Consider the following 72089-nt stretch of genomic DNA (forward strand, 5'->3'; position numbering starts at 1 on the left):
AGTCCACACACACTGCTAGGCAAACACCAGTCCACGCACACCGCTAGCCAATCGCCAGTCCAGGCACACCGCCAGCCAATCGCCAGTCCAGGCACACCGGCAGCCAATCGCCAATCCAGGCACACCGCCAGCCAAGCTCCAGTCCACGGACACCACCAGCCAAGCACCAGTCCGCACACACCACCAGCCAAGCACCATTCCACGCACACCGCCAGCCAAGCTCCAGTCCACGCACACCACCAGCCAAGCTCCAGTCCACGGACACCACCAGCCAAGCACCAGTCCACACACACCACCAGTCCACGCACACCGCCAGCCAAGTACCAGTCCACGCACACCGCCAGCCAAGCACCATTCCACGCACACCGCCAGCCAAGCTCCAGTCCACGCACACCACCAGCCACGCACCAGTCCACGCAGACCACCAGTCCATGCACACCGCCAGACCACGCACACCGCCAGCCAAGCACCATTCCACGCACACCACCAACCAAGTGCCAGTCCACACACACCAACAGCCAAGCGCAAGCCTACACACACCGCCATCACATTTAGGACTTTTTTAGAAAAAAATAAAAACAAAAACAAATCGCAAATAGATACAAATCTTCTAACAGAAAATCAGCAACTAAATACATTGCACTAACACCAACCTTGAAACAGAATCAAATTATCCAAAGAATACAGACCAGGCAGTTCACTTTACCACTCATGAATGCTCCCAAATTTTTTTTCGCGTGTGGTACGCTCTAAAACAAGCAGGGAGACACAGTGCAGGATGAGAAGGACAGTCGGGGCAGTACATACGACTCTCCTTCCGCGAACCTCTTCGCCAACAGACTCTACATCTCCTACTGGGAAAATCTTTTGCGGGTGTGGGAGGAATGTGATCTGGAAAGTGGCGTTCTTTCAATCTAGCAACATCCTCCACCACTCCAACTCTAGGAACACTTGCCTGTTCCACTACAACAAGGCTGCCTATTACAGACTCCTGAAACTTAGCAGAAGTCATCTTTGACTCAGGGCAAGAATCCTGGAACACAACAAAAGCATTAAACATTGCCAAGTGGAAAAGATGGATAGCCAACTTCTTGTACCAAATGTAAGCCTTACGAAGAGCAGTGTAAGGTTCCAACCTCTGATCTACTCTGTCAACACCACCCATGTGCCTATTATAGTCTAAAATGCACACAGGTTTGCGCGCTTCAGCGACCTGACCCCAAACAGTCACAGGTGCAGTGCTTTCATCATGGATGGTAGTCAGCATGTAGACATCTCTCCTGTCTGTAAACTTCACAGCAAGAAGCTCCTGGCAACGCAACGCACTGCACTGTCCCCGCCCAAGCTTTTGACAAACCAGTTCTTTCGGGAAACCTTTACGGTTAGAGCGGATTGTGCCACAAGCAAGAGTGTCCACTTTGGCCAATTCCCTGAACAACCGCACACCAGTGTAGAAGTTATCTACATATAAATGGTGGCCTTTGTTAAAAAATCCTCTACCAAGTTCCCAAACAATTTTCTCAGTCACTCCAAAAGTGGACGGACAACCAGGGGGGTTAATCCTAGATTCCTTACCGGTGTACACCCTGAAATTAGAGACATATCCAGTCCTACTGTCACACAGCATATACAGCTTTATTCCATAGCGTGCCCTCTTACTAGGAATGTATTGCCTAAAAACCAAGCGGCCCTTGAACAACACCAAAGACTCATCCACTGCAATTTCTTTCCCAGGGGCATAAATCTCAGAAAATCGATCAACAAAGTGATCAAGGACAGGCCTAATCTTAAAAAGACGGTCACAGTCAGGGTGATCTCGTGGCAACGCTAAACCATTATCAACAAAATGCATCATCCGAAGTAGAAGCAAATACCTGTCACGAGTCATGACTGCCGGAAAAATAGACGTTGCCATCAAGGGACTGCTAGACCAATATGAAGACATTGATGGCTTCCTTAGCAAGCCCATCAAAAAAGTTAAACCCAAGAACTTCTTCATCTCTTCAACATTTGTGGGAGTCCACCGGGTAGCTCTGGAGTATGGCTTAAGACTGGCACTGTTGTCCCTCAAAAACTGTTCGGCATACAAATTAGTCTGCTCAACAATCTCTGCCAAAAACACATCGTCCATAAACAACTGAAAAAAAGTTACCGGCAAAAAGTTTTCAGTATTCACTCTAGACCCTGAAACACCAGTAAACTCTGGCAATGCCGGCTGCACCATGCCAGGGGCAACCCAGAGGTCATCACTTTCAAAGGGAAGCCTTGCAGCCCCAGCCTGCAGCCCAGATGCCTCATGCCGCACTACACCAACGGGAAGCCTTGCAGCCCCAGCCTGCAGCCCAGATGCCTCTTGCCGCACTACACCAACGGGAAGCCTTGCAGCCGCAGGCTGCAGCCCAGAAGCCTCTTGCCGCACTACACCAACGGGAAGCCTTGCAGCCCCAGGCTGCAGCCCAGATGCCTCTTGCCGCACTATCACCACATCAGTCTCCTCCTCTAACACAGGCACTTCATCCGCACTAAGAGTATCTTCATCATCCGATGACCCCATACGGAGAGAAAACTCACTGCCAGAATTGTCCCCTGCCTCCTCTCCCTCAGATGCAGAGTCAGTCTCTGAACCATGGTCAGAGGAAGACTCAAACAGCAAACCAACAACCTGCTGAGCAGTAATCCTGCGGCTAGCCATTATACTTACTAAGATAGAAGACTGCACAAACAAGTCAACAACAACCAACAATGTGCAAACCAAGTAAGTAAAGAAATGTGTACCTTTATCACAAAGATCAATGTACTCAAAAACTATACAATCCAATTACAAGAGACAGCTGCACTCACCAGAAACCAACTCTGCAGTGACACAGCAAAACCCAACGATATCAAACTAGAAAGAAGAAAAAAAACAAATTACTCACAAGACAACAAAATACACATCGAGCACCAATGCAAAAAGTTTTTGACACTCAAAAAACAAACATACTGCTATTATTACACCATTTGCAAAAAAAATTCATGCAGAGAAATCAAACAAATTTACATTGTACAAAAAAGAGTCTCTTACCAAACTACACAAACAGCAGAACCACCAGTAACAACACGGCAAACTGAAAAGAGCAAAAGCCTTCACCTAGAACAAAAAAGTAAAAAAAAACACATTACTATTGCAATTCACAAAAAATATAACAATAAACATTACAACATGCTATGTAACTACCCAAATGGTCAATCGGGTTATGTGCCAGGTGGGGCAGAAAACAGCAGGAAAAAAAAGGCTACTCTGTCCCGGGGCGGGTGGGCCAAATACATATTATAAAAATTGCCCCCTGGAAGCGACACTTGCAAAAGGGGTCACTTCCATTTTTATTTACTTCCCTGGTGTCTAGTGGGCATTTCTGCCCCCCCCCCCCGGGGCCAGAAACGGACCGAAAGTGGACCGATCTGCCCCCAGGGGGGGCAGAAAAGTCTGAGCAAAAAATATCCCCCAGGGAAGCGACCCTTGCCCAAGGAGTTGCTTCCCATACAACAATAACTAAATCCCTGGTGGCTAGTGGGCTTTTCTGCCCCCCCTGGGGGCAGAAACGGACCGAAAGTGGACCGATCTGCCCCCAGGGGGGGCAGAAAAGTCTGTTAAAAAAATATCCCCCAGGGAAGCGACCCTTGCCCAAGGGGTCGCTTCCCATACAACAATAAATAAATCCCTGGTGGCTAGTGGGCTTTTCTGGCCCCCCTGGGGGCAGAAACGGACCGAAAGTGGACCGATCTGCCCCCAGGGGGGGCAGAAAAGTCTGTTCAAAAAATCTCCCCCAGGGAAGCGACCCTTGCCCAAGGGGTCGCTTCCCATACGACAATAAATAAATCCCTGGTGGCTAGTGGGCTTTTCTGCCCCCCCTGGGGGCAGAAACGGACCGAAAGTGGACCGATCTGCCCCCGGGGGGGCAGAAAAGTCTGTCCAAAAATTAGCCCCCAGGGAAGCGACCCTTGCCCAAGGGGTCGCTTCCCATACAACAATAAATAAATCCCTGGTGGCTAGTGGGCTTTTCTGCCCCCCCCCTGGGGGCAGAAACGGACCGAAAGTGGACCGATCTGCCCCCAGGGGGGGCAGAAAAGTCTGTTGCATATTCTCCCCCAGGGGAGCGACCCTTGCCCAAGGGGTCGCTCCCAAAATGGCCAAATAATAGATCCCTGGGGTCTAGTGGGGGCATTCCTGTCCCACGATCGCGACGCTGTGCGCGATCGTGGGACAGGAATGCCCAGCATTGAGACATCAGGGGAGAGGAAATACTCTTTCCTCTCCCCTGATGCCTCAAGGCACTGGAATTCGCCCCCCCCCCGCAACACCGCAAGAAAACACTCACCCTCCCCATTGGACGCGCTGGAAGAAATGAATTCCAGCGCGTCCAACGCTTCCTGATGACGCCGGCATGCGCTGTGCGTGCTGACGTCATCAGGAAGCGTGGGGGGGCTCGTGGGTGGCAGCGGAAGCTCTTCCGCTGCCATCCCCCTCTGTGGGGGCACGATCGATGCCCCAGGGGGGGAGCGCCAGCGCTTCCCCCAGGGGTTGTGCTCATGACGGAGCGGTTCCGTCATGAGCACAGCTCAGCCGATGCTCATGACGGAACCGCTCCGTCATGAGCATCGAAGGGGTTAAGTCAAGCTACAGACACTGTAGAAATCTAACTATAAACGTTTAGCCACTGTTCCGGAACAGGCAGGTCTTCAGAGATTAGTTTCTTCCTAAAAATGTTCCGGAAAGGACTTCCATCTTTTTAGGTCTCGCCTAGCGTAGCAGCGCGCATGCGCTGCTTGAGGAGATTTCAGAAGGGGGCTTGAAGCCCTGCCCCTCATTTTCATTGGATGGCATCATCGTTTATGGTAAACGGTGGCCTCCCATTGAAAATGAGGCTTCTTTGTTTACCGCCCTTTCTCCTTTTGGGACGGCCCATCCGGACTGGATCGTTTGCTTCACGGCTGTTGTAAAGCACTTTCTTATCTAAAGGAGGCGTGTTATATAAACAAGCCGTGCAGCAAAGGATCCAGTCCGGATGGGCCGTCCCAAAAGGAGACAGGGCGGTAATAAAGAAGCACTGTTTGGAGAGCTTCTTTTATTAGTGCTCCCTTAGCGTCGCGAGACACCGTGAGAAGCAAACAAATGTGGGACCAATGCTTTAACAGTCATTTAGAAGCGGTTTAGACAGCTCTAAAAATACTTGTTTTATGTCTAGTTGAGTTATTTCTCGTGCAGTATTTACTACAAAAAGTGTGCATGCACATTGATACTATCTGGTGACCATGATAGAGTCAGTCAAATCACGGCAGTTTAAATCGCTGTTTTCTAGTAGACAAGGACAGCACCGTCGGTATTGAAAACCAATAAATCTTCATTAAGATATTTGTTACGCCTGTCAGTGAGTGTGGTATGGTGTATAGACAGGTTTGTAGTGTGAAGCCATTTTTCTTGTATGATACCAAATGCTGTAAGCTTTTAGGCCCTGCTAAGTTGACATAAAAAGCAGTGCACAAAATGCTTGTACTTTTCCATTTGCTTCAGAGACTCAGCTTTTGTAACACAAGGTTTGATCTAGAATAATAAGTGACAGGGAAGATGCTCACGTAGACACAGACATTTCAGCATAGCACATTTTGCAATATGTCTGGTCATTTCTATTATGTTGTAATAATTAACTGGGAACGTACCAACGTTGATAGATTACATTACAGTGGAAAGTCCCCATAGCTGCCCACTTGGGCACGTGGTTAGGAACAGTATATTTCGGACCTTAAAAGGTATAGCACAATCTAGGCCTTTGCTAATTGGTCAAATGGATAGGGCTTAATTTGTGCTACGTATGTGATGATGCCGCATCCTTTGTGGTTTTGGCCTATAAAAGCTGTCACCAATGTCACATCTTTGGGCATTCAGTATCTTTATTGTCTGCCTCCGTGCTGCACGTACTTTTGCATTATTTGTTGTTCCCCAATAAATCTTGCTAACAGTTGTGCTGACAGAGACTTGTGTTATTTGTATTATTCCTTATTATTTCTATTTCAGCTTCTACAGTAGTCTATTTCAAAGTCTTCTACATTCGGTCTGTCACCACCACTCGTACAGGAATTGACAAAAGAAAAATGGAAAATGACAAGGGCTTGGTGGCTCCAGACTGTGTTCATCCAATCAGGTCTCGTGATGTCATTTTAGTGGGTAGTTCTGTCCACTTTGAGAGTACCTCGCGGTAATCTAAGTCATCGGCGCCTAAAGCAACGGGCGCCTTTTCTTTGCTGTGATCCGGACCGATCACAGGTGCAAGCAGCTTCAGGCGCCCACATCGAAGTATGCTTTTCCGCTCAGTGTCACGAGCACCTCTTCGGGACATCAAGCAACGCGGTAAGAGAAAAACAAGGGGATTTCTCCTCGGGAAGGGGGACTCCGGTGTAAGTTGGAATGGATCTTGATTGTATGTATGTAATCAATGGTATCGCTCGACTGGTTCATACAGGGATTCGGGACTATCATACACGAGAAGTAGGATCATCTCTTGATTGTGATCTGTGGGATCGCAGTGCCGTATGGCCACGCAGCGCCACCTAGTTTCTGGAGTTTGGGACAGGCTGCTACGATCAGCACATACGAAATGCCATGCATGCCAGTGTTAGCCCTGGCACTCTGTCTGATGCCTGGCCCCTAAATGCCTCACAGTAATGCATGACGGAAAGGGTTCCCTACATCTTTAGCGGGGGCAGTGTAGTAGTCCTGTTAAGCACCATAACAAAATAACATCATGAAAATCTTTGTGTTTCTACGTACTTTTTAAAAAATTGAAATGCGTCGATCGTGTTACCTTCCCAACTACCCTGCGTGACTGGGTCTATCGATCATGCCATGTTCCAATAGTCTCTCATGGGTTGTGTAAGTACCACAAGGTGATCCGGAGCGTGATCTGCAATAGATCAATGTTGGAATTAAATACATGAGCTTTATGGGCTGTAAGCCGAAAGAGACGCAGTGAGTTGGCCCACCTAATAAGCAGTCTTTGGCGTGGTGGAGAGAGTTTTGCACTCACGAATTTTGATTGAGGGCTTTCCTGAAGAGTCTGGCTTCCAGATCTTATTTCCTGAATAACATGGCTTACTTGTAGATAGTTTCTTCGGGTTCTGATTTTTGCGAATGTTTGCGTAGATGGTGTTGAGTAGCCTAAACGTGAGAAGATGGATGCTGTTATTGCATATAAATTGACGTCTGTCCACCTGGAAAAGCGTAGACCTCTTGAACAAGCTGGCTGGTAATTAGTACTTCGCCACTGTGGACCGAGGGTGAACTGGTGGGTGATCCGACGACCCCCAAGTCCCTTTACTGTCAGGATTTGTGTGTTGGGCCTGCCTATGTGGTTGAGTCAAAACAATAACGGCAGAGTATGTGATCTGCTCCCCAATAAGAGAATCTTATTTAATCCACTTAAGTAGAAAACACTCCTTTATCTCAACGAGCACTGGCAGTGCCAATAGGTCTTTTGTTGCTTTTTTGACTACTGGTCAAACACAATAAAGTCTGCTGCATTGGGAAAAAAACAACAAAACCATTGCTTTCTGTATACACCTCATCTAGCGAAAAATAATTTAGTGTGACTGATGAAGAGTACATTTGAGTTCTAAAAACAGCCCCTCGTGCGTTGCAGTGCAACCACTCCACCTGGACTGATATGTCAAACTTCCAAGAGTCAGGTGAGCGTGAAATATTTTTCTGGCGGAAGTCAAAGCCCTGTTTATATATTTTAAAGAATTGCAGGAGTGACTGTTGCATCCACCTGCACATTCATGACAGACTTAGCTTTCCAGATAAGCAGTGATGTTTGCTTTATTATCCACATTAATTTCGAGTCAATCGCATATGATAGTTCGGTTGATATTGATGATAAGATTTGTAGAGTGTGCATATACCTGGAGGCGTATTGCGCTGTCGGTAATTAGTGGAAGTGGCCCATTTAGTTTGAGAAAAGCCAAGTTTTTAATGACTTGCCAAGAGAGTAGTGGCAGACTTTAGATTTTGGGGAAGACTGTTCCATTTTAGAGCAATGAAACTCCTGCCTCCCAGTACACACGCTTGTGTGGAGAGCAACCAGATTTCTGGAGTGGCTGGAGCATAGGGTTCTCCCTGGAGAATACAATTGAAAGTTGTTCTTCATGTAGTCGGGCCAGTGATTTGAATGCTATGCAGAGTGCCTTCAAGGCGATACGCCGCTCGATAGGCAGCTAATGTAGTTTACTTGTGGTCTGGGATGCTGACTGGAATCTGAGGATATTAAGAAGCATCCATGCTGCAGTATTCTGCATAGTCTGGAGTTTAATTACCTTTTTGGTAGCTCTTTGTAAAGTTCATTGGAGTAGTCCAGTCTTGCAAGGAGTAAAGCTGTGGCCACAGTCTTTAAGGAATCAAAGGGGATGAGATGGACAATTTTCTTTGTTGACCCTCAAGGTGTAAAATAGGAGCTATGACGTCATTGACTTGGTCTTTATAGGTGAGCTTGTCATCTATGAAAACACCTATATCTTTTTAACTTTTAATTTGAGACTGTTGTCAATAATCCAATTACTAATTACAGAGCCCCTGCACTTTTTTTCTTATTGTGCAGCACCATACTGCTCATATTTACTCTTGTGTTATGATTTTTCTGAATTTTTGACGCTTATTTCCTACCCGAATATGGTATGTCTCTGCGCATGCTTTCTACCCACTTGCTTCAGAACTCCCACACTGTTCTCCCATGCCTTCTTTGTGCCCCTCCTCAGTTATTAACATTCCTTATTAACACCCGCCGGGCAGGTAACCCGTCCGTGTGGTTATGGCTGTGGGATACACCCACTCTCGGAGACAAAGGTACCATTTACAATACCGATAACTCACACTAGTACAAATGCAATGCAATAGATTTCGCAGTTACAAAAAAGTCAGCTAATGCGATTTTGCATTACAGCATTTGCTTAATGTTTCATGAAGGGAAAAAAAACAATGTCATTTACAATGCCAATAGCTCAAAATAATGTAATTGCTAGACCTATTGCAATGTAAAGGCTTGTTTTTCATCAGCTTCTGAGAAGGCTCAGCTGCCTAACGATATGCGCGGAATGCAAGGGACTATAAAAAGTTATTTGTCCCTAAATCTCAATGAATGCGATTATCTGGTATCAGTCGAAAAGGTTCTGAGGGCAGTCTCTGTTGTATAATGCAGACCTTTATGTATCAAACATAAAGATTTGAAACCAATTGCTCTATAACTGAGAGCCACCGCAGGGAGATCAAAGCTTGTGAGACATGATTTCTTGTCTTTAAACCCAAGACCATCCTTGCCTTACAATACCCTAATGTGGCAGAAATTAATTAATTTAAGATCTGCACTTCATGTGGAAAGGCAAACAGGCCTAATAGCCTTTTAGATATTTGTAACTGAAAATTGGAATTTACCACAATTTTCCATCAGTGAGAGATTGGCATCCACTTTAACTTCCAGACCTTTTATATATTAGACTGGCGCTGGCATAGGACCACGTGAATTATTCCAAAGAGCCAAATTCAAGAATGAGGTAAGCTTTAAGGTACAGAGAAATTCAGCTGTGTTCACATTGAGTTTTTGCTAATGCTTCTGCATCCATTTATTGACCGCGGCCAGTAAGTTGGAAAATTTGTAGCCTTTGGCTTCAAGAATCCCTCAAGATTTTTTTAATACAATTTGTGTGTTATCTGTGAAAGGGCCGGGTCCATTAGTTCTAGACCTGTTTTAGAGTCATACTCCAATGTTTTTTTTTCGCAGCATGTAATCGTAAGGGGGCGAAAGGTCGTTATGAAATAGTCAATTAGCCAATAACTCTCTGTGATACATAATAACTCACAGACTGCTACTTAAGGTTAGTTAGTTTATTACAAAGCCAAAAATTACTGAACATAGAGACACCTCACCACAAGGGTATAGAAATACAACGGAATTAGTATGAAGCCAAATCGGCGCATCCAATTTAGACAGTGCAGCATAAGGAAGACAATTAATTCAAGAAGTAGGATACAGGAAATCAGGAAGCATGAGTCCAAAGTTCCCTGTATCGAAGGTTGATGAACAAAAATATTAAAATCTATCTCTACTCTTGCTCTAAGATGACATACCTGCATAAGCATTTTAAATGCAGAGTGAGAAAGGTGTCAGTGCGTGGAGTCTTCCTAAGAAGTCTCTCCACCATTGATGGATCAAGTAGCATAAAGCCACTATCATTAGAAAGAGCTCGTTCTTAGGTGCTCTCTCTCCGAAGGCAAGAAAGAAGTGGACCTTTCCCTAATTCCAAAAACCAGTTACCCGCAGGTAGAGTTCCCATAACGCACAATGCTCACACCAACCACTCTGGGTATGGTCCTTAATGTATTTTTTCACGATGTCGCCCATGTACCTTTCTTGCAACAATTTGTCCTTGGTTCCCAGACTTTCTCCTGTGTGAATTGTAATGGCCCTCCTTTATTGACTCAAGTCACATGATTGTAACTTCTTCTCTCCTTGCCTAGCTAGTAAAGCAAAGACATTACTTTTCCTAAAGAATGCTTCTCCACCTGTAATGGAAATGCGATCAAAAACAGAATCTGCAGTGGACTTGAAATTCAACTATTAATTTTAAAGCAAGATTTTCAGGGACTTGCATTTCAGGCCTATGACTTTAGCTAACATATGAATGCATCATGTAAGCTTTACGAATTTACATAAACATGAATGCAATTTCAACTACTGCATTTTCCTACGTATGAAATGTCATTATTAATAAACACATTTAGTACATGAGTATTCGTCAGTTTCACAACACAAGTTCTCCATGCAAATGTTTCTGCTAGTTACATTTATTTTTCACGTTAATCTTCATGCTACTTACCAATAACCGAACATTATGTAATACTCTCTAAAATCTAACACTTCATGTTTACATATTTTTGCTAGATTATGTGTGGATGCGTTCTACACATGATTATAATGCTCCCCTAAAAACAAAATGACATTTTTACCTCATCATCTGCTTACATAGACAAATTCACACTATGGGTACAAATCAGCTCAGTCAAAGGAGCCATATATGAGGGGGCGTGATCTGGCCACCGAGGAATATGGCCGCCTAAAGACAGAGCTCCGCCGCGGGACGAACCTTCAACAGAATCTCTCTTCAGTGCATCCAGGAATGCTATATTATAGCTCCTAAAACGTTACAAGCTGCAAGCACAACTGGTCACAATTTTTTCTAAAAATAAACTTCTTTTGACCCATTCCTGAGGCGGCGAAGTTGTGAGGTGACCAGCATTCCACGGGCCCTACGAAGCACAGCAAGCCTCGGACCTCACGTATGACTGACACCCAGCGGGGAATCTTCAATGTTCGCGCCTGGTGAGTTACGTGCGCATTAGCCCCTCCATGGTAAAGATATTATGGCATCATAAAGAAAGGCGAGCTGTGTTTACTTTCATGCCTCTGGTATATTTTCAGCTGGGTGACATTTAGCACCATGACACTTGATTTATACAGAGTTAGCTGTGTTTTTATATATCAAGTCGCCTGAATTGCTTGCTTCTATGACTCTGTGGTGTACGTGGGAATTGTGACTTTCAAAATAAACAACAGGGGTAAACGTTCCTCATAATTTGCGCTTCATTGAGAAACAAATTTCTGCAAGAAATATAATGAATGCGCACATTCTTTCTTCATGGAGAATTGATCATAATTGCTGTTATGAATCTCTTTTCAGTCATATACCTCCAATCTTTGTGGAACAGTAAACCCTCATAGTGCCTTATTAGTAGAAGTGCACATATTTGTGTTTTAAAAAAAAATCTTTTTAATTAATGAAGACCTGCTATGCTCATTTACTATTAGCACTTAATAAATAAATTGTGGTAATTCTACATTTCACTCTGTGAAGAGTATTGGTTTAAAGGACACCATCCTTTATCAAATTATAAGTGCTATAATTAACTGCACATGACGGGCAAATATTCTTATATTTCCTGTCACATTTTTGTGAATCTGTTCTTAAGTGCTTTCTTGCCTCCCTGAATAAGACGTCGATTTACGGATGTCTAACCACAAGAACGGAAACAAAGCCTTTAAGCAACCTCTTTTAACAGAGGCTCATAAACAATCGCGCATTATGTTCACGAAGAATCCAACTTCACCACCATCCCATGTACTTACCTCAGCAGCAATATCAGAGACAGCTATGGAGCGCATTTTACATGAAATTTCGGCAATAAGTTGCCATTTGGCGGATATGGACGCTAACATTTCTTCTCTTACGGCAGAAACCAAGTCAATTAGAGCAGATTTTGTACAATTCCATAATAAAACAGAAGAGTTGGACCAAAGATTAACTGTAGTAGAAAGCAGACTTGATTCAGCACAAAGCAGAGATCAAGACCTTCTACTTCTTCTGAGCAAGCTTGTTGACTTAGAAGACCCCAATAGACGTGATAATATTCGTTTTTTCGGTTTTCCCGAAAAAGTTGAAAGCCAGAATGCTCGGACTTTTTTATGCAATGTCCTCCCCAAATTACTTGGCATTACTTTTGATCCGTTACTGGAAATCCAACGTGCTCATCGCATTGGTCCCTTACGCAGAGACCCGGATTCTCGTCCAAGACCTTTAATTGCCTGCTTCTTGAGGCATGAACAAGTAAGACAGATCTTAACATTGCCACGTGCACAAGGCTCGTACATTTATGATGGACATGAAATTCGCATGGCAGCTGATTTCTCGAGAGAAACCAATGAAAGAAGGAAAGCATTCTTATCTATGAGACCACAACTAAGGAAGTTGGATATCAAATATGGATTGTTTGACCCAGCTCGCTTCCGTATCACTGTAAATGGAGAATCCAAAGACTTCTATAATCCTGAAGACCTTCAACACTTTCTAGATAACATTTTAATTCAGGACATGGATATTCAACATCCTTCTCTTGATCAGTCTATCCGCAATTCTAATCATCCTCCACAATTGCTAGACAGTAGACATCGCAACACTGGTGAGGCTCGTCATCGTGGTAGAGACATAGAACGAATAATTTGGACGCATGAGGAAAAATCATCTGCCTTACAGTCAGCCACCACCTTTACACAAGACCGGCATAGAGATAAGTCTAGATCTCCCTTAAAATCTGCTTCAGAGGATAAATAAGGCACCGAAGGTAACTAGATCTTACAACTTGGAGACATGAGTGTTATCTACACTCATTATGTCTAGACAGTATCTTATGAATATATTTATAATAAGGTTATACTTCAGGTCTTAAATAGAGGAACTTCTTACTATGCATTACTTCCAGTTCCATATTGTACCTATTATCTATTTTGTTTGATAAAGAAAGTTTTAAATCTCTTGCTGTTTTACCATTATATACGTCAGATTCGTACTCATCTAGTATTACTAATGTTACACAATAATCATCAAATAACACCTTTATTTATGTTTATAATTGTTTCTAAGTCTATAGCATTAAATGTTATTTTATAATATGAAATGTAATATTTATAGTTGAAAAGTTTGGTAACCTAATGTAATCTATTTTAATTTCTTGAACTCTTACTTATATATTGTTGGTTTTATACGTATTATAAAGTATATTTATGCTTTTACTGAACCTTAGCAACTTGGAGACAAAAATATTATTTACACTTATTATATTTTAGACAATATTTGAAACTATGAATGTATTTGCATTAAGGCTATATTTCAGGCCTTTTAATAGGGGAATTTTTTACTATGTATTAATTACAGTTCTATATAGTACCTGTCATTTATTTGGTTTGATAGAGAAAGTTTTAATTGCTTGCTGGTTTACTCTTCTACATGTCAGATTCGTATTCATCTAGGTATTGCTAAAGTTATATAATATATCTCGGATAACCCTCTTATTTATATTTATAATTGTTTCTAGGTTTATAACATCAAATGTTGTTTTATAATATGAAATGTAATATTTATAGCTAAAATGTATTAGTAATTTAAGTGCAATCTATTTTAACTTTTTGAACTCTTACTTATGCATTGTTGATTTTATACATGTCATAATGTATATTTATGTTATTATTGAAACTAGTTTTCCCTAATAGTTGCCTCTATACACATTCGGGTCTTTGGCTTTTCACGCCTTTCTAAATTCTCTTTTCATCTTCCTGGTTAAGATTTTACTCTCCTGGGGGGGTTTGTACCCGTGTCGGTGCTCTAGTGAGCCCAGATCTGCGGTTAAAATTAAGAGATACCAGTTTTTTATAGTTTTCTTTTTCTTTTATACATTTCCCTTCTGTTGGAACATTCTTATAATACTTCCTCACATCACATTCTGATATTCTTTACGTGCCCTCAAAATACTGAATTGTTCCTTTTTTCTTTATTCCCTCTCACATTTCTGACTAAATACATTTCTTTTTTATAGCTGTTTATAATTTATCAAGTACATATCACAGCACTGAAATATATATCAACATGGCTAATTCTCGCCCTTTGCGCATTATAACATGGAATGTTCATGGCCTAACACATTATATCAAAAGGAAAAAAGTACTATCTTACTTGCAATCGAAAAAGGTAGATGTGGCTTTACTCCAAGAAACACATCTTGATACACTTGAGTCTGACAAATTATGCAGAGATTGGGTAGGAAAGGTGTCTCACAGCAGCGTTAATCGTGAAAACTCCTCGAATGCAGGCCCCCCTCGTAAATGTGGTGTGGCAATTCTTATTCGTAAATCTTTGCCATTTATGATATCAAAAACATGGGAAGATCCAGATGGAAGGTACTTGTTTATCAAACTTCGCACTGGAGAAACTCAACTTTGTGTAGGATCTGTTTATGCACCAACAGGAACAAAAAAAACCTTTCTTCTTCATGTGAACCGTTTACTATCAGAGATAAATGCTTCACAATATCTTATTGGAGGGGACTGGAATCTGGTGAGAGATCCGGTTTTGGATAGAACAGGTCCTTTTGATAAGAATAATGCACCAGATAGAGCCCTTTTGAGTGACATTATGGAAGATAATGATGTAATAGACTATTGGCGTCTTTCACATCCCACTGACTCTGAATATACATTTACGTCACCCACACATGGAACCCTTTCACGACTTGATTATTTTTTAATTTCTCAGAAAGTTGTCCAATTAGTGCAAGAGTCTCACATTCTAGAAGCATCCATATCTGATCACTCACCGGTACTCTTGTCCCTACAAACAGGTTTGGATAAACCAGGGCGCAAACCTTGGCGGATGAATATACAACGCCATAAAACCCCTAAGGGTAAATCGCAGTTGAGAGAGCATTTCCAAAATTTCCTTTCTACTAATCAAGGTTCTGTAGACTCAGGTAGAATCTTATGGTCTGCAGCCAAGGCTACTATCAGGGGGCAACTCATGAAGGATGCTGCAATGGCCAATTAACAAAATGCTAATCGACAAAAAGAGTTGGAACATGATATTGAGAAATTGACACGATTATATACTACAAAACCTACTTTACAACATTGCAAATCCCTAGAGAAAGCTCGTATGGCGCTAAACAGTCTCTTTACTTCCAAAGCCGAATATGCATTACAAAAATAAAAGGGAGACAGGGGGAAAATGCAGGGAGGTTATTAGCAGCTCAATTACGACAACGGGAGGCTACTATGGCTATACCGGCCATCAAATCATCTGACGGCAATTTATTAACTCGTCCCCAAGATATTGTTAATGAATTTGCTTCTTATTACAAATCCTTTTATACTCCAGGAACCCAGTTAGACCAAAACAAGATGCTCTCATTTCTTTCGGAGGTAGATTTACCTTGTCTTTTTGAAGAGGGCAGAGCACTCTTAGAGGGGCAGATTACTAAGGAGGAGATATCCCAAGCCATAGCTAAACTCCCATACCATAAAGCTCCAGGGGAAGATGGTTTTCCAGCAGAATTCTACCGGTGGTCAGGTGACAAAGTAATAGATACTTTATATGCTGCTTTTCAGGAAGCCGCTGATAATGCTTCTTTAGGATGTATTTCTAACAAAGCTGTAATAGCGATTCTTCCTAAACCAGGGAAGGATCCGCTACTCTGTAGCAGTTATTGCCCCATCTTACTTCTAAACTGCGAGAATAAAATTTTAGCCAGTATTCTTGCATCCCGTCTTCGCAAAGTTTTACCATCCCTCATTTACCGCACTCAGGTGGGTTTTGTACCTGGACGATCATCGAGGAATCATCTACATACTTTGGCACACACACTTCACTCGGCCAGATCTCTTCAGAAAGATGCTTATCACTCGACGCTGAAAAAGCATTTGACCGAGTGGAGTGGCAATATCTTTTTACTGTTTTGGAAAAATTTGGTTTGGGAACTCAATTTATAGATTAAAATTAGATTACTATATCAAAACCCTACAGCTCAGGTCAATAGTGGAGGTTCATCTCAGACTCATTTCCAATCTGTAGAGGCACTCGCCAGGCATGTCCTCTTTCGCCCCTACTGTTTCTATTAGCTTTAGAGCAATTCGCCAAACAGGAAATATAGTCGGCATACCTCTCCCAGTCGGTCACTCGAAAATTTACCTTTTACTTACATTTTACTTACCATTACTGATTTATCCCGGTCTCTTCTATCATTGCTTAAAATTATAGAAGACTTCTCCTCCTTCTCTGGATATAAAATTAATTGGGATAAGAGTGAAGCACTTACCATATCAGATGGAACCACAAAGGCAGCTATACGAGGCTTTCCCTTCCATTGGCAACATTCACGTTTAAAATACTTGGGCATCTTAGTAAATAAAGGAACAGAGGGAATGATTGCAGACAATATAGGCACTTTAATCACATAGATGCAACACGATTTTGAAAAATGGAAGATATTAGGATTTTCTTTATGGGGTAGAGTACAAGCTGTGAAAATGGTAACACTTTCACGTTTTATGCTTCCTCTTCAGATCGTTTTATCTACGCTCCGTCTTATAGATTCAAAAATCAAAACCTTTATCTGGGGTTCTATGAAACCACGGTTAGCTGTAAACAAATTAAAAGCGCATCATTCCTATGGGGGGTGAGTCTCCCATCCATTGAACACTATACTCTGGCATTGCAATTATCTCAAATCACGCACATGCTAACAGAAAACTCTAATACGCCGCAACGGGTTCACATAGAAAGACAATTGATATTATTGATGCACACACTACAAATTAAACCATGTCTTAACACTGGAATGAAAATATCCAAATGAGACTTCTGTTCTTCTTGTTTATTCACAATAGAATCTTCCAATCCCAACGCGTTTCATCGTTTGAAGGGATTAACCCATACGACTTCCTCAGGGCTGGAAGCAACACAAATATCAGTTGTTGGAGATTAAAATGATAGTAAGTATTATACAGATAATACCCCCAAAATCGTGAATTTGTGCAGAGGAATCAAAGGTGCTAAATATTACAGATCATATACAGACAAGTGCTCAGTAAGTATACATGTATATAGAAGTTTGTTAGCTCATCAACAAATATGGGAAAGATCACTGTCTAAAGAAATTCAATAAAAGTAATCAAAGTATATTCCTGTGAACACATAATTTATTATCTGTTATTGATTCACTCACCAACCCTAGTGAGTAACATGCTCTGTGCATCAAAAACAACATACATATAGAAATTCGTACCTCTCTTGTCGAAAATGTGAAAACCTATAATAATACACATTAACGTAATTACTAACCATGTCACACATGAGGCAAGGCAAATCAATACGCTGTTACTAACGACAAATATCAATACCTTCCAATGTCTTGTGTAACTGCAAGGGATATCCTCCAAAAATAAGCTGGTACATAACCCTAAAGGTAATATTCACAAATTATGGTGCCGATCACGATCCTGTAAAAACCGGGTACGAACCATCGGACGGAGCATATTCTCCGTCCGACGCGTACCCGGTCGTCAAAATCTACCAACATGGAATTACGATTCGCACGGAAACACCATTTCCGTACGAATCGTACAAAACCCCGACCGGACAAAATAAACATACAAATGCGATCCGGGAAAGCGCCGACCTGACGTTGGGACGCACGCAGCTTGCCATTCACGAACCAGGAATTACGATTCGCACCGACGTCATCCCGCACGGTGAATATTTTCCTGCTGCCAAAAACTGCCGGGAAATCAGGACGACGCGAACAAGGAGTACCAGTACGCGACGGACAGACAGGACGACGCGAACAAGGAGTACCAGTACGCGACGGACAGACATGGACCCGAACCTACGTGTCATCCCGGCCCTCATAGCAGTCGACCTCCTCTACAGGTTACGACGCAGACGCCGCAGAAGGTCAGAATAACTAAGGGAGGGGGGAAAGGGGGGGGTGGCAGGACCAGGACAGGCCACAAAACCCCCACCAAAGTCACACAGCACACATGCCCTGGACATACCTGACCCTCAGGCCCTGGTCACTACGAGGGGGTGGGGGCGTGTCCAGCTAAGCCAGCGACCGCCACAACGGAAGTTCTTGATGACGCGAACCGGCAACACAACCAGACAGGTACGTCCCGTACCCACGCCTTAAGAGTGTGGGTACGAGTCGTACCACGCCCACACATACGTCACCCCAACAATGGCGGGACGGCTCGTACCCACGTGGCAAAGGCCTGGGTACGGGCCGCACAAGCATCACATAGCGTGGGGACGGATATGTACGGACCGTACCCCCACCCGCGGACGTATGGAGCGTACCCCCCACCCCAACAGTGTAAGTATGACCCGTACCCCCACCCGCGTATGCAAGGAGCGTACCCCCATGCCAACATTGTACGTACGACCCGTACCCTCACCCGCAGACGTATGGAGCGTACCCCCCACCCCAACAGTGTAAGTACGACCCGTACCCCCACCCGCGTATGCATGGAGCGTACCCCCAACCCCAACAGTGTAAGTACGACACGTACCCCCACCCGCGTATGCAAGGAGCGTACCCCCCATGCCAACATTGTACGTACGACCTGTACCCTCACCCGCGGACGTATGGAGTGTACCCCCCACCCCAACAGTGTAAGTACGACCCGTACCCCCACCCGCGTATGCAAGGAGCGTACCCCCCATGCCAACAGTGTAAGTACGACATGTACCCCCACCCGCGTATGCAAGGAGCGTACCCCCAACCCCAACAGTGTAAGTACGACACGTACCCCCACCCGCGTATGCATGGAGCGTACCCCCATGCCAACAGTGTACTTACGACCCGTACCCCCACCCGCGTATGCAAGGAGCGTACCCCCATGCCAACAGTGTAAGTACGACACGTACCCCCACCCGCGTATGCAAGGAGCGTACCCCCCATGCCAACAATGTACGTACGACCCGTACCCTCACCCGCGGATGTATGGAGCGTACCCCCCACCCCAACAGTGTAAGTACGACCCGTACCCCCACCCGCGTATGCAAGGAGCGTACCCCCCATGCCAACATTGTAAGTACGACACGTACCCCCACCCGCGTATGCATGGAGCGTACCCCCATGCCAACAGTGTAAGTACGACACGTACCCCCACCCGCGTATGCAAGGAGCGTACCCCCCATGCCAACATTGTAAGTACGACACGTACCCCCACCCGCGTATGCATGGAGCGTACCCCCATGCCAACAGTGTAAGTACGACACGTACCCCCACCCGCGTATGCAAGGAGCGTACCCCCCATGCCAACAATGTACGTACGACCCGTACCCTCACCCGCGGATGTATGGAGCGTACCCCCCACCCCAACAGTGTAAGTACGACCCGTACCCCCACCCGCGTATGCAAGGAGCGTACCCCCCATGCCAACATTGTAAGTACGACACGTACCCCCACCCGCGTATGCATGGAGCGTACCCCCATGCCAACAGTGTACGTACGACCCGTACCCCCACCCGCGTATGCAAGGAGCGTACCCCCCATGCCAACAGTGTAAGTACGACACGTACCCCCACCCGCGTATGCAAGGAGCGTACCCCCCATGCCAACATTGTATGTACGACCCGTACCCTCACCCGCGGACGTATGGAGCGTACCCCCCACCCCAATAGTGTAAGTACAACCCGTACCCCCACCCGCGTATGCAAGGAGCGTACCCCCCATGCCAACAGTGTAAGTACGACACGTACCCCCACCCGCGTATGCAAGGAGCGTACCCCCCATGCCAACAATGTACGTACGACCCGTACCCTCACCCGCGGATGTATGGAGCGTACCCCCCACCCCAACAGTGTAAGTACGACCCGTACCCCCACCCGCGTATGCAAGGAGCGTACCCCCCATGCCAACATTGTAAGTACGACACGTACCCCCACCCGCGTATGCATGGAGCGTACCCCCATGCCAACAGTGTACGTACGACCCGTACCCCCACCCGCGTATGCAAGGAGCGTACCCCCATGCCAACAATGTAAGTACGACACGTACCCCCACCCGCGTATGCAAGGAGCGTACCCCCCATGCCAACATTGTATGTACGACCCGTACCCTCACCCGCGGACGTATGGAGCGTACCCCCCACCCCAACAGTGTAAGTACAACCCGTACCCCCACCCGCGTATGCAAGGAGCGTACCCCCCATGCCAACAGTGTAAGTACGACACGTACCCCCACCCGCGTATGCAAGGAGCGTACCCCCAACCCCAACAGTGTAAGTACGACCCGTACCCCCACCCGCGTATGCAAGGAGCGTACCCCCATGCCAACAGTGTAAGTACGACACGTACCCCCACCCGCGTATGCAAGGAGCGTACCCCCATGCCAACATTGTACGTACAACCCGTACCCTCACCCGCGGACGTATGGAGCGTACCCCCCACCCCAACAGTGTAAGTACGACCCGTACCCCCACCCGTGTATGCAAGGAGCGTACCCCCCATGCCAACAGTGTAAGTATGACACGTACCCCCACCCGCGTATGCAAGGAGCGTACCCCCAACCCCAACAGTGTAAGTACGACACGTACCCCCACCCGCGTATGCATGGAGCGTATCCCCCATGCCAACAGTGTACGTACGACCCGTACCCCCACCCGCGTATGCAAGGAGCGGACCCCCATGCCAACAGTGTAAGTACGACACGTACCCCCACCCGCGTATGCAAGGAGCGTACCCCCATGCCAACATTGTACGTACGACCCGTACCCTCACCCGCGGACGTATAGAGCGTACCCCCCACCCCAACAGTGTAAGTACGACCCGTACCCCCACCCGCGTATGCAAGGAGCGTACCCCCATGCCAACATTGTAAGTACGACACGTACCCCCACCCGCGTATGCATGGAATGTACCCCCCATGCCAACAGTGTACGTACGACCCGTACCCCCACCCGCGTATGCAAGGAGCGTACCCCCATGCCAACAGTGTAAGTACGACACGTACCCCCACCCGCGTATGCAAGGAGCGTACCCCCATGCCAACATTGTACGTACGACCCGTACCCTCACCCGCGGACGTATGGAGCGTACCCCCCACCCCAACAGTGTAAGTATGACCCGTACCCCCACCCGCGTATGCAAGGAGCGTACCCCCATGCCAACATTGTACGTACGACCCGTACCCTCACCCGCAGACGTATGGAGCGTACCCCCCACCCCAACAGTGTAAGTACGACCCGTACCCCCACCCGCGTATGCAAGGAGCGTACCCCCATGCCAACAGTGTAAGTACGACACGTACCCCCACCCGCGTATGCATGGAGCATACCCCCCATGCCAACAGTGTACGTACGACCCGTACCCCCACCCGCGTATGCAAGGAGCATACCCCCCATGCCAACAGTGTAAGTACGACACGTACCGCCACCTCGAATGCATGGAGCGTACCCACATCCGTGTATGTCATGAGCGTACATATTGTGAAATAGGAGAGGTGGGTGCAGAGTCCTCCCAGCAGTGCCCTGAGACAGGAGGGGTGGGTGCAGAGTCCTCCCAGCAGTGCCCAGAGACAGGAGGGGTGGGTGCAGAGTCCTCCCAGCAGTGCCCAGACATGAGAGGGGTGTGTGCAGAGTCCTCCCAGCAGTGCCCAGAGACAGGAGGGGTGGGTGCAGAGTCCTCCCAGCAGTGCCCAGACATGAGAGGGGTGTGTGCAGAGTCCTCCCAGCAGTGCCCAGACACAGGAGGGGGGGGGGGTGCAGAGTCCTCCCAGCAGTGCCCAGACATGAGAGGGGTGTGTGCAGAGTCCTCCCAGCAGTGCCCTGAGACAGGAGGGGTGGGTGCCTATCACTCCCAGCAGTGCCCTGAGACAGGAGGGGTGTGTGCAGAGTCCTCCCAGCAGTGCCCAGACATGAGAGGGGTGTATGCAGAGTCCTCCCAGCAGTGCCCTGAGATAGGAGGGGTGGGTGCCTATCACTCCCAGCAGTGCCCTGAGACAGGAGGGGTGTGTGCAGAGTCCTCCCAGCAGTGCCCAGACATGAGAGGGGTGTGTGCAGAGTCCTCCCAGCAGTGCCCAGAGACAGGAGGGGTGGGGGCCTGTCACTCCCAGCAGTGCCCTGAGACAGAAGAGGTGTGTGCCTAACACTCCCAGCAGTGCCCTGAGACAGGAGGGGTGTGTGCAGAGTCCTCCCAGCAGTGCCCAGACATGAGAGGGGTGTGTGCAGAGTCCTCCCAGCAGTGCCCTGAGACAGGAGGGGTGGGTGCAGAGTCCTCCCAGCAGTGCCCTGAGACAGGAGGGGTGGGTGCAGAGTCCTCCCAGCAGTGCCCTGAGACAGGTGGGGTGTGTGCAGAGTCCTCCCAGCAGTGCCCTGAGACAGGAGGGGTGGGTGCCTAACACTCCCAGCAGTGCCCTGAGACAGGAGGGGTGTGTGCAGAGTCCTCCCAGCAGTGCCCTGAGACAGGAGGGGTGGGTGCAGAGTCCTCCCAGCAGTGCCCAGAGACAGGAGGGGTGGGTGCAGAGTCCTCCCAGCAGTGCCCAGACATGAGAGGGGTGTGTGCAGAGTCCTCCCAGCAGTGCCCTGAGACAGGAGGGGTGGGTGCCTATCACTCCCAGCAGTGCCCTGAGACAGGAGGGGTGTGTGCAGAGTCCTCCCAGCAGTGCCCTGAGACAGGAGGGGTGGGTGCCTAACACTCCCAGCAGTGCCCATGGAACGCAAAGGGTGGAGTAGCCACAGATACCATGCCCACAAATGTCAGTCAGGTGCACAAAGACCCTGCAGTACATGTACCACATGTGTGCGAGGCTGGGAGTATACGCATGCATAGGGCCAAAAAGAAAACATGTACACATGAAGTCATGTCAATAGTCCACATACACAAGTACAATGACTACCAAGGATGCCACGAATGATGCAGGTGGAGAATGGCTCAGCATGCATGTGCAAAGTTGAAGGACTCCGTCACACACCCAGCTAATGTACACACAGCTTGGCGCTAAATATTGGGAACACCCTCCAGGGAAGAAGTCAGGGTACACAGAGGAAGGAAAACACCTTGGGACAATTGCAACATGCAGCAACTGCTTACATGAATTGAGAAAGCTAGCTAACACCGTGTGATGGCACACAGATCCCATGGTCCCCCCTATGAGCAGCACACTACTACATTTCCCACACACCCAACACATGAACACCACCCACAACCATGTAGCAGCCCCACCGACAGTAATGCCAGCAAAGCAGGAGTGTTCCAAGGGCAAAAAATAAATAGCTTTATTCAGCATGATCCAAAAACTGGTATGTAGTAAGTTCAATATTTACAAAGCCCATAGGGCAATCCAGGAGTCACAGCTGGATGGGGGACACAGTGGGATGCATGTCCCCTAGCTTGCCTGCACAGTTACAAGCCGTTGTCTTCCACAGGGGTGAGGGCATCAAGTGGGGGGGAAGGAACAGGCACCGCAGGGACAGGAGGGCGAAGGGTAGGCGACGTGGGTGCAGGGATGGAGGACTCCACCACAGGGGGTGGGGCAGGGCCAAAGGTGGATTCTAGGAGCGCGCTGCACACCTCGGCAAGGTCCTCCAGGGACTCCCCTGCACCCGAAGGAACCACAGGCCCCAAGGTGGGGGGGTGGTCAGAGGGATGGGTCGCAGTGCCACTGGGGGAGGGTGTGAACAGGGGGGGGGACTCAACCACCCTGACCGAGGACTTCCTTGACCGCTTGCGTGGTGGCGTCACTGTGGGGCTCAGGGACAGAGCGGCCATGAAGGAGTCTTTGGGGGAGATGTGGCCAGGAGAGCTGAGGGGAGGGGATTTGGAGGGAGTGGATTGGGTGGAATGCGGACTCCCACTCTGGCTGCGTGTCACACGTTTGCCCCCCGACCCAGTGGGTGTGCCTACTTCACCCTGTGTGTGCGTGTCAGGAGGTGTGCGGCGGACCTTCCTGTGGAAGGAGCAGGGGTAGGGGGTGGGACGTAGCGCTGCAGGAGACCCACTGCTGCAGTCAGTGTGGAGTCTATGGACCTCAGCAAGTTGCGTTGGTCAGCCTGCGATGAATGAAAGCCCTCCAAGTATGCCTCCATGTTGTTGAGGACCTGGCTGTGGGCATGGAGGACATTAAGGATCGCAGTCTGACCAATCTGCAACTTCCGCTGGATGTCCACAGACTCAGCATTGGCGGCAGCAGTGGAGACAGGGGCAGGGGGTGCGGTGCCTGGCAGTAAGGAGACATGTGGTGACCGGGCACGTTGGGAAGGGACACGAGCAAGTGGGAGGCAGCTGATGCCAATGGAGGGGGTGGTGCGAGATGTAGGGCTGCTGTCAGATGGTGGTGCAGCCACCGCCCACTCGGAGAGATCATCCTCGGACCCGTCAGCTTCATACTCTGTTGTGCCAGTCGACAGGTCCCCGGGTTCACTCTCCTCCGCCTCTGTCCCACTCGCAGTGCCAGGCACGATGCCACCGCTGGCACTGGTGCTCGGTCCCTCCGCGCCGTCTGTGTCCATGTCTCCCTCCGTGTCCCCCGACGATGCTGTGGGCAGGGTGAAGAGACAGAAATTAATCATACACCTGTATACATATGTCACATGAGTCTAATCTACTTAGGTCACAGTGCATAGCCTGAAACAAAGGAAGAGTTACAACTACAAAACAAGGTACATATGTAGGCCCTGCAAGACACAGTTGTGTGACCCACCATGCCATGGATAAACTATGGAGAGCATGACACAATAGCAAATGAGATGACATGGAATTGTGACTGAGGAGCAAGGCCCTGGGGACAATCCAGCACTGCATCTGCACCACACAGCGTGGCAGGCAATAGGGATGAGCAGGGACCACATCTAGGAACTAGAGGCACATGCAGCATAGGTAATACTGATAACATGCCCACCCTGACTGGCACAATGCACCTTGAGTGTATGTCCAGACAAACACAACACACTGGCCAGTCCTAGCAAGGAGATGACAGGTCTTGACATGTAGGCCATGCCTGCACCACCCACCCCCTACATGAGACTAATCTGTGGAGACACAGGAAGCACTTACATCTCTTAGTCAGGGTGAAATACACATGGGATGCAAAACTTCAATATTGCACACAAACTACCCAAGGTGCGGCTGTCCAAATAATCATGTACAAATGGGCATCATCAGATGATTGCAACAAGACACAAAGGCAATGGCCACCGTGAGTATGTAATTGGAAAATCAGGTCAGGCTGGACAGTGGACACTTGTAATACATCTCACGTCAATATACATGGTGCCAGGGGACAATGGCACCGAGCACAACCTATGCTGTAGACACAGAGATTGTCGACATTCTCGGATTACACACATGATACCTAGGAAAAGATGCCCCTGGGGACAGTAGTGGCCACACAACTCCATGCTCCTGAATGGGAATGACTGCAACACACGCTAACATCCCTGCACTATGCGTAACGCACAATCATGCACATCATGTCACAGGCCACCACATGGGACATGCCTGCTGGAAGGCCTCGCACTCGAGAGATTAACTCCCATGTCTGGAATCAGCATTAGTGCCAACTGACATGGAACCCACAAGTCCAGAACTGGACAGGGCACAGGCAAGGTCACCAAACCTGTTACACACCACCCCCACACATGATGCTGCAGGCATTGTACACTTGGAGAAGGTGTCAGGCTACATAACCCTGTGATGGAGTGACTACACACAGACCAGGGAACACATTGCAAGGAGGGGAAGGGAGGCAGGAGAGCCCTGCAACACTGTGGGTAACATGATCTGCACAGCACCATAAACCCTGGAAGTGTATCCATGGAACAGTGCAATAACAAATGCTGGTGAAACACAACAAACACACACATGTACCTACCCCCTTCCGGCTGCTGCATCTCCTGTAGGCGCCTGTCCAAGTCAGGAAAGACCACCGCCAGCACACGTTTCTGGATGTGGGAGAGACGGCGGCGCCCGCGGTTCTTATGGCTCTCAGGTGAGTCCCCCAGCAGGACCCGTGCGATCCTCCGCGTCCAGCACCGGATATCCTGCCAGCGTTTCCTCACCTGGGACAGGCGCCGCTTCCGACCATCCGCACTCCTCACGGCGCTGACGGCGTCCAGCCATATCTGCTCCTTGGCAGAGGCGTCTACCTGTGAGGATGGACAAGTGACACTACATCAATACACCTGGCACATGTCACAGGGACACAGATTAGAACACATTTGCAGTTTACAACAAGGCATAGTATGCATCCAACGCATTGCACCTTTGTCATAGGGACATGATCCTCTGGGGGAAGGCCAAAAGCAGTACGTGCCATTGAAAGGACACAGGTGGAATGAGGGCAACCACACAATCAATGATCCAGGCTCACACCCACCCCTCCTGTCTCAGGGCACTGCTGGGAGTGTTAGGCACCCACCCCTCCTGTCTCAGGGCACTGCTGGGAGGACTCTGCACACACCCCTCCTGTCTCAGGGCACTGCTGGGAGGACTCTGCACCCACCCCTCCTGTCTCAGGGCACTGCTGGGAGGACTCTGCACCCACTCCTCCTGTCTCAGGGCACTGTTGGGAGTGTTAGGCACCCACCCCTCCTGTCTCAGGGCACTGCTGGGAGGACTATGGACTCTGCACACACCCCTCCTGTCTCAGGGCACTGCTGGGAGGACTCTGCACCCACCCCTCCTGTCTCAGGGCACTGCTGGGAGTGTTAGGCACCCACCCCTCCTGTCTCAGGGCACTGCTGGGAGGACTCTGCACACACCCCTTCTGTCTCAGGGCACTGCTGGGAGACATCAGGCATTCCCCCCCCTGGGACCCCCCCTACAGTACATAGCATGTGTGTCACACCTGGACACAATGGCAGAAGTCACAGTCACAAAAAAGGGACACAGTCTGTGCCAGTGGACACTGCACTCACCTGATAACCTGGTCGCCCATACAGCATGGGGTACCGTGGGAGGATCACATCCACCAAAGCCATGTTCTCCTCCAGGGTGAATGGCTGTGACCTCTCCACAGCCCTTGACATGGTTCCAGGGAATCAGTAGCAGCAGCTGGGTCGTGGAATACAGAGATGTGCAGGCAAGTGCTCCCTCATGGGACCTGGCTGCCTTATATCTGCCTTGCTGGCCCATCTCATGCACAGGAGTACAGAGTGATTGGTCACTCACATTTGCATCCTATGTTTCCTCCATTCCCTTCAAACCTAGCAGTCTGTGGATTCTCAATCTGTTTTTTTCTCCTGCATGATGTCAGCCCCACAAACACATTGCAACAAAGTAGATTCATTCCAACTGACTTCTGCCATGCAGCTTCCTGAACAAATTCAAAATTTGAACTTGGTCTCCATGACAACCAGCATGCATGTAGGCCTTAATACTTGTCCCTCATGTGTCCCCTATGGAATTTGGAGCTTCACACACAGGTACGGTGCGTTCTGGGGCCCTAGGGCACCCCAAATGCATAGCAACGGCCCGTACACACGCCCGTACGCTCCCTATCAGTATGGGTGTCCTCGCGTATGCGTACTCGTAGTGGTACGGGCCGTACACGCGCCTGTACGCTCCCTATCACTACGTGTACGCATACGCGAGAACACCCATAGTGATATGGAGCGTACAGGCGTGTGTACGGTCCGTACCACTACGAGTACGCATACGCAAGAACACCCATAGTGGTAGGGCCGTACACGCGCCTGTACGCTCCCTATCACTATGGGTGTCCTCGCGTATGCGTACTCGTAGTGGTACGGGCCGTACACGCGCCTGTACGCTCCCTATCACTCTGGGTGTCCTCGCGTATGCGTACTCGTAGTGGTACGGCCCGTACACGCGCCTGTACGCTCCCTATCACTCTGGGTGTCCTCGCGTATGCGTACTCGTAGTGGTACGGCCCGTACACACGCCTGTACGCTCACTATCACTACGAGTACGCATACGCGAGGACACCCATACTGATAGGGAGCGTACAGGCGTGTGTACGGCCCTACCACTATGGGTGTTCTTGCGTATGCGTACTCGTAGTGGTACGGACCGTAAACATGCCTGTACGCTCACCATCACGATGGGTACACATACGGCAGCACTCCCATAGTGATATTGGAACGTACACAGGCCCTCTTAGCAGCAGTACGGCGGTTTTCACACATCACAGTGGTGACAGGCAGCACACAGGAAGGAATAGGGCGGACATACTTGTCCATGGATGGACATCAAGGCATTGTCTGGGCATTACTACATGTGTGGGGCACAGGTGTGACAGGCTGTGATGTGGAACATTACTCCTGAGTCGCGAAGGCACCAGATGTATGATGAGATGTGTACAGATGTAATGTGTGACGGTGCAATGTGTGCCAGGCATGCCCTTGACTCCTTTGACATGTGTGCATGTCGTACTGCACAATTGGGATGAGCGTCACTGGCATGGCACGGACACCAACACACGGAAGTGTCCCCTGATGCCCGGTACAGGGGTTACCACACCTGACTTGTCACTACCCACGGTGCACTATGTGACTATGTCATGTATGTGTGGGGGCTTCCCATTAGGTTGATGTTGGAGCACCCTCAAAAGCTGCAGCTGTTGCAGCAACCAACATGTGTATGTGTGTAGATTGACATTGGACACTGTTCCGCACACCATGCCACATGTGGTATCGGATGTGAGGTGCGTATGTATGCATGGGACACGGAGTAGCGTGACAAGGACATGTCTGCATCCTCTCAATGAATGTGTGGTGAGTCATGACATGTGCACCTTCATGGCAAGGTGTGTGGGCTGTCCTAGTGTAATGTCATGTGACCTGTGGCTCTAGTGTTCCGCTACCAGTCTCTGCAATCGACATCCTACTTCTGCTGATGTGTGGGTGTATGTCACTCCTGTGTTGCGTCTGGCTGGTCACTTGCACTGGGACACAGCTAATCCCATGGCATGGCATGTGGAGGTTCTCAATCTCCGTGTGTAGCTGGGTCTTGGTAGGCGTGTCAGCTGCCAGCCATACGTGTCCAGGGCATGTGGCACATACCTGACTCCGTATGTAGCATATGTGTATAGACAGATTAACATGTGCTCAGTACAAATTATTTGTTGTTGTGGGGCACTCACTCTTCCTTGTCACTTCCAAATTACTGCAGAGCGCCGCCTCTTCCCCGAGCAATTCCGGACTTGGCTGCCATGCGGGAGAATGATCGTATCCGGTGCTACCGCTTCCCCCAACGGTTGATTCTGGAGTTGACGGCGAGACTGGCACCACACCTGCAACCGCTGCACAGGTATCCTACGGCACTGACACCCAAGCTGAAGGTAATGGCAGCCCTACATTTTCTAGCCACGGGTACCTTTCAAAATACCATAGCTCATGTTGGTGGCATGTCCCAGAGCATGTTCTGCCGTGTGCTGCATGATTTCTTAGAGGCCATGTTGATTCACTTGGATGACTTCATCAAGTTCCCAACCCCTGAACAGTTGACTGGGGTCAAGCGTGGATTCTATGCCCTGGGAGGGATGCCCCATGTCATTGGGTCCATAGATGGGACACATGTTGCTTTGGTACCACCACCCGCACAGGAGGTAGCGTACCGCAATCGGAAGCACTACCACTCCATCAATGCCCTTGTGGTGTGTCTGTCCAACATGGTGATTTCACATGTCTGTGCTCGTTTTCCAGGATCAGCACACGATGCCTACATCATGAGGCGTAGCAGGGTGCCTGAAATGATGATGCAGCTGCGCAACGAACGAGCATGTGTTGTTGGTGGGTACAGTCTGTCTGTCCTGTATTTTGCATAGCCTACCAGCATGACCGCTCCCCTAGTTCTAACGATGTCCATGTGCTTCCCATGTAGGGGACGCTGGCTATCCCAACATGCCATGGCTGCTCACACCTCTCCGCAACCCCATCACGCTGGCCCAGCTCCGCTACAACACCGCCCATGGCCGGACAAGGCGAGTGATAGAGAGGACGTTTGGCCTGCTGAAGAGCCGATTTAGGTGCCTCCACAAGATATTGTCAGCATTCCGTCCATCATTTGTTTGTTGTAACGCTTTTCGCCCTAAGTGGGATGGGTATTCCCCGATGTGGGACCCGTGCTCACTACGCCACTGGAGTCAAGCTATCCTGGCTGATGACGGCTGATAGCCAGAAACCGGTCCTAGGATGCTTGATTCCGGTCCAGGGAAGACATGGCTTGGCAGTTCGGGCTGGACTGTTCCCATGAGGCACAGGGTCAAGACTGATTTGCATATGGCCATGTCTAAACTGGGGTGGTGTAGTGGGCAAAAGAACGATGGATTTAACCCAGATCTCTTGACTGGGGGAGAATGTATGCATTGTCAGCATTCCGTCCATCATTTGTTTGTTGTAACGCTTTTCGCCCTAAGTGGGATGGGTATTCCCAGACGTGGGACCCGTGCTCACTACGCCACTGGAGTCAAGCTATCCTGGCTGATGACGGCTGATAGCCAGAAACCGGTCCTAGGATGCTCGATTCCGGTCCAGGGAAGACATGGCTTGGCAGTTCGGGCTGGACTGTTCCCATGAGGCACAGGGTCAAGACTGATTTGCATATGGCCATGTCTAAACTGGGGTGGTGTAGTGGGCAAACGAACGATGGATTTAACCCAGATCTCTTGACTGGGGGAGAATGTATGCATTGTCAGTATTCCGTCCATCATTTGTTTGTTGTAACGCTTTTCGCCCTAAGTGGGATGGGTATTCCCAGACGTGGGACCCGTGCTCACTACGCCACTGGAGTCAAGCTATCCTGGCTGATGACGGCTGATAGCCAGAAACCGGTCCTAGGATGCTTGATTCCGGTCCAGGGAAGACATGGCTTGGCAGTTCGGGCTGGACTGTTCCCATGAGGCACAGGGTCAAGACTGATTTGCATATGGCCATGTCTAAACTGGGGTGGTGTAGTGGGCAAAAGAACGATGGATTTAACCCAGATCTCTTGACTGGGGGAGAATGTATGCATTGTCAGCATTCCGTCCATCATTTGTTTGTTGTAACGCCTTTCGCCCTAAGTGGGATGGGTATTCCCAGACGTGGGACCCGTGCTCACTACGCCACTGGAGTCAAGCTATCCTGGCTGATGACAGCTGATAGCCAGAAACCGGTCCTAGGATGCTTGATTCCGGTCCAGGGAAGACATGGCTTGGCAGTTCGGGCTGGACTGTTCCCATGAGGCACAGGGTCAAGACTGATTTGCATATGGCCATGTCTAAACTGGGGTGGTGTAGTGGGCAAAAGAACGATGGATTTAACCCAGATCTCTTGACTGGGGGAGAATGTATGCATTGTCAGCATTCCGTCCATCATTTGTTTGTTGTAACGCTTTTCGCCCTAAGTGGGATGGGTATTCCCAGACGTGGGACCCGTGCTCACTACGCCACTGGAGTCAAGCTATCCTGGCTGATGACGGCTGATAGCCAAAAACCGGTCCTAGGATGCTTGATTCCGGTCCAGGGAAGACATGGCTTGGCAGTTCGGGCTGGACTGTTCCCATGAGGCACAGGGTCAAGACTGATTTGCATATGGCCATGTCTAAACTGGGGTGGTGTAATGGGCAAAAGAACGATGGATTTAACCCAGATCTCTTGACTGGGGGAGAATGTATGCATTGTCAGCATTCCGTCCATCATTTGTTTGTTGTAACGCTTTTCGCCTTAAGTGGGATGGGTATTCCCAGACGTGGGACCCGTGCTCACTACGCCACTGGAGTCAAGCTATCCTGGCTGATGACGGCTGATAGCCAGAAACCGGTCCTAGGATGCTTGATTCCGGTCCAGGGAAGACATGGCTTGGCAGTTCGGGCTGGACTGTTCCCATGAGGCACAGGGTCAAGACTGATTTGCATATGGCCATGTCTAAACTGGGGTGGTGTAGTGGGCAAAAGAACGATGGATTTAACCCAGATCTCTTGACTGGGGGAGAATGTAAGCATTGTCAGCATTCCGTCCATCATTTGTTTGTTGTAACGCTTTTCGCCCTAAGTGGGATGGGTATTCCCAGACGTGGGACCCGTGCTCACTACGCCACTGGAGTCAAGCTATCCTGGCTGATGACGGCTGATAGCCAGAAACCGGTCCTAGGATGCTTGATTCCGGTCCAGGGAAGACATGGCTTGGCAGTTCGGGCTGGACTGTTCCCATGAGGCACAGGGTCAAGACTGATTTGCATATGGCCATGTCTAAACTGGGGTGGTGTAGTGGGCAAAAGAACGATGGATTTAACCCAGATCTCTTGACTGGGGAAGAATGTATGCATTGTCAGCATTCCGTCCATCATTTGTTTGTTGTAACGCTTTTCGCCCTAAGTGGGATGGGTATTCCCAGACGTGGGACCCGTGCTCACTACGCCACTGGAGTCAAGCTATTCTGGCTGATGACGGCTGATAGCCAGAAACCGGTCCTAGGATGCTTGATTCCGGTCCAGGGAAGACATGGCTTGGCAGTTCGGGCTGGACTGTTCCCATGAGGCACAGGGTCAAGACTGATTTGCATATGGCCATGTCTAAACTGGGGTGGTGTAGTGGGCAAAAGAACGATGGATTTAACCCAGATCTCTTGACTGGGGGAGAATGTATGCATTGTCAGCATTCCGTCCATCATTTGTGTGTTGCAACGCTTTTCGCCCTAAGTGGGATGGGTATTCCCAGACGTGGGACCCGTGCTCACTACGCCACTGGAGTCAAGCTATCCTGGCTGATGACGGCTGATAGCCAGAAACCGGTCCTAGGATGCTTGATTCCGATCCAGGGAAGACATGGCTTGGCAGTTCGGGCTGGACTGTTCCCATGAGGCACAGGGTCAAGACTGATTTGCATATGGCCATGTCTAAACTGGGGTGGTGTAGTGGGCAAAAGAACGATGGATTTAACCCAGATCTCTTGACTGGGGGAGAATGTATGCATTGTCAGCATTCCGTCCATCATTTGTTTGTTGTAACGCTTTTCGCCCTAAGTGGGATGGGTATTCCCAGACGTGGGACCCGTGCTCACTACGCCACTGGAGTCAAGCTATCCTGGCTGATGACGGCTGATAGCCAGAAACCGGTCCTAGGATGCTTGATTCCGGTCCAGGGAAGACATGGCTTGGCAGTTCGGGCTGGACTGTTCCCATGAGGCACAGGGTCAAGACTGATTTGCATATGGCCATGTCTAAACTGGGGTGGTGTAGTGGGCAAAAGAACGATGGATTTAACCCAGATCTCTTGACTGGGGGAGAATGTATGCATTGTCAGCATTCCGTCCATCATTTGTTTGTTGTAACGCTTTTCGCCCTAAGTGGGATGGGTATTCCCAGACGTGGGACCCGTGCTCACTACGCCACTGGAGTCAAGCTATCCTGGCTGATGACGGCTGATAGCCAGAAACCGGTCCTAGGATGCTTGATTCCGGTCCAGGGAAGACATGGCTTGGCAGTTCGGGCTGGACTGTTCCCATGAGGCACAGGGTCAAGACTGATTTGCATATGGCCATGTCTAAACTGGGGTGGTGTAGTGGGCAAAAGAACGATGGATTTAACCCAGATCTCTTGACTGGTGGAGAATGTGTGCATTGTCAGCATTCCGTCCATCATTTGTTTGTTGTAACGCTTTTCGCCCTAAGAGGGATGGGTATTCCCAGACGTGGGACCCGTGCTCACTACGCCACTGGAGTCAAGCTATCCTGGCTGATGACGGCTGATAGCCAGAAACCGGTCCTAGGATGCTTGATTCCGGTCCAGGGAAGACATGGCTTGGCAGTTCGGGCTGGACTGTTCCCATGAGGCACAGGGTCAAGACTGATTTGCATATGGCCATGTCTAAACTGGGGTGGTGTAGTGGGCAAAAGAACGATGGATTTAACCCAGATCTCTTGACTGGGGGAGAATGTATGCATTGTCAGCATTCCGTCCATCATTTGTTTGTTGTAACGCTGTCCACAAGACCGGCGGCGTGCTCCCATATGCCCCTGCGAAGGTCTGCAAAATCTTCATGGTCTGCTGCATGCTGCACAACATGGCAGTTGAGAAAGCTGTGCCACTCATCCTGGATCAAGATGACCAGGACCATCCACCCGTGGAGGACGAAGGGCTTGGCAATGGGGCTAGTGATGTGGAGGATGTGGAGCCGCAAGAGGACATCCGGACTCGGCTCATACGCGACTTCTTTGCTTAGTGGTGAGTACCAGTGTCTGAGTGTGCACACATTGCTCCTCGTGTGGCATGTGTTGTGATGTGTGTCTCCACCTGCATGTATGGCACGTGAGTAAGAGGTGTGTGTGGGTGTGTCACTGGAGTGATGGTGCCAGTGATAATTGTGAACTAGCATGTTGTCATCCATACATGTGTCGAGTACATGCACATGCAAGTGGCTGTGCTTTTTGTGGCTGACTTCTTGTGTGTCTCTCATCCCCAGGTACTTGCGCATGCCGTCTGCTGGTTGCATTGTTGTGGCACTGCTATTCCTCATGGACACGTCATCATGGGCTGACTCAGCGTTACACGCACGGACAAGTTTGGAAGTCTCCTTAGGGTAAGGGATGCATCAGGGGTGTATTGGGTGTGGCAGTTGTTCACGATGTATGCACACTGCCCCTGTTGATGTTTGGTTCCTCTGCAGCCATGTAGCATCACCATGGGACACGACATGCAGCTGTGTACACCTGAATAGATGGTCTGACTGGTTGACAGTCATCAGTGATGGGATGGTGCATTGTGATGATGGCATCAATGTGTGTAACACTGCCCTCGGACACATACGGTTTGCATTGGCTTGACATGGTGTGGGACTTCTACATCAGCGGATCAATGGTGTATGGCAGGCTCTCCGTGAGCAGCTGTGGGTGTTTAGCTGTTGGCCGACAATTGTGTGCCAGTTCCATGGCTATCACACATTTGTGCTGCAGAAGGGGGGTGCCAGTGTTGGACCCACATGTTACTCCACATGAAGTGTTCATGTGTACTTCAAGTTGCCTCTGCAATCCCGAAAACATGACTAATAAAGGTGTCCCTATGCCTCCAAGGTGCCTCTTCTCAGTCAATGCTGGTGTGTTGCCACGGTGCATCCAGCATGTCTGGCATGGTTGTCCCTAATAGTGACTATGTGTCTATGTGTCGAATAGCAAGATGCATGCTGTGTGTGTGGGCTGAGACTGTGTATTGTGCATGATGTCCATGACTGTGTGGGTATTGTGACATGTGCCATCCCCATGCATCCAACGTTGGCCAGGCCCCCATTCTCTGCATCCACCGGACTCAAGCTTGCAGGACATGGTTCTGCCACCTGTCTACACATACCTGGGTGCCCCCCAGGACACTGGACTGGATCCCTGACCTCTGCGCATGACTGTTGCTGTACTCAATGTGTCTGTCAGCACGGTTGTGCGGCCACCCCCTCAGCTGGTTGGGCCCTTCACGGGTGTGTATGGTGCTCCATGTCTGTCTTGCCTAATACACTGTGACCCGTGTGTCCTGTGCCAGAATCAGGCCCCAGGGTGTGGATGGTTGAAGTCAAAAGAGAACTCAGGCATGTTTAGACTTTACAAGACACATGTAAGGTAATAATGCAACCAGCAGGCATCTTCTCTTCATGGTGTGAATTTTTATTTTGGTGGGGGGGTGGGGGGGGGTATGACGTGAGGGGCTTTCCGGGAGTTTGGAATCCAAAGTTCAGTAGGGGAGTTGGTGTCCTTGCCATTGGAAATCCTCAGAGTCCATGCCACAGTCTTTGTCAACATTGGTCAGACAGTGACCAGCAAGGCCATGTGGCAGAGAATGTCTCTTGATGCTGTGATGCTGTTGCTCCAGTGGGCCAGGTGCCAGGCCAGGGGTCCTGGGAGATGGTGATGTAGCGCCGACCCTCACGGTCCTTTCCGTGGACGACCCGGCCTCCTGCGGGGACCCTCAGAAGCAGGCCGTGACGATGTTTGGGATGCTCCATCGGATGTTTCCTCCTCCTCCTGATCCCTCCCTGTGGGTGGTGATGTTCTCCGCCTTCTGGCACAGGGAGGGTTGCCCATGTTGTCGGCCATCCGACGGAGTGTATAGTGAATTCCCGTGTACACCGTCACGAGCTCAGCCTGTCCGTCCTCCATCCTCCGATGGTGTTGCAGTAGACAGGCATGTTGCTCCGCATGTTGCTGGGCCTGCTGGGTCTTTATCTCATCGAGGGTCCCCTTGATCTCATTGAGGGTGGACACAACCTGGGCCATGCCCGTGGTGTCCTGCCGGTATGTGTCCAGGATGTTACGGACATGGGAATATACCGGTTCCCCAGCCAACTGGTCAGGCTGGCGCCTCCGCCGTCCTCCACTCCCACCACCCCTGCCCACTTGCACCTGGCCTGCCCTTGTGGGCACATCGGGTCTCCGGGACCCCTGAGGGGTGGCATTGGCATTGTCGCCTGCCTCCTCCTGGGTGCCCGGGACACCGTGTCCCTCCTGGCCAGCCTGGCTGCTTTGTGGTGGTGGGGCAGGGATCCTGGGTGTCTCCTGGGATGTGGCAGGAGTGGGGGTGGTGGTTGGCCCCGTTGTACCTGACGCAGGTGCTGCAGGTGTTTGGACACCAGAGGGGCCAGGTTGGTCGGGGTCGTCCACAGAGTGGTGAGAGTCGTCGCTGCCGGTGGGATCGGCCTCCCGCAGATCCGGGTCCTGTGAGTCTTCCCCCCCAGTGTTGGGGGGTGAACCACGAGGTTGACCTGTGTGTGAGAGAGACAATGTTAATTTTGGTCCATGCAACATCCATGTTTCATCAGTTTCAAAGTTGGCACATTTCCTCTTGGACTTAGGATCTGTCTTGCATTCCACTCACAGTGCACTTGTGCATGGGTGTGTCCCTTGGGCACCACTTTGGCCCCTTTCACTATGTGTGGCACAGTCTTACTTGCTGCGTCAAGTGTGACTGCAGTCAGCAGTGGAGTGGGCATGTGTGGCGAGCCATGCATTGGCGCCTTCCGTGTAGCACTGTACATGTGCACATGGAGTGGATCCACACACTTATATAATGCAGGTAGCTGTTGTTGTGCTCGTGAACAGGTTGTGACATGGCCCTGAGTTTTGCCATGGAGAAGAGGGGGGGTTCTGGCACTGGCCACCCTTGGCTACATGCACGCAGTCTACCTGCTGACGAGCAGACATTCTCACACACCACACGGCTGATTTGCTCTCCCTGTGTCTCCCTCCCTCTCTGTCCCCCTCTCCCTCCCAACGTGTGTCAGCCTCCTCCCTCTGTCCGTGTCCCTGTGTCTCCCTCCCTCTCTGTCCCCCTCTCCCTCCCTCCATGTGTCAGCCTCCTCCCTCTGTCCGTGTCCCTGTGTCTCCCTCCCTCTCTGTCCCCCTCTCCCTCCCTCCGTGTGTCAGCCTCCTCCCTCTGTCCGTCTCCCTGTGTCTCCCTCCCTCTCTGTCCCCCTCTCCCTCCCTCTCTATCCCCCTCTCCCTCGCTCTGTGTGTCACCCTCTGTCACCTCAGCCCAGCTTCCTGGGCACACACTGTTAGCAGATCTTTGAATGGCCCTTGGCTTGTTGATGTGAGTTTGTTTCTGATCTCCAGGCACCCATTGGGTGTAGTGTGTGTCTCGGCGCTGCTGCTGTGGTGGTGTGTGCTGCCACTCTTTCACAATGTTGGCTGTTCATTAGCTGCTGTCATGTGCAAAACAGTGCCTTCACCCCCATGTGTTGATGCAAGGCGTCCGCCATTTGCTGGCGAGTCTTTCCTGTGTGGGGACACACTGTTTGTCTGGCTGTGACCTAGGCCATATGGGCAGAGGGCATTGTTGTCTGCTTCTGAGTTGCACTATGTGATTTTTTGGGCCCACCCTCCCGCCATCCGGGTTACCGTGTCATGTGTTGGTGTCTTCTGTGGCCTGTGACTTGACATTGTCCAGCTGGGTGCATGGGGCATGGTGGCGCCAGTGGCATGTGCGTGTTCATGGAGTGTGGTTGGGTCATGCGATAGCTTGGGGTGGTTGCGTGCCTGTTTGTGAGTTTGGTTGTGGATGACGTTCCCCCCATGTGAGGTGCGTTGTTTGTGTACTCACCCGGGTCTCGGAGTCCTCCTAATCCTTCGACTGCCTCCACCGGCAGTATGGCCATCACCCTCTCCTCCCAGGGATGGTAGTGTACGGGTCTGCGGGAGGGCCCTCCTCCAGTGAGGTTGGCCTGGTTGTGTTCGTCCGTCATCTTGGCTCGGACCCTCCTCCGCAGATCGTACCACCTGGCTTGGCATTCCTGCTTGTTCCTTCTGGTGTCCGCAACAGCATTCACAGCATCGACGATGGTCTGACCAATGTTCCAAAGAGCTGTGGCTCGACTCTGAGGATTTCATCGACAAGGACCTCCAACTCTTGGTTACTGAACTTTGGATTCTTGTTAGTGGGCATGGTGAGGGGTGTGGGTGTGGATGGTGGGGGGTGTGTGTGGATGGTTGTGGGTGTGTGGGTGTGGTTGTTTGGGTGTGTGTGTGTGTGAATGTGATGAGGGGGTGTTTGTGAAGGTGTGCAAGTGTAAGGTGTGGTGAAGCTTGTAGTATGGTGCTGTAGGTTGTCTGTGGTGTCTGGCAGCAGTGAGTCTGTTGCAAAGGCTCATGGTTTGTGTGTGTGGGCCCTTTTTATTGGTCCATTGGTGGGTGTGGATGAGTTTGAACTTTGGGTGGGTGTGTTATAAGGAGTGGTGGTGTTTTGGGCCTCTGTTTGTTTTTGGCAGTTGCAGGTCAGTGAATGTGTTTTTTTAGTGGTTGTTGGACATGTTTTGTGGCTTTGTGCCATTCGAATGGTGTATTCTTGTGTTGTTTTGGTTTGTCCTGGTTGTGTACGTGCGTTTTTAGCGTGTGTACGGTGTGTACATGGGCCATTTGGTTGTACAGTGCTGTCCTTGTGTGTGGCTTGGTACGACTCGTACATGCGGTTGTGATGTTGGGGCCTGGGGTGCGCTCCGTACTTAGGAGGTTGTGGTGGGGGTGCGACTCTGACGTACACGGGTGTACATACAGGGGGGTACGACACGTACAGGGGTGTACATACACGGTGGTACGACACGTACAGGGTGTGGGGTAGGACTCGAACGTACAGGGGTGTACATACACGGTGGTACGACACGTACAGGGGTGGGGGTACGACTCGAACGTACAGGGGTGTACATACACGGTGGTACGACACGTACAGGGGTAGGGGTAGGACTCGAACGTACAGGGGTGTACATACACGGTGGTACGACACGTACAGGGGTAGGGGTACGACTCGAACGTACAGGGGTGTACATACACGGTGGTACGACACGTACAGGGGTGGGGGTACAACTCGAACGTACAGGGGTGTACATACATGGTGGTACGACACGTACAGGGGTGGGGGTACGACTCGAACGTACAGGGGTGTACATACACGGTGGTACGACACGTACAGGGGTAGGGGTACGACTCGAACGTACAGGGGTGTACATACACAGTGGTACGACACGTACAGGGGTAGGGGTAGGACTCGAACGTACAGGGGTGTACATACACGGTGGTACGACACGTACAGGTGTGGGGGTAGGACTCGAACGTACAGGTGTGTACATACACGGTGGTATGACACGTACAGGGGTGGGGGTACGACTCGAACGTACAGGGGTGTACATACACGGTGGTACGACACGTACAGGGGTGGGGGTAGGACTCGAACGTACAGGGGTGTACATACACGGTGGTACGACACGTACAGGGGTGGGGGTAGGACTCGAACGTACAGGGGTGTACATACACGGTGGTACGACACGTACAGGGGTTGGGGTAGGACTCGAACGTACAGGGGTGTACATACACGGTGGTACGACACGTACAGGGGTGGGGGTACGACTCGAACGTACAGGGGTGTACATACACGGGGGTAGGACACGTACAGGGGTGGGGGTACGACTTGAACGTACAGGGGTGTACATACACGGGTGGGGGTGTACATACACGGGGGGTACGTCTCAGACATACAGGGGCTGGGGGGAGTGTTGGGCGCGTATGCGGGCACATGTCTCCATGGTTGCTATGGGAGTTCGGTGCGGACAGTGTTTTTTCCATACGGTTGTAACTTCGGACGCACGGGATGGATCGTGATTCCTCGGTCGGACTTGACTTTTCACATTTGTACGGTAAATCGTCCGAGGACGTGTCGGACACATTTTCCGACCCGAGGACGTGTGGGGAATAATTCCCAAGGCGGTTCGTATGGACTTTTTACCATGCGAATCGTGATTGCCAGTTTGTACGGCACTTGTACGATTCGTACGGTAAAAAGACCGGATACGAGTCGTACGGGGTATTTTTTTACCGGATCGTAATTGGCACCTGAGTATAAAGAACCAAATTAAAGCTGACCACAAACACACAGGTGAATAAATATCTGTTCTTACCTCGATTCTAATGTCCAATTGTAGTAATAAGTTGACACTTCAAAGAGTATAATTCTGGGTGAACCATGGGATATCAGGCCTGAATTTTCGACCATCTGAAAAAACGTTATACACCGAAGTGTCTCAATATACTGATCACAAAATCGTTAAAATTAACCCTAAACTCACATGCAAGCCGAACTCTTACCCAAATAGCGGCATTGCCGCGCTCTGTAACGAAGCAAAAACCAAACAAGTTCGTTTCAGCAAGATAGTCCCTGTAGTACGAGGACCTACAAACAAAAGGAACCTGTAATTAACCAAACTACTAAGGTAGTCCAGGAACCATAAATATTAACACAACGTGAAATCTAACTCACCTTAAGCGGCTCTGTAAACCCGAATGCAGGTAATGAGCGTCACGAGTGCTGCGCCGTAACGTTACTTCCGTGTATATAGAATAGTAGAAATCAAGAAGGTGACTACCCCAAGAATTATAACGTGGGCGCCATATTTAAATATTGTCAAACCTCGTATATCTGGTGCTAAAGAAATGCCACCGAGGGATATAATATCAGTATATTTCGTTGCCACATCCAACATTTATTATGTATATAGTCAAAGAGTAAATAGGTAAATAAAGCGTCATTAAACATTAAGGTGCCGATTCCGATCCTGGAAAAATTTTCCCCGTACGACTCGTATCCGGTCTTTTTACCGTAGGAATCGTACAAGTAGCGTACAAACTGCCAAGTACGATCCGTATGGGAAAAAGTCCATACGAATCGCATTCGGAAACTTTCCCCACACGTCCCGGGTCGGAAAAAGTGTCCGTCACATCCCCGGACGATTTTACGTATAAATGTGAAAAGTGAAGTCCGAGCGCGCAAGTACGATCCGTCCCATGCGTCCGATTTTACAACCGTATGGAAAATGCACCGTACGGACCGAACTCCCATAGCAACCATGGAGACATGTGCCTGCATACGCGCCGACCCCCCCCCCAGCCCCTGTGAGTACGCGCCGAACCCCCACCCGTGTATGTACACCCGTGTACGTACGAGTCGTACCCCCACCCGTGTATGTACACGGGTGGGGGTACCACTCGTACGTACACGGGTGTACATACACGGGGGGTTCGGCACGTACTCACGGGGGCTGGGGGGTTCGGTGCGTACTCACGGGGGCTGGGGGGGTTCGGCGCGTACTCACGGGGGCTGGGGGGGTTCGGCGCGTACTCACGGGGGCTGGGGGGGGGTACGGCGCTTACCGGGCCCCCTAATCTGGTCGTTTCGCGGCGTACTTCGCTTTTGCGGCACTTTTTGGGGGCCGTAAAAATATTGCCGTCCGGACTGCTGTCGGTTCGAATCGTACTTCCTGGTTCGTGAAACGCTGCCTGAAAGCGTCCCGACGTCACGTCGGCGCTTTCCCCGGATCACATTTGTATGTATATTTTCGTCGGTCGGTGTTTTGTACGACTCGTACGGAAATGGTGTTTTCGTGCGAATCGTAGTTCCATGTTTGTAATGTTTTTTTCCCGGGTACGAGTCGGACGGAGAAAACGCTCTGACCGACGGTTCGTACCCGGTTTTTCCAGGATCAGAATCGACGCCTAAGTTGTAAATAATTCCTAAATAAACAGTTCTTGCAAACACTATTGGTGACAATCGCAAGTCAATGGACTACCAGTAGTGTGATGAGTAATTAAAGGACTAGTGCCTCTAACCATTCTAAAATTATGACACTATATACTATGCAGAGTAGACTACTGAGAAGGTTAAAGTATCAAAATAACAAGTGCCTTAACCACTATATGTCTCAATATATATTGTGTGTTTATGGTAAGCAGAATATTACTTCTAAAAAGGTTAAAGTGTCAAAATAACAAGTACTTTACCCATAATTCCAACCGAGTTGCTTTTATAAAGCACATCATTATAGGTTTATATCTCGACTACCGATCCAAACAAAAATAATGTAAGTTATAACAAAAGTATATACTATTATTATGATAAAATTACCACAATTGTATGCCCATATGTGACGAAAGTATAAAGTCGCTATATATTGAGTAACTCTATACAGAAATACCCAGACTGCCTAACACCGTAGAAGGTCTGTTCATAATAATTAGGCCGAAGATATGGTCATACTAAATAATGAGTTCACATGTTCTCTAGTATTAATCGCCTAAAAAGTACTGTAGCTCCTGGTCATAATTAAGACCATCCTCCACGGCCCTCAGACGCATGATCCACCTTGCCTCATGCCTACGCAATTTCAGCTCTCTGTTTCCACCACGAGGATCTAATCTAACATGATCAATGCCAAAAAATTGAAAAGATTTAATCGGACCTTGCGCTTGACAATTGTAAACATGTTCGGCAATAGGATATCTCGCATCATAATTTTTGATTGCTCTCATGTGTTCACTAACACGATCTTTTAGAGCCCTAATTGTACTGCCTACATAAATTCTTTCGCATTTACACAATATAACATATACAACATATTTGGTGCTACAAGTTATATTCGAAAGAATATTGTACAAATGACCATGCTTATCCTTGATTTGTTTCATTTTGTCTTTGGCATGTTTACACATGCCACAATGTCCACATTTGAAAAACCCCTTAGTAAATTGCGTGAGCCAAAACTCTTGCTTTTTGTCAAAAGGGTAACTAGGACTTAACATAGATCCTAAAGTCCTACCCCTATGAAATGTAAGTTGCGGTTTGTCCGTTAAAAATTCTCGCAAGGTCCTATCTGCTTGCAAAATATGCCAATGTTTATTTAGGCTTTTACGTAGAGTCACACTAATCGGAGTGTGATCTGTGATCATTCTAATAGGTGGTGTGTTTGATGTAATAGTTCGACTAGGCATTAAGGTGGATTGCCGTTTAATCTTTAACACTCTTTGTTTAGCTGACGCAATATCATGTTTTGAACCCCTTTGGGAAAATCTACTCTCCATGTCCTCAATACATTTAACAAATTGTTCATTTTCACTGCAATTACGTCGAGCTCTAACCATTTCTCCAAATGGGATTGCTCGTATCTGATGTCGGGGTTGTGCACTATCTGCATGCAATATAGCATTGCACGATGTGGGTTTGCGATACATATTACTATGAACCTTATTGTCTTTAATATACAGCTCTACATCCAAGAATACCACTTTTGATGCACTTGCAAATGTTGTGAATTTGAGATTCAAATTATTATTGTTAAGATAACCAACAAATTCTTGTAGCATCATTTCAGTAACTGTCCAAATCATAAGACAATTATCTATAAAACGCCCCCAATATAAAATGTAATCATGCCATTGGCTAGCTGATGAGCCCCATATCACCTTTTCTTCCAGCCAGCCCATAAATAAATTGGCATACGCCGGTTAAAATTTTGAGCCCATGGCTACTCCTTGAATCTGCTTGAACCAATCTTGTTTGAAAAGAAAAAAATTATTATCTAATATTAATTCTGTCATGGTCAGGAGTATTTGGGTATGTTCCCAATGACTCGCCGGTTTTTAGAGAAGAAATATTGTATTGCTTGCAAACCCAGATCGTTCGGTATGCTGGTATATAGTGATACCACGTCAAGTGTTACCAACCACATACCGGTTTCCCATGTCACATCTCACAGTATATTTAGAATGTGCCTAGTATCTTTGATATAGGAGGGCAAATTAATGACCAGTGGTTGTAAAAATAGGTCAACATATTGGGATAGACGTTCCGTAGGTCCCCCAATACCTGACACAATTGGCCTCCCTGGTGGAAAATGGAGGTCTTTGTGGATTTTCGGTAAAGTGTACAAAAAAGGATAGCGAGGGCGATTAACCTTCAAATACAAAAATTCGTCATCATCCAATAATTGATTATCATGCCAATTTTTCAACAGACCATTGATCTTAATTGTAAGAGAAAACACAGGGTTATGTGCAATCTTCTGATAACATTGTACATTGTTCAGTTGTGAATACATTTCCTGTTCATAATCAATTTTATTCATTACAACCAAGTTGCCCCCTTTTTCTGCTTTTCTGATAATCAAATCAGGGTCTTCTGCTAAAGTTCTTAATGCTTGTCTTTCATGTGTCGTCAAATTTTCTTTCTGATATCTAAAGGGAAATTTGATGTTTTTAACAGTTTTATCCAGATCATTAATAACCAAGGTATGAAATAATTCAATATTATTACCACTTACAAGATTCGGAGACCAACGAGATTTCTCTTTAAGACCACTAGATATCGAAAAGTCTGGTCTGATATCTAAGTCTAAAAGAACCCTCCCTCTCGTGACTGGATCCTCCTCCCTTTCTGTAATTGAAAGTAACATCATAGTATCCTGTATATCATTAATAGATATTACATTAGACAATGGGTTATTCAATGGTGATATAGTTTCTTTATTAGGTTTAGGATTCAATGCAAAGTATTTTTTTAATTTTAGACGTCTCACAAATTTGAATAATTCGATTTTGGTGTCACAGATGTCCCCTCTAAAATATGGACAAAATCCTAAGCCTTTTTTCAATAACCTGATCATTTCTTCTGTAAGTATCCGGTCTGATAAATGAACCACTTCAACCTCCCTACCTGCTACTATTTCTGATCTTTCTTGTCCCAGGATCGCGTTTTCATCCCTGTTCTGTCTCCGTCTGCTACCGCTCCTGTTGCCCCTCCTTGTTTTCTTGTAGTTTCTGTTCTTTTGTTCAGCTCTCGATTCCCCCTTTTGATACGAATCACTTCCTGTAGGAAAGATGAATTCCCCAAAGGGTAAACCTGTCTTCCCTCTACTACAGACCCCCCTTCCACATCACTACCACTAGTGGGTACTGTGTTTAAGGAAGTATTACTTGAACTGGTAGACTGTGGTTGAGGAACTTGTTAACATAGAAAGACATCTTTTGTCTACAGATTCAGGTCTCTCCGCTCTTTATGGGACAGGCACAAGTCGCCTTGATCCCTACAATCCTTTGTTAGTTGCAATGCGTAAAACATGGCAGAGGGCGCAACGTATCCTAGGTTCTAATCCACGTATTCATGATAAAGCTCCAATTTGGAATAACACAGGTATACGTATCAAAGGGAAAATGATATCCTGGTCTCATTGGAAGTCAGCAGGCATTCTTACTTTAGATCAGCTTTTACATAATGGTGATCTCAAGTCTTTTGCACAATTGACAGATGAATTTAGTCTCCCGTCGGATCAAGCAGCAAATTATACACAACTCAGCGTCTGCCTTACTAAAATACTTAGATTACACACACAGACGCTACAAACTCCACCTATAGTATCTTATTTTTATACTTGGGGGAAACATACTGGAGTTACATCTGGATTGTACAAAACATTTACATCACACTTATTTTCACAGCCATTATCAAGAGATCTCCGCATCAAATGGCAAACCCATTTATCAACTTCTTACAATGATCAGGAATGGACGGATTTATTGGAAAATTTAGATAAAGGAGCTCGAGAAGCTAGATTAAAATTCTGCTTGTTTAAAATTTTACATGATTGGCACTGGTCTCCAGTAAAGTTACACAAAGCAGGATTACTTACGCATACTAATTGTTGGCGATGTGACTCTCCTGGTTGTGACATTGCTCATATTATTTGTGATTGTCCTATGGTTCAATCCTATTGGTCCTACATTGGTCAGACTCTATATACCACTATACCCTTATCCTTACCGTTAACACCATGTACCATTCTTCTGCATGACTCAAGAAACTCTCAACGTCTTTCTAAGCCACAATGCCGTCTTTAACATATTGCATTGGCCACAGCAAAATTTGTATACTATGACAATGGAAATCTCCAACACCGCCATCTCAAGAGTCCTGGATGGTAGCCATGATTCAAACTGCCTCATACGAAAGAGTCATTTATAACTTGCATGATCAAATTGACCTATTTAATCAAGTTTGGGCTCCTTTTTTTACAAACAGATGCTGTTTTGTCGTAAATACCATTGTAAATCTGCTGCCGGATATCCAAACTAATTAATTATTTTATTTATGCTAATTTCTCTTTATTTTTCCTGGTCCTATATTGTGTTGCTGTTTTTATATCTTATTTCTTCTTCTTAATTATTTTAACACAGAGGAAAATAATATAGCTAAGAAATGTGAGGATTGAACTTCTATTAATATATCAATTGTTATTAGTTCTGATGAATTTGCTTGTTCACCTAATTATATATCAGATATATTAGCATCTCATGTGCCAACGATGTATAGATTATTTATATGTTTATATATCTGATAATATCTAATGTTAGCTATTGCTTTAAGTCATTTATGTATAGTATATATAAAATGCTAATAACAATGTTCAACACAAAGGAGCCATATAAAGGTTAAATAGAAGAGGGGACAATATTGATCCCCAAGGAACTCCTCAGTTTATTGGCTGGGTTGGAAATGAAAACTGTCCAATATTTACCACAAAGGAACTCTCTGACAAAAAATCAGGAATCCATTCCAATGCCAAGCCTTCTATACCAATAATACTTAGGTGATCAAGTAAGCTCTGCTAATTTATGGTATTGAAGGCCGCAAAAAGGTGTAGCAGCCCTAAGGTTGCAGGGGCGTGTCATCTGCATTCTTAAGTAGATGGTCCAGAACTTCCACCATCACTGTCTTAGTACTGTCAACTGGTTATCTAACAAAAAACTAAACGTTTACGATATTCTGAACCTACTACCAAGCATTGTTGACAATAGCTTCTAATCAGAAAATAGCAATGTTGAGTCCTCTTTACAGGTTATTTTAAAGCAAAGTTCATTAACCGTTGATACTGCTTTAAAAAGCTCTTTACCTCCTATGGCAGCTCTTGAATTGCCTAAGTAAGCATATTTTAAAGGTAGATTCTGGATAGGATGCTAAAAAAGGAGAATAGTCTATTTTCTGGTTGAGGGCATTTATTAACATCTGTTTCTAATAAAGGTGACGTAATAATGACGACTTTTTCGGTGTTTAATGATTAAATCAGGGTGGTAGACACTAAGTCAACTCAGACAACTGCATCACGATGGTGCCATTTTCTGCATGCTCAAGCATGTTCGTCATTCAATAATAATCAAGGTACAGTTATATATAGTAAGCAGCAGTTGTTTATATCAAAGAAAATCAGGTGGGCTCAGATCGGGCCACCACAAACACAGAGAGAGAAATGGTGCCCCAGGAGACTCTGATAAAGTGAATGGCCATATTTTAACCTTTCGCCACAAGCAACTATTGTGTGGTAGTGCTGGAGTGGGGTTTTCTTTAAAAATTGTATACCCTCTCCATTTTGCATGTTTAGATTAATAAGAATAATTAATTAATAGTAATTGTACTAATTGTTTGCTGTGTGAATTGACCAACATTACTAATATAAGAAATACACGTGAGAATTGCATTTGCATGGCCTAATTAATAACGTAAACTAATTTCGTATGCATATTAATAATAGACAATTAGAAATTGCATGATTATATGTTGCTTTTGTGATGTATTCGTGATTTGTGCATTATTAATGTGAATATAACCTGCATTAAGTGTTGCTTCTGCTAGATAAATACACACACATATGGGCATTAGTAAGGGGATAACATTTTATTAGTCATTTCCATGTATTAATTACATTTTTGTGTTTCTTTGCTTAAGTTGACCATTTGGTGGCCACAAAATGGCCGACATCCCTATTTGACGAACACGACTCCATTATGAAGGTTTCTGGGTGAAGTGCGCATGCGTCACCATCAGCTGCAGTGGCCTTTGGACTACCCTAACTCAACTGTGCCACCCAAGGACACACCGGGCTACCAGCCAGCTGCTCTGAAAGAAACAATGAAAAGATACTATTCCGAGGAGAAAATAAGAACTATATCTAAAGACATATTATCCGTATGGGAAAGCTGTTGAACCATTTTAAACGGACCAATTAGAAACGTTCAAAATATAGTTCGTTACTCTTTGGAATGTAATTTTACTATAAAAATGGTAGAATAGAGAGGTTGAGAGGCGAGACCCTTCAGAAGATTTTCGATTTCGTGACGTTATGCTGACGGAGAAGACGGTGACACTGCAGGACAGCTGTTTCCTAAGACTCTGACAGTATGAACGGATGACCGAGATTTTGACTTAGAGGACGACTTTTAGCCAGAATAGGTAAATATGATGGTCTATTGCTTGATTAAACCAGAGACTCAATTTTGATTATTTAGATAAAATTTAAGATTTATTACAAGAACTGTGTTGGGTCGTTATTATGAAAATGTATTTATGTAAATAAGTTATTGATTGGTATTGATTTATGTACTAACACTATATGTTGAGTTACGTTGAGTTATATGTTGTTAGCACGGCTTCTGGGATGTAGGAAGTCAGAAGTTTGTAAACAGTTCCGTAGCAGAGCAGAGGTAAGCGCTGCTCTCGGGAAAGACGGAATTGTTGTTGCCCTGTAGGTACACAAGGGAAACGTGTGACAAGTGAAGCTGCACGGCACATTGTCTGGGATCGATTCGGCAGCATCGTCGTGTGTTGCCATTAGAAATATTTTCTGTGTGAGAGAAGTGTGTATGATAGCGAAGGTTACCTGTGAAATTTTGGTCTTTAAGTACCAGGAAACCAAATGCATACCGATAACGCTTATCACTAAAAAGGTAGCAGGTGTTCTCTGAGCTTGTTAGAAGGACAAAGTAGAGGGAAGCGCTGCTTTGTTAACGTGTGTCATAGTTCTGTAGTAGGACAGACTGTTCGCTGTTCTCGGGAAAGACAGTGTGAATGTAAAGGCATTCGGGTTGATTGCGAAACTCTAGGTTTATTTCTCAGGAGCATTGGGTCTCCAACTATGTGTCTTAAATGCTAGAGAAACAATTAGCTAATGCTTGTTAGAAGGGTGAAGTAGAGGGATGTGCTACTTTATCACTGGAAGTAATGATTCCGTAGTAGGGCAGAGGTAAGCGCTGCTCTCGGGAAAGACGGAATTCTCGTGAGAGAGGTCTATTGCTATTCTTTGGTTAGCGAAGCAGACAATGGAGATGTTTTAGTGTTGTTACTAATAGAATTGTAAAAAGTTACAATAAGTGTTCACGAAGTGGACTTGTAAAGGAGGGGTAGACAGGAGCAGAGCTGCCGCAGCGGCTGCTGACGTCAGAACGACCGCGCTGGGATTGGACAGTCGGTCAGAAGTGTAAAACGCTCCGGATTGGTGCGTTAGTGTAAAGCCGCGCTAGGATTGGAGAAGTACAGGGTGACGTAAACGCTCCCCATTGGTGCATTAGAGTAAGTCGCGCTGGGATTAGAGGACTGTGACAGTGACGTAGACGCTCTTGATTGGTGCGTTAGCGTAAAGTCGCGCTGTGAGTGGACAGAATAGCGGTACAGTTGCAAGAAGACTAGCGATATACAGAAACCAAGAAAATGTATTACCAGCCACCAGATAGGGAAAAGAAATCCTGGTTTGGTAAAGTTAAAAGGTGGTTCAAGAAAGATAAACAGGTCAAAACTAGGGAAGGACAGTTAATTCCACCACCGAAAACTCCCGCAGCTTTAATGATTGCGAAATATGGATATCATACTTGTATTTGGGTAGATAATTGGGTAAAATATACCAAGGACGATGGAGTCCTGGCATTTCCAGAACATGGTTCCTTTAATTTGGCTGTTTTAAGGAATTTGCGCCAGAAGATGATGTATCTAGAACCAAGACCTAGACCGACGCAGTTTGAGGCATTGACAGAGTGGGAAGACGAAGTGCATGAGTGAGAAAAGCAGAGAAATGGTAGAAGTTACAGATATCTGTTTGGCAGGTCATATGGACATGAAACGCATGATGATCAAATGAAAAGATGGAGGAATGCAAGTATGACAGAGGGTATGTTTCCTGTAAGAGCGGTAGGAGAGAATGAAGGAAGAAAATGTGTAGAAAAAGGAATAATGTGGAATCAAGAGGTTACGGAGCAAATTAATCGGATGATGATGTATTGGATGATGTGTTTTATAAAAATCCACCACCGTACCGACCAGAACCAGAAATGTTGACACCAAATGCCCCAATGAGAGAAACATTACGAATGATCAAGACTGAGACTATGTCACCAGATTTAGAAAAGAGAAACTTCATCAGAGAGGTAGAAAAGAAATCGGAGAATAGAATAGATAGCAAAAATTCAGCGGAATTGGCCAAAACAACTCTAGAATTAACAGAGAAAATAAGAGAATTAACTAAGAATCTAGAAGCTGTAACAGTTCCAGTGACTATAGGTCCAGTAATGCCCATTTTTGAGAAGCAAAAAGATAGCGAACATTGCTTGACGGTACCATACCGGAACAATAATGTGGTTGAGAGTCCAGAACGGAGTCAAATTGAAAATCCATGGGGACCGACAATAAATATGTTTGAACCAAATGTTTCAAATAATCCCTTTATAAATCAGAATTATGCTGAAAGGAGTAGAACGACAGTAGAAACTTTGTTGGAACCGAAGAGAAATCCAGAACAGAGTAGCGTAGAAAACCCGGTAGGACCTTCTGTGGAAGAACTGAGTGAATGGTTAAGAGGGTTACAGAGACAAGATAAAGAATCCCAGTCAATAGATGTGGCTAAATTACGGATGGTATTGGAAGAATTAATTGTAGGGACTATTCCCGTAGAAAAATTGAACATTTATCAGGATGAGGAGCTGTTATTCCTATGCAAAAGTGTGACATGGAGAGCGAAGAATCTGCATGAAAGACTAGGAGAAGTTGCGAATGAAATGGGTATAGATATTGATAAGGTAAAAGCCTTACAGAAACCCTATCGAGTTGATTTTACTGAAAAATACATTGACAATCTGAACACCACAGGACAGATAGGTCAGATTAAGGACATAATCATTTTATTGAGAAAATGGGGAGACGTGGATAAATGGAGAAGTAAATGGTATAGAAAACGTAATGATGCCTCAGAAAGGACAGTTTCGGCATTCCCTGTTAGAGAGAAAGAAAAGGTAGTGACTGAATACCCCATGAGGGAGATCCCAGGAGGAGGATATGTACACGTCCCATGGAAAAGACAGGACATTTTGTCATTTACGAATGACTTCCCTCGACTACGCGAAAAGCCAGTCGAGTGGTACAGGCAGGTAGACAGATTTGTAAAATTGTCAAAGGTACTGTGGATAGATTTGAATAGTCTGTTCGATATAATAGTACTGGCAGATTTGTGGACAGAGTGCAAGCTGATGATCAACTGGCCGACTCAGGAGTATACTAGGGATCCTAAGACAGGAGCTTCGGACCCTGAGGTAATGAAGAAGTACGAACAGGTTATGGTATTTTTGAAAAACAAAGTGCCCCCTAAAGAGACAGATTGGGTAAAAATTGATCGAACACATCAGGAAGGTTAACAATCAGTACATGCATACTATGAGAGATTAATACAAGCCTTTAAGCAGTTTAGTGGAGATGAGAACCTGAGTGATAAGGATTTGAGTCATTTCGTATACAGATTTGTATATGGTTTGCGCCCAGATATTGGTGACATGATAAAACAGCATACGGTTGATTGGCAGAATAAGAAAATAGATGAAGTATTGAGACATGCCAAATATTTCAGTGACGAAATTGAGGCCAAACAGCGAAAAATTAAAAGAAAAGGCAATGTGGGCACAAGTAAAAGTAGCTGAAAGGCAGGAAGCTCAGTTGGTCGAACAAGCAAATAACCCAGGAACTAGACCGAGATTTGGCCCGGGAAAAGGGAAAGGTAACATAGAAGAAGCTAAAAAGAAGTTCCCATGCCATAATTGTGGTAGGTTAGGGCATTGGAAATCTGAGTGTAAATACCCTCCAAGTACTAATAATGAAAATGCATCATTGAATCCGCAGGTGCAGAATGAGGTGAGTGGTCAACTGCAGCAACAGCAGCAGGTGGTTACCTCACAGAATCAGGTACCAAAACCACCTTTCCCGCAGAGCAGAAACACTCAGAAGTATAGTAATGAATCGGGATTCTACAATGAAGAACAGGTAAATAAACCGCCACGCGCTCGCGCTGTTTCACAGTATTGGCTGCAACGTGATGAGAGTGACTCAGATGAAAGCTATTGACGGTGCCGAAAGGAGGAAGAAGAGTGCGTACTTGGCGCAACTCTAGAAGTAGACCAGACAGGACCATTTGTAGATGGGAAGGTTAATGATGAAAATATTACTTTCCTAGTGGACACTGGTGCTACTCGATCAACTGTAAGATCAGCTGATGTTAAGAATCTTCCTCTTTCGGATGAAACAATCCAAGTGGTTGGTGTGTCCAACAGACAGATAAAGACATTCCTGACAGAACCAGTGAAAGTTAGTATAGGGAAATTTTCAGAGATGCACCGCTTTGTGGTGTGCGACACCAGTCCAGTGAATTTATTAGGTAGGGACATGTTGTGCAAAATGAATTGCACCATATTCTATACTCCAGATGGAATAGCATTTGAAACACCAGATGAGGATGTGCTATATAAAATGACCATAGCTAACAGAGAAAATGAGGTTACTGAGACTTATGCAATATTCAACCCTGATGAACTACCTAAAGAACTAAAGCAGTCAGTGAAGGCAGAAGTGTGGGATTTTACTGGAGAAGATGTAGGGTTAATGAAAAACGTAGATCCAGTCAAAATAACTGTGAAGGAAGGAATAAGCTATCCAAATGTCCCTCAGTACAGATTGACACAGGAGATAATTGAAGGGGTTACTCCAATAATTGAGAAAATGATCAAGCAAGGAATTTTAAGAGAAATTATGAGTAGTCCATGTAATTCACCAATAATGGGACTGAAAAAGCCTAATGGGAAATTCAGGATAGTGCAAGATTTGAGAAAGGTAAACATAATTGTGGTATCATGCTGTCCTATTGTGCCAAACCCATCAGTAATTCTTTACCAGATTCCCCATGATGCGGAATGGTATACAGTGATTGATTTATGCCATGCTTTCTTTTCTATCCCATTGCATCATGACAGTCAGCAAATTTTTGCATTACGGTTTGGAGAACGGATTTTGGCATGGTGCCGAATTCCACAGGGGTATACAGAGAGCCCCTCGATATTCAATGTTATGTTATGTTATGTTATGTTATTTATATTTTTATAGCGCACAGCTGCCCCAGCAAAGGGGCGTCCTGGCGCTATGACAGACACTATAACATAACACACAATAAAAGAAAAAGAAATTAAACAGACACGGGAAACAGGAAGGTTTTAATCGCCTGCCTGAAGGCGAGCAGGTCTTCAAGAGCTCGAATGTGTACCGGGAGCGAGTTCCATAAACCTGCCGCGAGCACCCTAAAGGAGCGGCCACCCATTCTGCTCAATTTAAAGCGTGGGCAGACAGCCAGGTGAAGCCCCTCCGATCTCAAGGATCTCAAAGGAGTATAGGGCGTGAGTAGGTTGGCAAGTGCCGGCGGCGAAGAAGATTTCAAAATTTTAAAGGTCAGGCACAGCGCTTTGAACTGGATTCGCTGTCTGACCGGGAGCCAATGTAAGGCCGTGATGGTACCAGACACTGAGCAATGTCTAGGGAGGCCCACAATGGCCCGTGCCGCGGCATTTTGTACCATTTGGAGCCTAGAGGCCTCTGCTTGATTCACCCCTAACAGCAGTGAACTGCCGTAGTCCAGCCGAGATAGTATAGAGGCCTGGACCACAAGCTGTCTGGTAGGGGGATCAAAATACTTTAAAACCGGCCTTATTCCCCGCAGAATGCCATAGCACGTGGCAGCCACCTTCTTAGTGTGGTCCCTGAAGGTGAGCGCAGAGTCCAACCAGATGCCTAAATTTCTCACTCCAGAAGCTGGAATGGGAGTGACACCCAACTCTGATGGCCACCACTGGTTACCCCATAGCTCAGCGTGCTTCCCTAGTACCAACACCTCTGTTTTGGTGGCATTTAACTGAAGGCAGTTGGTGCGAAGCCAGCTTGCTACTGCCATCAGACCCGCTCGGAATCTGGGGGCCTCCACCTCAGGGTCTCCACTAAGTGTCACCGCTAGCTGTGTGTCGTCCGCATATGAGGCCATCGTAAGACCCCACTGTTTGACGACACCAGCCAACGGTTTCACATAGAGGTTGAACATTGTAGGGCTCAACGAGGATCCCTGTGGTACCCCCAGCTCCAGGGGATAAGTGGCGGATTGGCCAGGTGGTATAGCCACTTTAAAGGATCGATCCGATAAAAAAGACCGAAACCACTGGAGGGCGAGATCAGTCACTCCCGCCTCCTGTAAGCGTTGGATCAGTATATGGTGGGACACAGTATCGAAGGCAGCGCTTAGATCTAATAGTAAAAGCGCTGCAGTACGGCCTGAGTCCAGTACCTGGCGAAGATGTTCCGTGATGTAGAGTAATGCCGTCTCGGTACTGTGTCCCGACCGGAAGCCGTTCTGACTGGGATCCAATATCTGGTTGCGAGCCAGATGCTCAGACAGAACAGAGTTGACGTGGGCTTCTGTTACTTTGGCAATCCAAGGCAACAGGGATATGGGTCGATAATTTTCTGGCAACCGGGGGTCAGAGTTGGCTTTTTTTAGTATAGGAGTGACCACTGCCTGTTTCCATGCCGTGGGTACCGTTCCGTTGGACAATGACATATTGATAAGATTCAATAAGGGGTCACGGCACAGTGGGGAAAGTGTGTTGATAAAGGCTGGCTTTAACGGGTCCGAGGGAGAACCTGACTTGACCCTGAGGCTAAGCCTGTCAAAGGTCTCAATAGTCAGTTCAGGTAGCATAGCAAGGGTCTCATATCCCATCGTATCGGGGACAGTAACCTCTCGATTCTGGTGGAGTGTGTCAAAACCTTGGTAGATTTTTTTCACTTTCTCCACAAAAAAGGAGGCCAGCTTATCACAGTGGGAATCTGTGCAAATCACCTCTGAGGTGGATCTGTTTTTCATAAGATCCTTCAGTACCTTGAAGATCAGTTTTGATGGGTTAGGGCTGGTAGCAAAGTCTTGAGCATAAAATGCGGCTCGTGTTCTGCAAATAGCTCTATGGTAGAACTTCAGCTCAGTAAAGTACCCAGTTTTCAGAGCAGGGTCATAGGATCTTCTCCATTCCCTCTCTGTTTTTCGGCAAGCTTTTTTCAGTTCTGCAAGTGACTCATTATACCAAGGACTAGGTGTTTTTGTCCGGCCTTTCGACCACCGTAAAGGTATAAGAGAGTCCAGGGCATCGGTGATCCAAGCGCAGAACTGTTGGTAACCTTGTTCCACATTAATAAAGGTGCTCAGAGGTTTCTGTTCCAGTATGCTATAAAACTCTTCAAGCCTAAGCTTGTGCCAAAGCCTTTTTAGAATAGGTCTCTCCACAGCTATAAAAGGCTTATCGTGGACCGGACAAAAGGCTTCTACCAGCAGATGATCAGTCCACCCCATCAGCCTCGGATCTGACAACCTCACCCCATCAAGTGTGGAAAAGAAGGGGTCCAAAATATGGCCCTCTGAGTGGGTTGGAAGGGTGACGAGCTGAGTGAGTTGAAGAGCTTCAAGGTTCTCCAGCAGAGTGCTCACAGTAGTGGATGACCCATTATCAAAATGGATGTTAAGGTCCCCCACGATGTTGAAATTGGCACAACCAAGTGCTATAGGACTGACCATATCGGCCAGTGCGGACCTGAAGACAGAATCATTGCCGGGAGGACGGTAAATGAGCATACCACTGAAAGTGAATTGATGGGAAAAAGCGACTTTGAAAATAGCACTTTCACATGCAGGTAGTCCCGACGGTTTCCATTCAGCTGGAAAACAGGATTTGACTGCCATAGCAATACCACCTCCTCTTGTGGTCCTATTGGAAGTGAAGACGGTATAGTTCTGAGGGAATGCAAGATTCAATATGGCAGAATCCGAATCCTGAAGCCAGGTTTCTGTCATTAGAAAGACATTGGGGTCCTCTTTCTCAAGCAAATCATAAATGGACAGGTGATGTTTTACCAGCGATCTAATGTTTAGACACCAAATACGAAGATCTCGAGATGCAACACACGTTCGCGTGACAGGAATAGCATCTTCCAAGGAACGGATTTTAGTAGGGCTCTTAAGTGACCAGCCTTTGCAGGCACAGCTGTAAGGGCCGACTAAAGGGTCCACAGGCTTACAGACACATCCTCTGGACCTTTGCCCTATGTACAGCAGCTCGGACCGTGTGTAAGACAACATACCTGCCAGAAGCGGCGAAGCAACACAGCGACGAGAACCAGAGCCTGCCCCGCCCCGCGCTGCCTCGACGCGGGCGAGCGCAGACGGGCAGGACTCTGGCACGACTCCGGCTAAGCGACGGCGTCCTCACCTGCGTGTCCCGCTGCGCGGGAGAGGGGAGCTTTAAGTAGGCTCACCAATCCTAGCGCGAGCGCGAGGACGCTCCAAGATGGCGCCCGAAGCTACATTTACATCCCTACCCAAAATGGCGCCCACAGTGAACCACCCCCGAGATCCAGGCCCGCCAAAACGGCAGTGAGGGAGCCAATTATATGCGGAATGAGGAAGGGGGCAAGACCCTGCTAAAAACAGGGGAGAAGTGCAGCAAAGTAAAATAAAACAAAATCACAAAATCAGGGGTTTTAAAAAGCGAAGCGCCAGCAGCAGCGCCAGCAACAGCGAGTGCGCAATAGAATAAGCGTCTGTCAAGGCCGCCTCAAAACTGAGTCCGCCTTAAGTAGGCTCACCAATCCTAGCGCGAGCGCGAGGACGCTCCAAGATGGCGCCCGAAGCTACATTTACATCCCTACCCAAAATGGCGCCCACAGTCAACCACCCCCGAGATCCAGGCCCGCCAAAACGGCAGTGAGGGAGCCAATTATATGCGGAATGAGGAAGGGGGCAAGACCCTGCTAAAAACAGGGGAGAAGTGCAGCAAAGTAAAATAAAACAAAATCACAAAATCAGGAGTTTTAAAAAGCGAAGCGCCAGCAGCAGCGCCAGCAACAGCGAGTGCGCAATAGAATAAGCGTCTGTCAAGGCCGCCTCAAAACTGAGTCCGCCTTAAGTAGGCTCACCAATCCTAGCGCGAGCGCGAGGACGCTCCAAGATGGCGCCCGAAGCTACATTTCCATCCCTACCCAAAATGGCGCCCACAGTGAACCACCCCCGAGATCCAGGCCCGCCAAAACGGCAGTGAGGGAGCCAATTATATGCGGAATGAGGAAGGGGGCAAGACCCTGCTAAAAACAGGGGAGAAGTGCAGCAAAGTAAAATAAAACAAAATCACAAAATCAGGAGTTTTAAAAAGCGAAGCGCCAGCAGCAGCGCCAGCAACAGCGAGTGCGCAATAGAATAAGCGTCTGTCAAGCACGAAGAAATCTTTGGAAAGTCTGCAAATGCCTGAAAGTTCAGTACTAGTGCAATATATCGACAACCTTTTGGTGGCGTCGAAAACACGTGAAGCATGCGAGGTAGACACAATAGCACTACTGAATCATTTGGCGGACGGAGGATTGAAAGTGTCACCAGCAAAATTACAGTATTGTAAGAAAGAAGTACAGTATTTGGGACATAAAATTGAGAAAGGACTGAGAAAAATAACAATAGACAGAATCAGAATTATAAAAGGAATGAGAGCCCCCATGACCCAAAGAGAGGTGAGAATGTTTCTGGGAATGGTGGGGTACTGCCGTCAGTGGATTAGCAATTTCTCCCTGATTGCAAAACCCTTGGTACGACTAACAAGGAGTGATGTAAAAGATCCCCTTGAATTGAACAAGGAAGAATTGGCAGCATTCAAACGATTGAAAGAGGGTTTGTGTGAAGCACCAGCACTGGGCATGCCTGACTATGAGAAAGAGTTCGAGTTGCATTGCAGTGAGAGAAATGGATGTGCACTTTCTGTGTTGATCCAGAAGCATGGAAGGTTGAGGAGACCAATTGCATATTTCTCATCAATGCTTGACCCAGTGGCTGCAGCTTTACCTGGGTGTCTGAAAGCAGTGGCTGCAACATGTCGAAGTTTGGAGCAGAGTGAAGGTTTTGTGATGGGATATCCATTGAAAGTGTTTGTACCTCATGATGTGGCGATTCTCTTGACAAGGAGTCGTACTCAGTATATGACACATAGTCGACTGACTAAGTATGAGAAGGTCATACTAGGTGCAACAAATGTGAGCCTTGCGAGATGTGTGAATGTGAATCCTGCAACTTTGTTACCTGATGCTGAGAATGTGGAAGTGAGAGATGAAGTAGATCATGATTGTTTGGACGTGCTTGAGTACTGCACAAAGCCAAGACCAGATATAAAAGATGTACCTTTGCCAGAAAGTGATTTTGTGTTGTTTGTTGATGGGTCATGTTTGAGAACAGATGAAGGAGTACTAAGCGCAGCATATGCAGTATGCACGGTTGCAGCAGTGATGGAAGCATCTTATTTAAAAGGATTGAGGTCAGCCCAAGTAGCTGAGCTTGTTGCTTTGACCAAAGCATGCAAAATTGGGAAAAGGGTGAGAGTGACTGTGATAAGTGACAGCCAGTATGGCTTCGAGGTTGTCCATGATTTCGGCCACCTTTGGCTACAAAGAGGTTTCCTGACCTCAAGTGGAACCCCTATTATGAGTGCTGAAGTGGTTGGAAAATTGATTCAGGCAATACAGCTGCCTAAACAATTGGCTGTGGTAAAATGTGCTGCCCATAGTCAAGGTAGTGATTACATCACTACTGGAAACAGGTATGCGAATGATATGGCACAGTATTGTGCACGGAACCAGAATTCGGTCAATCGGGCCAAGGAGAGAGAAATGTCTTCTTGCTCAGTAATGTTTACTAACACTGTGGGAACTTGGGAAGAAGTGAGACAATTGCAGGAAGAGTCAGGAGATGAGGAAATGAAACAGTGGATAAAAGCAGGGTGTGCACCAAGAGAAAAGGACCGTGTGTGGGTCTATCGATATGGAAGACCAGTGATGCCTGATAGCATGATGTCTACCATGGCATGGATTTATCATGGCCAGGGACACATAGGGAGAGATGCCATGATCAGGTCTTTTAAGCAGACCTGGTACAATCCAAAATTCAGACTTGTAGCAGAAAGCCTATGTCAGAGATGCCTAATATGTCAGCAATACAATCCTGGGAGAAAGACAGTGGTGAGTCTAAGAACCATAGGCCGAGAAGGAGGGCCTTTTACCAGAATGCAGGTTGACTTCATTGAAATGCCTCCATGTAACAGACTGAGGTATGTTCTGGTTATAGTTTGCCTATTCTCCAGGTGGGTGGAAGCATTTCCAACAAGAAGAAATGATGGGATGACAGTGGCAAAGCTACTTTTGAGAGAATTCATCCCCAGGTTTGGGTTCCCAGTGACTCTTGAATCAGACAGAGGAGGACATTTTCATAACGAGATTGTAAAATTGATTTGTGAAGCATTGAATGTACAACAGAAACTACATTGTGCCTACCGACCAGAGGCTTCTGGTGTGGTTGAACAGATGAATGGTACAATCAAAAACAGAATTGGGAAAATGTGTTTAGCCACTGGTATGAAGTGGCCTGATGTCTTGCCTCTAGTTTTAATGACAATTCGAGCAATACCAGACAGAATCACAGGGTTAAGTCCTCATGAAATAGTCATGGGACGAGCGATGAGGCATGTGTACATTCCAGTCAACAAGCTGATGACAATAACTGATGACATGGTGTTGGAATACTGTAAAGGCCTGGCTGACGCAGTTCATTCTGTGTTTCATCAGGTTGGAGCGGATGCCACCACTCTTGAAAGGAAGCCAGCCCATGATCTGAGCCCAGGAGACTGGGTAAGGATAAAAGTCCACAGAAGAAGAAATTGTTTGGTTCCAAGGTGGGGAAAACCAAGGCAAGTCATTCTGACCACAACAACAGCTGTGAAGTGTGCTGGAGTGAAAAACTGAATCCATGCCAGCCATACTTTGAGGATACCAAATCCAGTTGACAGCAAAGGAAAAGAGTGCTATGACGAATCAGAGTCAAGTACTGAATCAGATAACGAAGAGCCAAAAACACAAGAAAATCCTGAAAGGGGGAAAAATAACTTGATCAAATATTAGTCCCCAGAAGTATCTCTCCGAGAAGACGATTGCAGATTTCTGATATCAGTTCAGATTCTGAAGACGAACAAGGGAGACAAGGTCCCAGAAAAGAACACAGAATGAAAAAAAGAAAAGACAATGAAGAAGCAGTAAAAGAAATTCGAGAGACTGAAGTTTCAGATGAAAGACCAAGAGAAATTCCACCCGAAATAATAGATCAAAGTGAAACAGGGACAGGTACAGAGAGAGAGGGACAGATTGCGGAAGACCCCCGAGGAGGTGTAGGGAACTGCAACATCCAGCTAGGTGAAGGGACAATTAGCCAGCAGGAAGATTGCGTGTCGGAGATCCGAGGAGGGACAGAAGTAGGGAAAACAGTGGTGGAAAAAGAAGTTGTTGAAAAGAAAAAGCAAGTTGAAACAGAATCTGAGTGAAAATGAGATACCAGAAGGCCGAGTTCCAAAAAAAAGGGCTTGGAGAGAAGAAAAGAATAATAAAGAAAGTAAACAGAAAAGAGTCAAAAAGGACGAAGTGTGGCCAAACAAAATAAAAAGATTGAGATATCGGCTGACACGAGTGAAATCACCAAGGGCAGATCAGGTGAATGAAGTGACAAGCCAAGAAAAATCAAAAGAAGAAGAGACTAATCAAGATAAGGAAGAGGGAAAAAGAACAAGGGAACCTAACCAAAAGTATAAGTCACCGGAATGGACGTACGTGGCACTGCCTGAAACGGAAGAAGAGGCAAATAGTCAAGGAAATCCAGAGGAGGCTGTACGGAAAGTGGTTGAAGAAGAGGAAGAAGCAGGAATCCTGAGAGTTATCTTATCCGACATCGGAGAAGAAGAAATGGAAGATCAGGAAATTCTGTATTTGGATGAACAGAAAGAAGTGAAAAACGATGAAATGCCAAACTGAGAAAATCTAGAAAACTACTGATGAAGAAATAACAATTGAATAAAAAGATAGATACTGGTAGAATTAAGTAAGGCCTTAGAGGCATAAGATTAGAGAACTAGTTGCGAAATAAAAGAGGCTAAGTCAAAAGACACAGTTCAAATTAACAAAGATGGCTAACATAGATAGTAGCAAAAATAGATGTACATTCATGAAGAGATGGTGTAAAATGTGTTGTGGTTGTACAGGATTATTAATGCTTCTATGGAGCATACTTGCTCTTTTGATTTCTTTTAAGGTCACTATAGATACATTAGAAGGACACACTGAGAACATTACTAACATTAAGAAGATTGAAAAGGTAGTTCCAACTAGAATAGATAATAATTATTTACATAAAGATAGGTCTATTAATGATTTTTCAAATAATGTGTTTTCAAAGTTATTGTATGAATATGTAAAGACCATGGACGTAAGGGACTGCTACGTATGCCTGCAGTTACCTGCATCTGTGTCAGAAGGAGTGACTTATCATCACCTTCCAGCAACGTATGTGATAGCAAGCTTATTTTATGAGACAGGTAAATTAGAATATTATTTTTCAGATGTAGATAACATTTTTGCGCAAATACCTGCTTATAACAAACTATACAAAGTAAGACCTGCTAAGGTATTAGGCGAATTTTTCTTAGTAACTAAGGAGCTAACATTAGAGTATATATTTAAAAATAATTTGACATGCAGTTTGAAAATGAAAAGAAAGGCATCTGAAGGAAAAGGGGAGAAAACAGTCTGGGATGTAGAAATGGAAAAACATATGAAGGGAGAGTCTAATCCAACTTTGGCTCTAGATTGGCCTCAGAAAGGGAAACTGTGTATAAGAAGAAATCAAACGGCGTACGATAATCATTTTGTAGGGAATAGTGAGTGCCATGATACATACCGAATCATAGGTGGATGGGGATTTAAAGGTGGAAGAGATCCAGTTTTCCCTGGACTTTATTTTATCTGTGGGAACAGGGCATATTATCGTTTGCCAGACCATTGGTATGGCACATGTTACGTAGGCCTGGTTTTTCCAAAAATCTTTCACATGGATAGAGGTAAAGATGGTGTGCATAGGTTAGGTAATCAATTAACACGTAGTAAAAGAGAATCTTGGGCAGAAATTGTAGGTGACATTTTTGGAGCATTGATACCAGCAGTGGGAATATCTCTGAATGCGAACAATATTAGAAGATTATCAACAGTAGTGGATCGTTTGTCAACAAGCACCGCTGGAGGATTTTTATTGGTTAATACTGAAATGGTTGCCATGCGTGCTATGGTAATGCAAAATCAACTTGCCCTTGATATCTTATTGGCAAAAGAGGGTGGAGTCTGTGGAATGCTGAAAGTTCAACATTGTTGCACTTACATTCCAGACGAAAGCAAAGATCTGAAAGTTTACATTAAAAATATTACTGAATTGCATGACGAAATTGTACCACTGGAGGTTGAAGGTGTTTGGGAAAAGATTGGGAAGAAAATTGCTGCTGTTAAAAATTTCTTAGTGAAAATAGGTAGTACATTTATAGGTAAAATATTATTCCCATTAACTTGTGTGATTTTCGTGTTATTAATATTAAGATTAGGATGTATGTGTTGTAAAAACAAGAAAACAAAGAATAAAATAAAAAGAGAAAAACTAAAAAGAAAAAAGGATCCAGAAGGAGACTTAACAGAGATAACTTTAGAAGAATGGAAAGAAAGTTTGTATAAAGAGGCAAAAAGAGATGAAGAAGAAACTGAATTATAATTAAGAGCAAGAATACATTTCAATTTTCCGTAAAAGGGTGAATAAATTTAGTGTTGTGGTGGTGATAAAATCACCAAAGGGGGGATTGCTGGAGTGGGGTTTTCTTTAAAAATTGTATACCCTCTCCATTTTGCATGTTTAGATTAATAAGAATAATTAGTTAATAGTAATTGTACTAATTGTTTGCTGTGTGAATTGACCAACATTACTAATATAAGAAATACACGTGGGAATTGCATTTGCATGGCCTAATTAATAACGTAATCTAATTTCGTATGCATATTAATAATAGACAACTAGAAATTGCATGATTATATGTTGCTTTCGTGATGTATTCGTGATTTGTGCATTATTAATGTGAATATAACCTGCATTAAGTGTTGCTTCTGCTAGATAAATACACACACATATGGGTATTAGTAAGGGGATAACATTTTATTAGTCATTTCCATGTATTAATTACATTTTTGTGTTTCTGACTTGGCAGGGGAAGCAAGATGGCGGCAATCTAACGGCCGTTGCAGCAGAGCAGTGAGGGCTTAGGAGTATGAGACCGATGGCGAAATAGATTGTGTGGATACGATTTCCCTGTTAAAGAGCCCGGAACACTGTTACACAACTTGGAATGCTGAGGGTGATTCTACTGACCTGCCATGGCTCCGTGAAGCGGTTTGCTCGGGCTGTGGTGCTTGCAGCGGCGGCTCTCTCGTCTGGCCGCGGACGCCGTGGGAGCTTGGGAAGGCGGAGCCGGGTCCCAAGGCTGCAGAGTGGAGCAGGATCTAGGCGGAGCGGAGAAGACTCTCGCTCTCGCTCCAGGCTGAAAACGGAGGGCGTTCTTCACAGCGCCCAGGGCTCACTGAATTGGCTCGGTGAGAGACGGAAGGAGGCTATGGCTCCTAAAGTGGCAGCCGGTTTGAAAACTGCGTACCAAAAGAAAAAAGCTTTGCGGGAGGATACTGAAAGTGTTTCAGCAGGCAATGATGATCCCCGTGCAACGCTTTGCCCCACAGAATTATCAAAAAGGAGGCAGCTGAATACCGGGAGAACTCGTCAGGCTACCGCCTCGATCACCTCAGTCGCCGACATCTTTTCTAAAGTGGGTATGGAGAAGGAGAGTGCAAAGGTGAAGGAGGTGGTTAAAATGGTGGACGGCAGTATTTCCCCAGCAGCCATAGCCAATGCTCAAAATGAGGAGACCAAGGCTGCGAATATTATTATGGGTGGGCTCTCCCCCAATGCTGAAGAATTTTCTGATCAGATACCTCCTCCTGCACTATATTTGGCGAAAGAGGCAATCTTGGATGGCGTTCCTGCCGGGGGTGAGACGATTAAGGAGATATCTTTGGTTGAAAATTTGTTACCCCTCCCAGGAAGTATTGATGGGCAAAGTAGGCCTTTCTGCGCAGGGCACCGACATGGCTGATGTTAGAGTACAGCTACAGGAACATCTACAGGTACAGCCGGGTCTTCCGAATATCGGGGTTGACCTGGTCTTGGGAGGCCCTCTTAGCGAAAAGGAAAGAGATTCTAGTGAATGTTTTTCCTCAGTATCTGAGGGGGCAGAGTGGTCTGAGGATGACGAGCGCAGCTCTTATTTAGATTCAGAGAGTAACTCAGAATCAGACTTTCCAGCAAAAACTTCAAGACCTCCGGTAGGTCCGGCTGTGAGGAATCAGGAGCAGGGTAACCCCCAGTATGAACTAAGTTGGGATCACTCCCCTGCCCTGGCCCTCCAGGGATCCCCCAATATGGACACCGCCCACCTCTCACTTCTGGAGACAATACATAAGAAGATAATCGCACATAGAGAAGAGACCCTCCAGGACAATCGCAAAGCCCAGGCTGCCATGAGGAAGATGCAGGGCGTGGTTAGGAAACTCTCAAAAGTCTGTACCAACATGGGGGATAGAGTATCGAGCTTGGAGGAGAGAGTCGTAACAACGGAGGCTGAGGTAGTTGCAGCCACCAGTCAGGTGAACGCTCATTGTTCGCAGGTGGTCGACATGCAGTGGAAAATGGAGGAGATGGAGAACAGGCTGCGTCGGAACAACCTTAGGGTTTTGGGAATCCCAGAGGGAGTTGAGGGCTCTGATATAAGGGCATATATCATCAAACTTTTTGAACAAGCATTCCCAGAGCTCTCTAATTGGAATTGGCTTACTGAGATACAACGGGTTCATCGCACCCCCTTCAAACTTCGTAGGAACACCAAAGAAGGTGATAAACCCAGGGCTGTGTTGATATTTTTTGGAAATTTTATTTTGAGACAGTCTATTGCAGAAAAGGCGAGACCGGATGCCAGGAGAAGTAGTGAAGGGGTCTCTTTCTTCGTTCGCCCGGACTATTGCCATGCGACAGTGGAGCGAAGGTGGCGTCTGAGGGAGATGATCAAACCCTTCCAGGATAAGAAGATCCAAGCCTTCTTGATAAACCCAGCTCAGCTAAGAATAATGAATGCAGGCAGGACAGTATTTTTTGCTTCAGAAATTAAGGCAAAGGAGTACTTGGACTCCTTAGGCAAATAGCCCTATCTGTCAAGCTGTCGGGGGGAGTTTTTACACCAGCTTGTCTCTGAGATAAGAAGGGCTTAGTAGACTGTTAGACTGTTAAAATGTATGGAAGGGAAATCGTGTTGCACATTTCATTTTGGATTGAATTGTGTTACGGTCTTCGCAGTTGCTTTGGTTTATCTTTTTTTTTCGTTTAAATTGTTCGTCCTCACTGTGGTCTCTGCATTCCATCACACGCACAGACTAGGTCTGAGCGCTTCACAGAAGGGGCTGTGGTGCAGGAATGTAGGGGTGGGGGTGGGGGGGTTGGGGTTTAGGGTTGGAAAGGGTGGAGGGGTGTTGGTGATTTCAGAAAATAAGAGAAAAAGATGCAGTTTGGAGTATTTTGGATATTTTACTAGTCAGATTATGATTATAGCAATGGATAATCCGTTGAAGGTGCAGGTGATTCTTGATGTGCAAGTTGTTCCTCGGGATGGAGTGCATTAGAGTCTGTTCGATCAATATAGGTGGGATGAATGATTGGAGGAAACATCAAAACTGGGCACAGTTCGTGAAACATAATAGATGTGACATCCTCTGTCTACAAGAAACTCACCTCCCTTGGGCTAGAAGGAGTCTTATGCTTTTGAGTTGCTACGAGCTGGTAGTGTGCACAACACAATCATCGATAAACAGAGGGGTTGCAGTTTTAGCAAGAACATCCCTGGGAGGGGCTAGGCGGACTAAAGTGGATAGTAGTGGGAGATGGGTTTTAGTGGAGATGGTAAAAGGTTTCACGTTGTGTATAGTCTATGGGTCAAATAGCGATGATCCCGAGATTTTTGATCTCCTTGAAATAGAATTGGTGAATTGGTTAACTCCCATAATATTCTGCGGGGATCTAAACATTTCAGCTGATTGGTGTAGCAACTCAGCATATTTGGGACGGAATCCAAGAGTTTTCAGGGCCGTTAAGGCTCTCATCGGTTCACATGGGATGGTAGATGTATGGGGGGTCAAGGAACCCCTAAAATCAGGCTTCACATATTTTTCAAACCCCTCCCAAAAGTATACAAAATTGGATTATTTCTTTGTATCATCTTCTGAAATAAATAGGGTAGAAATCACCAAACTTCCGAAGTTTTTGTCGGATCATAACCCGTTGGTGTTAACATATGAAGTGGAAGGGCTAGAAAGGGCTCGGACTAGATGGACTTTTGAAAGGAGGTTATTGTCAGATAATCGATTTGTTGAACATATAAGAAAATGGGTGGTGGAATTTTTCAGTGCTAATAGATATAGTACATCACGGAATGGGGTCTGGGAGACATTTAAAGCTGCCTTTAGGGGCGAAACAATAAGCTGCGCAGCAAGATTTAGAAGGGAAGATAGTTGCGAGGTCGAAAGACTTACTAGGAAATTATCAGCTGCGGAAGAACAACATACTCTGGATATAGCACAAGGTCGGGACAGTAACGAGAGTCATAGGATATTGTTGGTAGCAAGAGCGGAATTACAGAAGTTGGTGATGCAGAGGGCGATGTGTGAATACCAATCGCCTAGGGCTAAACGTTACGAAACAGGTGAACAGGCTGGTAGAATTCTAGCTCTACAAATTAAGCAGGGGAAAGCAAAAAATGTTATTCCTAGGATAGAAGAAAATGGGATAGAATTTACAGATGCTAAAGAAATTTTACAGGTCTTTAAGAATTTTTATCAAAATCTCTATGCTGAGGAAAAGTTAGATGACCTCCAGAGTAAAGAGGTTGTCGATAATGGCCCTCGATTAGGGGATTTAGTAAGGGAAGAGATGGAGATGGACATCAATCGGAGCGAGATATCTGCCGCCCTGCGTGAGCTAGCCACGGGCAAGGCAGCGGGTCCTGACGGGATCCCTTTGGAGGTTCATAAATGCGTGGAATCTGAGATCACTCCGCTTCTTATTGATCTTTTTAATGGTATAATCTGTACAGGAGTGGTCCCAGAGTCATGGAGGGAAACTAATATAGTCGTCTTTCACAAGAAAGGGAAGCCCAGCGCGAAACCGGGATCTTACCGTCCCATCTCGTTAATTAACGCGGACACGAAATTATATTCCAAGATATGGGCTAAAAGGCTGGGCAGGCTCATCAGCGATCTCGTCTCCCCGTGGCAGCATGGGTTTGTACCTGGACGCGGTACCACGGACCATATTAGGAGGACAATAGCTCTGTTTGATGCTCAGGCTGCTGTGGGGGGAGAGATGGCCATGATCCTGCTCGATGCCGAGAAAGCTTTCGATCGAGTGGCCTGGAAATTTCTTTGGGGGATTTTAATGGGGAGAGGATTTGGTGAGAAATGTATTAAAGCACTTAGAGCGATGTATGTGGATCCAGTGGTGCGTATTGTGGTTATGGGGGAGAGCTCTGATAAAATTTGTATAAATAGGGGCACGCGTCAAGGGTGCCCTTGCTCCCCAATCCTCTTTTCTCTCTACATCGATCCGCTTATTCGGAAGATATTAGAGAGCTCTATGATCAGCCCCGTGGTGTGTAATGGTTATGAAAGCAAGATTTTGGCATATGCAGACGATCTGGCAGTGATTACTACCGACCCTCAACAAGCACTCGTGGCCCTGGCTCAATTGGCTAAAATGTATGGTAGTCAATCTGGATACTTACTAAACGAATCTAAAACGCAAATTATATGTACCAAAAATATCGTTAAATCTGATTCCAGATTCGTGGACTCAGCTAGCTATTTGGGGATTAGAATTAACGCCTCAATGGAGAAAATAGTAGCGGAGAATTTTGTTCCACTCAGCAAATCAATAGAAGCCGATTTGAAAAGAATTGACGTTCTACACCTTTCATTGATTGGGAGGGTTAATGTACTCAAAATGTCAATGTTCCCGAAAATATTATATATGTTTTGTGCCATACCCCTTCTAGTCTAGGAGAAAATAATAAAAAATGTGGAATCTATTTTTATAAGGTTTATATGGCAGTATGGGAAAATTAGGCGCTCTACGAATCTAATGTCACCTCCTAGGGAAAGGGGTGGGTTGGCCCTACCAAACCTGAGGCTTTATCATTGGTCATGTGTGTTAACCCAAATGTCTCTCCTTTTCCAGTCACAGCCATGTCATAGTCCAGTAAACAATGATATTCAGTTGCCACCCTCAATTTTTGAACTGTTAGCTGGGAGAAAAGCATTAGGTCTTCTGATGTGTGAAATCGATCGTAGATATTACAAAAGGGCCCGTTTTAAGATCTTGGAAGGGGTGTGGGGGGTTTGGAGGGCGACCTTAAAGTTTTGCAAAATTCCTAAGATAAACCCATACCTCCATCTTTGTAACTCGAGTCTATTCCGGCGGAAGGGTTTAGATAGAAATCTTCGGGTTTGGAAGGATTTGGGAATCAAGACGCTAGGGGACTTATTAGGGGAAGATGGGATAGGGGGGTTCGATGTCCTTCAGTGTAGCGCCGGTATCCCATCAAATCATTGGCTCTCTTATTTCCAATTAGTATGCACACTGAAGGCATTAAGACCAAGGATCCCACTTATGGTAGAATCCCCTATGATTGATATGTTGGTAAAAGGGGGTCAGAAAATAAAAGCTATCTATATGCTCTTATTGGGTGAAATTCAAGATGATCTGGAGAAAATGGAACATGCTTTGGCATTAAAATTAGGGAATCCTGATGTTGATCTGGATATGGCCCTCTATTTGAATAAAAAATTATTTCGCTCTACAAATTTGAGGGCTCAGCATTACAAAACTTTGTTCGATCTTTATTATACTCCCGCAAAGCTCTACGCTTGGGGGGTTAGGGAAGACGATAGTTGTCCCAGATGTAATATGGGGCACGCAGATCTGTTGCATATGTCTTTTAATTGTGGCTCGCTAGCAGTAATTCAGGGAGAGATAGGAAAATTCTGGGAGGGACTATTAGGTCAAAAGATCGATCTTTCCCCTTCCCTGATGTTACTGGGCATAGACAATAGGCTAAAGCCCTGGTTTTTATTTCTGTAGCTGTACTCCGGATCTTGATTTCCTCAGGTTGGAAGGATACGAAAGCTCCTTCATTTCAAATGTGGCTGTCCAGATTATTGGGTATGCATAATATCGAGATAAGGGGAAGAAAACTGGGGATTTTGGTAAATCTATCTGGTCCCCCATTTCAAACTGGAGGGAGGCTAGAATAAGAGAGGGAGAGAACATAGCATTGTGAATTGTTTACTTATGTCATTTTTTTTTTTGGCCTTTCTTTGATTGATTGTTAAGCTTGTGAAGACAAAGAATATCTGTATCGCTGCTGAATTTTTTGCAATTTTTCTTTTCTTTTTCTGTTTTGTCTCAGTATGTCCAAACTGCATAAATAAAAATAATTAAATAAAAAAAACATTTTTGTGTTTCTTTGCTTAAGTTGACCATTTGATGGCCACAAAATGGCCGACATCCCTATTTGACGAATACGACTCCATTATGAAGGTTTCTGGGTGAAGTGCGCATGTGTCACCATCAGCTGCAGTGGCCTTTGGACGACCCTAACTCAACTGTGCCACCCAAGGACACACCGGGCTACCAGCCAGCTGCTCTGAAAGAAACAATGAAAAGATACTATTCCGAGGAGAAAATAAGACACATTATCCGTATGAGAAAGCTGTTGAACCATTTTAAACGGACCAATTAGAAACGTTCAAAATATCATTCGTTACTCTTTGGAATGTAATTTTACTATAAAAATGGTAGAATAGAGAGGTTGAGAGGCGAGACCCTTCAGAAGATTTTCGATTTCCTGACGTTATGCTGACGGAGAGGACGGTGACACTGCAGGAAAGCTGTTTCCTAAGACTCTGACAGTATGAACTGATGACCGAGATTTTGACTTAGAGGACGACTTTTAGCCAGAATAGGTAAATATGATGGTCTCTTGCTTGATTAAACCAGAGACTCAATTTTGATTATTTAGATAAAATTTAAGATTTATTACAAGAACTGTGTTGGGTCGTTATTATAAAAATGTATTTATGTAAATAAGTTATAGTTTTCGTTATCACTCCAACCTGCAGCTAGCTGATCCATGGCCTATTCATGGGAGGAGTACTAAAAGGTGAAGTTTAGGCCTTTATAAATAGGGATATATGAGTACTTCCTTCCATTACAGCAAGTGGAACAATCGCCTCCTTGGAAACAGGTTATTAGAAGGATGAATGTTGGTGTTATGGGCCCCACCAGCGAATGTAGTGATTGTGTGTGATCTATGATCTGTGACGAAGGGAGGGATTTTGCATTCTGCGCTGCATCAGTAGTACAGACAAATATCTCTAAGCTTAAAGAGAACCAAGTAGAGCATATAGATTCTTTATTGAATAAAGCCTTCTACTGGTTACAGAAGTGCACGTCTAGTCATGCTCTTAAACTTTGGGAAAGTAGGAAGGCTCAGAGGGTATCTTGGATTGGCCCTCTTCCCAAGACAAACCTGGGGACTTTGTGCTGCTTACGTTAAGGACACCTAAAATGGCAACACACGGATTATTGGAACAAAACCACTAGCAATAGGGTGGTTTCACTAATCCAACTAAGTCCACTAATGCAATGACATGCTCTAATTCTGATAATGTCCACTCTTCCTCTGATATGAGTGGTTGTGGAGGGCAGTCAGTTAATATCCCTCTCATGAAGGGTAGCCCCAACAAGCCCCTGTGCATTTGGCAGTGTCATGTATTTTGTTCCATCTAGTTCCACGTAGTGCTAAAGTGAGCGATAGAATGACCCCAAATTAGCGAGGGCGAGGGATTCATGCTTTCTTTCATCTAAACCCCATAAAAGATTTGAGCCCTTCTCAAACCTGGGTGCAGGGCTTTAAGTGGGCCGGGTCTCACCGGTGCTGAGCACCAGCAGTTTTTGAAAGAGGGCCTCGAAACGGGTCTTGATCGGGCTCTGTTTTGTGCCCTGGCACAGGCGGTCCTGCAGTTACAGCAGGCACATCGATGTGCGCTGCTAACACTGCTCACTTCTCATAGTGGAGAAGTTATGGCATCAGGTCATGCCAGGTGAGCGTTATAGGGGGAGGGAAATCCTTTAAAGAGTAATTTTTTCTTTGGATTTCCCTTCTCTTTTTGAAACTCAGGAGCAGTAACATTGTCGTGGTGTCAT

This window comes from Triturus cristatus, chromosome 1_1 (assembly GCF_964204655.1).
Source record: "Triturus cristatus chromosome 1_1, aTriCri1.1, whole genome shotgun sequence".
NCBI lineage: Eukaryota > Metazoa > Chordata > Amphibia > Caudata > Salamandridae > Triturus > Triturus cristatus.